Below are 68,430 nucleotides of genomic sequence, written 5' to 3'. Positions count from 1 at the left end.
ATCTTAGTTCCCCCACCAGAGCCACAGCAGTGAGAGTGCTGAGTCCTAACCACTGGACCGCCAGGGAACTCCCCCATCACCTTCTTAAACATAAGTGTTTAATGCCCTACAGTTCCCTCTTAGCACTGCTTTAGCTGCACCCCACATATTTTGATATGGTACGTTTTCACTTTCATTCAGTCAAAACTATTTTTAGTTTTGACTTCCTGTCTGACCCATGATTTAATTTCCAAATACGTATACATATGGATTTTCCAGATATCATTCTGTGATTTCTAGTATACTTTGGTTCTGGTCCAAGACCATGCTTTGTATCATTTCCATTCTGTGATCTTCTTTGCTATTGCAACAGTCCCGCCCCATGCACACCTGATTCCTCTTGTCTGCTTTATTTTTCTTCTTTTTTCTGCTTATGCCTATCTAACAACATTTCTAAGGTATGTTTTTTTATTGAAGTATAGTTGATTTACAATATTATATTAGTTTCAAGTGTACAACATGGTGATTCAATATTTTTATAGATTATACTCCATTTAAAGTTATTACAAAATAATTGCTAATTTCCCTGTGCTGTACAATATATCCTGTTTCTTATTTATTTTATTCATAGTAGTTTGTATCTCTTAATCCTCTACCCCTATTTTGCCCCTCCCCTCTTTCCCTCTCCCCACTGGTAACCACTAGTTTGTTCTCTATATAAGGTATTTGTTTATTTTATTCATTATATCTCTCCCTGTTTCTAATCCCAAGGGTAGGGATTTTTGTTGTTATTCACCAATGTCTCCCTAGTACCTAGAACAGAGCCTAACACACAGTAGGTGGTCAATACATATCTGTTGAATAGATGAACAACTGAATCCCCAATCTCCATTGGACTTATCAGGAGACCTCTGCTCGGAGATGTTGTTCTACTTCCCTGAGGTCACGTAGCAAGAATGCGGCAGAGCCGGGTCAGCCTGGGCCCATGGCTTTATGTTATTATACCCAGTTGACAGGGCTGGATTTCACTACCAGTTCCTGCACACCTACTGTGTGCCAAGTCTCGAGACATGGCCTTGGCCATGTGGCCGTCACCCTCACATAGTGAGACCATCCAACCTTCACCACACTTACCTTGCCCAGGCCCACCCACCTTAAAGGATGCCCTTGATGGCCAGAGATGCTATCAGTCCTCTTGGTTGGTGTATCCCCCCATCCCTTCCCTATCCCTCCACCCTGACCCCCCCATATCCATCTGGAATCTGATACTTGTTGTGTATGCTCAGTGAGTATTTGCTGGGCAGACAGACTCTTCCTTCTCAGACAAGTCTCCATTTCCCCATCTGTAGAATGGGAACAGCACACCCACATCTCATGCAGGTGGGAGAGGTTCAGGATGTTACATCATGGGAACGGGGCGGGGGGGAAGCCCAGCCCCTGGGGTGAGCTTTTCCTGGAGAGGGAGGCTGGTCTGCTGCTGCCCTCCCACCTCAAGTAGGGCTGGGGCCACCCCCCTCCGCATGTGCTGGGGAAGAGTTTCCGCTGGCGGAGACTGTGGATTGCTTATATTGAGACTGTGAGGTGAGAAATAAATTCCATCTCATTTAAGCCACTCTTGTTCTGAATCTCCATTACAGCGACCCCGCCCAATTTTCTAACTTGTACATGGACGGGCCTGATGGGATTTCCTTGTTGTTTAAGCCAATCTGAGTTGCATTTCCTTTTACTTTAATGGAAAACCCCTCAAAAGAGTAATTGGGGTCTTGCCCTTTGGGGTATGTAATATGCTATGCTTGCTGTAACAAATTACCACAAATTTAGTGGTTTAAAACAACGGAAATGAATTCTTTTATAGTTCTGGAGGTCAGAAGTTCAAAGTTGTTTCATGTGGCTGAAACCAAGTTGTCAGCAGGACCGCTCTCCCTCAGAGGCTTCGAGAATGGGAGAATCTGTTTTCTAGCCTTTTCCAGCTTCTAGAGCTGCCTTCCTTAGCTCATGGCCCCTTCCTGCATCTTCAAAACCACCAGCATAGCATCTAGAGTTGAGACACAGAGATGCACAGAGAAAAAGGCATGTGAAGACTGAGGCGGAGACTGGAGTGATGTGGCCACAAGCCAAAGAGTGCCAGGAAACCCTAGAAGCTGGAGAGGCAAAAAGGATCCTCCCCTAGTGCCTTTGGAGGGAGCATGGCCCTGCCCACACCTTGATTTCAGACTCTATTTTTTTCCCAAGAAAAATTATATATTAATGCAATGTTTAAAAAAAAAGTGAAAGAAAATTGTGGTAAAGAAATTATCAAAAGTTTAAATAAAAACAGTTATGGTTGTTTTTCTTCCAGCTTTACTGAGGTATTGTTTTTTTCAAATTAAATTAATTAATTAATTTGGCCGCGTTGGGTCTTTGTTGCTGCGCACGGGCTTTTCTCTCTAGTTGCGGCGAGTGGGGGGCTACTCTTCATTGCGGTGCGCGGGCTTCTCATTGCAGTGGCTTCTCTTGTTGCGGATCACGGGCTCTAGGTGCGTGGGCTTCAGTAGTTGTGGCACGTGGGCTCGGTATTTGTGGCTTGTGGGCTCTAGAGCACAGGCTCAATAGTTGTGGCACACGGGCTTATTTGCTCCGCGGCATGTGGGATCTTCCCGGACCAGGGCTCGAACCTGTGTCCCCTGCCTTGGCAGGAGGATTCTTAACCACTGCACCACCAGGGAAGTCCTTCTGAGATATTCTTGACAGTCAAAATTGTATGTATTTAAGGTGTACAACCTGATAACCCAATATACATGTATATTGTGAAATATTCACCACAACCAAGCCAGTCAACATATCCATCACTTCAGAGTTAACATTTTCCTTTTATTTATTCTTTTTTTGTGTTAAGAACACCCAAGATCTACCCTCTTAGCCAGTTTCCAGTACACAATACAATGTTGTCACCTATAGTCACATTGTAGTTTTCTAGAACATATTCATCTTGCACAACTGAAACTTTGTACCCATTGACCAACATCTACCCATTTTTTCCCTCCCTCCAGCCATGGGCAACCATCTCCCTGCTTCTATGAGTTTGCCCCCATAAAGGGGGCAAGGGCAGAAGTGGGTAGACTTAGGTGGAGGCTATTACTGCAATCCAGGCGAAAGAGGATGATGGCTAAGACCAGGAGGTGAAAAGGACTCAGATGCTGAATATGCTGTGAAGGTAGAGCCAACCAGAATTACTAACAGATTGGTCATATTTCCAGTTATCTAGGGTGTCTAAGAAACCACCCCAGATGTAGTGGCATAAAATAATCACTTCATCTGCTCATGGATTCTGTGGGACAGAGCATGGTAGGGACAGCTTGTTTCTGCTCTATGACGTCTGGGGCCTTGGATGGGAAGACCCAAAGGGCTGGAGGTGACTCTAACTCTCCTGGGGGCTAGAATCATTGGGAGGTGCCTTCACGTATATGTCTGGCACCTGGGCTGGGATGACTTGAAATCTGGCCTCAACGGGGATTGTTGAGCCAAGCACCTCCATGTGGCTTGGGCTTCCTCACAAAATGTCAGCTGGGAGCATATGTTCTGACAGAGCCAGGTGGAAGCTGCGTGGCAGCTGTCCCTTGTGCCACATTTTGTTGGTTATAAGAGAGTCACTAAGGCAAGCCCAGATTTAAAGGGAGGATAATTAGACTCTACTTCTTGATGGAGTGGCATGGTCACATTGCATCAGAACATGTAGGACATGAACTATTGTTGCATCAGAACATGTAGGACATGAGCTATTGTTGCTATTGAAAACGTAATGTGCCACAGCCGTGGAATGAGAGAGAAGGGAGGCGTCACGGATGATTCTAGAGCTGTTGGCCCCAAAGGCTGATGGTGGTCGTTTTGAGAAACATAGGCAGGCTGCTTTCTTGGGCCTCAGTCTGGTTATTCCACCTCTTTCACGAGGCTCACAGGAAACTCCCACATCCTTGATGTACCAAAAGACGCAGCCACTCCTATTGCAGCCCTTTCTCCTATGTCCGTCATTTCACTTCATGCTGTTTTGGGTGTGAATCAAAACCTCATCCCTTGGTTTCCCCATAGGGTAGACAGACATCCCTCTCTCTCTCTTTAACTTTCACTTTTTAAATACCCTCCAGTCGATGTCAAGTTCAGGATGAAAAACACTCCTTTGCAAGTTCTGTGTATATGACTGTGGTAGGCAGCCTTCAAGATGGCCTCCAAATGATGCCTACCTGTTGGTATTTATGTCCTCGTGTGGTTTCCTCCCACAGTGACTCAAAGCTGGTCCATGTGATAAATATAGTAGAGATCATAGTTTGTGATTTGTGAGGCTAGATCATACAAGGCTTTGTGGCTTCCATTTTGGCCTATGCCATGTTGTGAGGATACTCAATCAGCCCTTGGGAGAGGCTCACATGGCGAGGAACTGAGGCCTCCTGCCAACAGCCATGGGAGTGTACCATCGTGGAGGAGATCCTCTAGCCCCAGCCCAGCTTTCTGATGACCGCAACCCTGGGCAACATCTTGACTGAAACCTTATGAGAGATCCCAAGCCAGAGCCACACAGCTGCTCTTGAATCCCTGAGCCTCAGAGACTGTGAGATAATACATGCCTACTGTTTTTTTTTTTTTTTTTTTTTTTTTTTGCGGTACGCGGGCCTCTCACTATTGTGGCCTCTCCCGTTGTGGAGCACAGGCTCCGGACGCGCAGGCTCAGTGGCCATGGCTCACGGGCCCAGCCGCTCCACAGCATGTGGGATCTTCCCGGACCGGGGCACGAACCCGTGTCCCCTGCATCAGCAGGCGGACTTTCAACCACTGAGCCACCAGGGAAGCCCCCTACTGTTTTTTTAAGTCATGAAGTTTTGGGGTAATTTGTTATGTAGCCACAGTGAGCCTAAAACTTCACTGTGGGAATGTGGGAGTCCTTAGCACCGATTACTTTAACGTCTTGTTGTAAATGTCAACCCCTCTGGGAGGCCTCCCCTGACCACCTCTCTACATTAGCCCCCATCCTATCCCTTTACCCTGTTTTATTTTAAGATAATACTTAGTTACTATTGGAAATAAAATAAAAAACCAAACCATATTGCTTATTTCTATATTTCTTTATAGGTTTATTGTCTCTCCTGTCTCGATTGAAGTTTCATGAAGGAAGGAGCTTATCTATTTTTCACCCAGGGCTTGGTGCTGTGTAGGAACTCAAATGCAGGGGCTGTTGTCATTGTTATTTCTATGCATGAATCCAAACTGGGGAGAAGAATAAGTGTGTGTGTGTGTGTGTGTGTGTGTGTGTGTGTGTGTGTGTGTGCGCACGGTCTGTGGTGTTCCCCTCAAGATAGATTTGCATGTTCTTGACTTTTAAAGAAAAAAGGAACTGAGAAAAACCCTAGTCACCTGAGTTGAGGACACAAGGAGAAGAAGCTGCCGAGCTCTGCCTGCTTCTTCTCAGGCTCCTGTGTTAGCTGCAGTCATGTGCACCCTGTATACTAACTCTGGGTGCAGGGACCTGCCAGGTATGGCCCTGGCCAGGCATGGGCTGGGGACCAGGGGTGGTCAGGACCCAGGTTACAGTATTCCCACCTTGGGGCCAGAGACCAGGGTGTGAGGGACAGAGGAGGGAATGGGCTGGGCTCTCACTTGCCTTTCCTCTGGAAGGGCCCAGAGAAGAGGATGATGATGATGATTATGAGAACACGGCACCACCGTACAAGGACCTTCCTCCCAAGCCAGGTAAGAGGACCTCTCAGAGGCCAGGTGAAGAGATGTGTGATTTGAGGTATGAGGTTGGGGAACAGACTCCCCAGGGGGAACTAGCTGGGCACTGCAGACATACATGGTCAGCCTGCCCATACTGGGCACCATGGTGGTGGGAGTATCCATGCATCCACCCTGAGGGTCTCTCAGTCTGATGGGGGAGGCAGTCTTGGGCATAGTCTTGGGTGAGCAGGTTTGAGAGGGGAGGGATTATGAAATTGGGGAAATCCTGAAGATAATTGAGGGGTCTGCCTGCACTAGTGGGAGGATTCGGGGTCAGATGAGGGGACATTGGAGTGAGACTTGAGGGATGAACAGGAGTTTGTTAAGAAGAGAAGCCCAGAAAAGAACAGGTGGATGCAAAGGCCCCGAGACATGAAAGCCAGTATTTCAGAAGCTGTGAGTGGACTGTTGTCTCTCCAACCTCTTCGCATTCACACCCAGGGCCCAAATTTGCCTTTAGACTTGGGTGGGCCATGCCTGGCCAGGGACTCAACAAGAGTCCAATAAGTGTATATAAAAGTGGAGGCTTTGGGTCCAGTGGTTGGGACTGGGTGCTTTTACTGCCATGGCTTGGGTTTCACCCCTGGTTGGGGAACTGAGATCTCGCAAGCTGCGTGGCAGGGCCAAACGAAAAAAAAACAGGGGAGGCTTTGAGGTTTCCCTGAGTAAACTCCCACCAGGGGAAGCCCCTGGGCTCTGCTTTTTGACTGTCCGTCTCCAAATCCATCTTGGTCCCAGCATGGTCCCCAAGCCCAACCCGAAGACCCACTCCATCGCTGTCTTCAAGGCCACCCCTTCCCCAAATTTAGGTCCCACCCATCTCCAAATGCAGCCCCATCTCCAACCCATCTCCTGTCCAAATCAAAACTATCACCAAGCCCTGACACAACTACAACACAACCTCAACTTCTCCCCCATTCCCCAATGCAGCTACAGCCCCATTCTTCACCCCAACTACACCCTGAATCACAAACCTACTCCCATGTCCATCACTATCCCTGACCCTTCTTCAACCCCATCATCTCAATCCAAACCCTCATCCCAACCTTAACCTTGACTCTATTCCCATACCCAAACTCACTTGTGTCTTTAACTTAGGGGGATCAACTGTCCCAGTTTGTGCAGAGATGAAAGATTTCTTGGAATGTGGGACTTCCTGTTTTAAAATTAGGAAAGTCCTGGGTCATTCAGGATGGTTGGTCACTGTATCTTAATCCTGTCCCTATCCCTAAGCCCAATTCCATTCTCATGCACAACCCCATCCCTAACCCTCCATTGCAATCTCAATCCTGTTTCTTTTTTCTTTTTTTTGGCCACACTATGCGGCATGCGGGATCTTAGTTCCCTGACCAGGGATTGAACCTGTGCCCCCAGCAGTGGAAGTGCAGAGTCCTAACCACTGGACCGCTAGGGAAGTCCCTCTTTTTTAAAAAAAATAATAAATTAATTAATTTTACCATAGGTCCTTGTTGGTCATCTATTTTATTTTTATTTATTTATTTGAAAATATTTATTTATTTATTTGACTGCACTGGGTCTTAGTTGCGGCCTGCGGGATCTTCCTTGTGGTGTGCGGGCTCTTCATGGCAGCGTACAGGCCTCTCTCTAGTTGTGGCGTGCAGGCTCCAGAGAACGTGGGTTCAGTAGTTGCAGTGCATGGCCTCTCTATTTGTGGCGCATGGGCTCCAGAGGGTGCGGGCTCAGTAGTTGCAGTACGCAGGCTTAGTTGCCCCATGGCATGTGGGATCTTAGTTCCCCAACCAGGGATCAAACCAGCGCCCCCTGCATTGGAAGGTGGATTCTTAACCACTGCACCACCAGGGAAGTCCCAGTCATCTATTTGAAATATAACAGTGCGTACATGTCAATCCTGTTTCCATCACTGCCTTTCCACCTCATTCCCATCCTTGGACCAGCTGTAATGCTGAGCTTCTCTTTGCCAGGTTGGATGGCTCCACCAAGGCCTCCAAGGGAAGGTGAGCTGGGGTTGGGGGTACAGGAGACCCAGTGCTGGCTTTATCCTGATCTGGGCCTGAGCAACCATTCCTTCCTCCTCAGGAAAGAAAACAGAGAGCCCCCCACTTCCCTGCAAGCTCCTGAAGAACACAGGTGAGCATCTAGGGCTGGGACCTTCCTGTTCACTTGGCTGAAGCCCTGCTCTGCATGACTGTTGTCTTTCTGACCCCTTCCAGGCCTGAACCTCACCCCTGTCACCTGCACAACTCCTCAACTGGGTGAGCAGTGGGAATACCCATTACGAAGCCTGAGAGCGGACACTTGGAAGTCCTCCCTCCAGTCCCCCAATTCTGACCAAAGAACAAATCAGAGGGCTTGGGGGGAGGTTGTTGATCTTGGAAGATGAAGTCTTTCAGTGACTTCTGAATAAACCTCTCTTGCCTTTCTTCCAGGCACTGATCTTGTACATCCTCCATCCCAGCTGCCTATAGCCAGTAAGTCCTTTAGGTTTACCTCTATCTCCCCTCTCATGGTGGCCAGTGTATTTGAGACCTATAGCTCTGGAGTGAGACCCTGGTAGAGAAACATTTCCTTTCAGAAGCTCCTCCTTTCTGAGTCTAAACCAGACCCCCAGGGACCCAGGATATCCACCAGGTACTCTTCAAGCCCTACCTCCTGCTTGCCTATAAGTTATGGGAAATGTTCTCTGCCCCAGATGCAAGGGTCCACAGCTTGGGCCACCGGGGAGCAGCTTGGGCAGGGGCTGCTGGAGTGTAGAAGATAATACATCCTAAATGTTAAGAGAAGAGCTGGGTCCAAGTTATGCATGACCTCTCCAAGCCCTCAGTTCACTTATTTGCAAAATGGGAATACTATTTATATCTACGTCATAAGGGTGAGGAGCCAGTAAAATAATAACGGTGGGACAGAATGTGTGGCGTATTGTATATTCCACAAATGCTCTGGGCTTCTTTAGCGTTTTCTCTCCGTGATATTCTCTTGCTGACCCCACCTGGTGATATAGTCATGACCATAGTCATTTGCCCCCCCTGCTCTTGGAGGAAAGCTCAAGGGTCCATTCCTCACTATCTGAAGCACCAGCATCAGTCTCTCTGTCCCCATCTCTTCCCTCCAGCCACTCCAGTGCCCTGGATCAGTCAGAAGTCCGGAGGTCTTAGGTGTTACCAGGAGGAGAGACTGATGGTGTACGTGTGTCTGCTGGTGGTGGTGTCACTGCTCATGGGCTGCACCGGTCTGGCTGTTACCCTGATTAAATGTGAGTAAGGTGAGGATGGGGCATGCAGAGAAATTGGGGAAGGGGTATGGGAGGACTTGGGCTCAAGCTGGACTCCTTCTCATAGACCGGGAGGTGGTGGAAGAGCTGAGGATGTTAACCTTTCAGCAGATGGCATGGCGAGCAAATGGTGAGTGCTTTCAATCATCCCTTCAAACCATGCGTATTGAGCACGAACATGATCCTCAAATCCAGCTTCATGACCAACCCCAATGCCATCTTTGCTAGGCACTGTGCTAGGTAGCAGGGTGGGGGATGTGTGGGTAAGACAGTGAACACATCAGACATAGTCCCTGTCCCTGTGGAGTGTGTGTGTGTGTGTGTCTAGACCTCCACTGTCCAATATGGCGACCATGAGTCACTGTGGTTGTTGAGCACTTGAAATGTGGTCATTTTGGATTGAGATATACTGTAAGACTAAAATACATACGGGGGGCTTCCCCAGCAGTCCAGGGGTTAAGACTTCGCCTTCTAGTGCAGGGGGTGCGGGTTCCATCCCTGGTCGGGAAACTAAGATTCCACATGCCTCGCAGCCAAAAAAACAAAAATGTAAAACAGAAGCAATATTGTAACAAATTCAATACTTTAAAAATGGTCCACATCGAAAAAAATCTTAAAAAAAAAATACATACAGATTTCATGGGAATTCCCTGGAGGTCCAGGGGTTAGGACTCAGCGCTTTCACTGCCTTGGGCCCGGGTTTGATCCTGCTTGGGGAACTAAGATCCTACAAGCCACATGGCACGGCCAAAACAAAAAAACAGAAAACCAAAGCCACAAAACAAACCAAAAAATCCAACCCAAAGATACATATGTCAAAGATTTGCTACAAAAATAATGTCAAATATATCAATAATATTAATAATGATAATCTTTAATATTGATTATACACTGAAATGCTAATATTTTGGATATATTGAGATAAACAAAAATGGCATTCAAATTAATTTTACTTTCTTTTGACTTTTAAAACACTAGAAAATTTAAAATTACCTATGTGGTTCACATCTTGTTTCTGTTGGACAGTACAAGCATAGACAGCCATTTACCAAATTATCATCCAAATGAGGGTAAAATTCCAAGTTTTGATGAATAGTCCAAAGGAAGAGGAAGGCAATTCTATGAAAAAATCTAGCAAGGGGTCTTGACCTTATCTTTGAGAGTGTCATATAGAGTTTCGCTAGGGAAATGGTACTATAGCTGTGTGAAGGAAGAGAAGGAGTTAACTTGGTAAGGAGTTCAGGGTCTCAGGCATGTGCAAAGGCCCTGTGGTAGGAGGCGACATAAGTACAAGGGAGGAGAATGGTGAAATTGGGTAATTGAGAGATGATGGATGCTTGGATGAGAGTTGTGGTTGTGGGGATGAAGAGTAGTAGGTGGAGTGGAAAGATTTAGGAGGTAAAATTGACCAGACTGGGAATGAGTGAGTGGGAATGGTGGTGAGTGAGAGGGAAGAGTGTCAAGGATAACGTATATGTTATCTATCTGTCTGTCTATCATCTATCTATCTAAGATTTCTGTCTTGTCCAACTGAAGGGCCATCTAGTGGTGGCCCTGGGGAGTATTGGGAGAGGGCAAATTTGTGTGAAAGTAGTGGGAACACATACATTAGTTGTAGAAGAGGCTTTCAGTATGATTCCTGAAGTCTGAAAATTGCTCCATTCCACAATCCTTCACCCCACACTTCAGACCAAGCCACTCTTCCAGTCAAAGCCCATCAATGGCTTCTCACTGCCCGGAGTCCAACACAAAACCTTTAGCTTTGCATTTAAGGACCCAGACACCAGACCTCTTCCCACTTTCAGCTCAAGCTCCTGTGAGGTTCTGCTTGACCTCTACTGCACCAGTCTTTCCCAACATGCTTGTCTCTGGACCTTTGCTTCCAAGGTGGCTCCTGCCTACTGAGCCTCCCCATCCCCTTAGAGATACGGAATCACCATTTTCCTTTAAAACCCACCTCCTGCAAGAAGTCCACCATCTTTACCCTTCCCCATGCCTCAGGGATTAATCTCTCCTTGGAGTCACATTAGGGCTCTTCTTGGGCACTGAGCATGTGTTTTTGAGTTTTACCACCAACCAGTAGAACATTGGTGCAGTGGGGGAACACAGCTCTTGCTGTTCTCTGGTGTGTCTGCAGTCAGTGATGGGTAGGTGGGTAGGTGGGGGTTTGGGTCTCTAACCCTACAGCCCATCCCTGCTGACAGTGACTGGCATGGCGGGGCTAGCCGGCCTGAAGAAGGACATTGAACGAGTAAGAGCTGACACCAACCAGTCCCTGCTGGAACTTCGGGGCTTATTAGGTGAGTGGGACTTGGGGAACTTCCCTGAGATGGGAGACATGGCAGAGCTGCTACACTGCATAAATCCATGGAAGTGATTCTTAGTGTAATCTATGTGAGTGGTGCCCACCTGGAGTGGAGCAGTGCATAGCCTGCACAACTGTACATGGCATACCATGTACATTACTCTGGTTCTGGGCCCACTCTGACAGAATCCTATCCTGTCCCCAGACTGTACCAGGGTCACCTGCCCTGAGGGCTGGCTCCCTTTTCAGGGTAAGTGTTACTACTTCTCTCCAAGCACCAAGTCATGGGATGAAGCCCGGAAGTTCTGCCAGGAGAATTACTCTCACTTGGTCATCATCAGTAACTTTGCTGAGCAGGTGAGCTGTCCCTACTAAGCCCTTGAGAACCAGCAGGGCCAGCCTGCCTCTCTTCTAGGATTTACATATCCTTCCCAGGCCTGGATGTAGAGAAATTGGAATTGCTTTTGAGTCACTAAAACTTTTTCTTTTTTAATAATATGTTTTATTTTTTAAATTTATTTTTAATTAAAAAAATATTTTTGGCTATGTTGGGTCTTCATTGCTGCACATGGGGTTTCTGTAGTTGCGGCAAGCAGGGGCTACTCTTCGTTGTGGTGTGCAGGCTTCTCATTGCAGTGGCTTCTCTTGTAGAGCATGGGCTCTAGGCATGCGGGCTTCAGTAGTTGCAGCACACAGGCTCAGTAGTTGCGGCACGCGGACCCTAGAACATGTGGGCTTCAGTAGTTGTGGCTCATGGGCTCTAGAGCGCAGGCTTAGTAGTTGTGGTGCACGAGCTTAGTTGCTTCATGGCATGTGGGATCTTCCCGGACCAGGGATCTAACCCGTGTCCCCTGCATTGGCAGGCAGATTCTTAACCACTTCGCCACCATGGAAGTCCCCACTAAAACTTTTAATATGAAGGTTAAGGGGGTATGCTTTGCTTGAGTTCAAATCCTGATTGTGTTTACTTATCCTCTCTGAGTCTCAGTTTTCCCTCTAACATGGAGATATAATATAATGGCTATCTCTTAGGTAGCACTTTCTATTCTCTAGGCTGTATTCTAAACATCTTACATGCATTCACATAATTCTAACAACAGCTCTATAAATTAGTGTGTGAGTCAGGAGACGTTATGTTATGCTGAAGTAACAGACAGTCCCTATAGCTCAATGATGGAAGTGTATGAGGCAAGTCATACACTGACTTTTAAAACTTCTACCTATGTGCACTCACAAAGAAAGTCCCATGGGCACTGCTATGCTTTAAGATGCAGGGAAAGACGGTTGCATCAATGTTTATGTAGAAGGAGAATTGGAATATGTGTAAATAACTTTAATGACTTAATACTACCAAAGCTAGGTGGTAAGACCATTTGTACACAGTATATATCATTACATATCAGTACTTCACAGATGAGGAAACTGAGGCATATTTCACTTAAGCAACTTGCTTGTTACAACTAGTAAGTGCCAGAGCTAGGATCTGAGCCCAGGAAGCTGGTTTCAAAGTCCATGTTCTTGGCCATAAGCTTCATAGCACTATTTGATTAGTGTTTGCATGGTTTATCTTTTCCCATCCTTTTATTTTTAACCTGTTTATGTCATTATTTTAAAAGTAGATTTCTGGCTTCCCTGGTGGCGCAGTGGTTGGGGATCCACCTGCCGATGCAGGGGACGCGGGTTTGTGCCCTGGTCCGGGAGGATCCCACATGCCACGGAGTGGCTGGGCCCACGAGCCATGGCCACTGGGCCTGCGCATCTGGAGCCTGTGCTCTGCAACGGGGGAGACCACAGCAGTGAGAGGCCCGTGTACTGCAAAAAAAAAAAAAAAAAAAGTAGTTTTCTTGTAGATAGCATATAGTGGGGTCTTACATATATATTTTAAATTCAATCTGACAATCTCTGGCTTTTAATTGGTGTTTTAAGACCATTTACATTTAATGTAATTATTGATTTGGTTAGATTTAGGCCTACCATCCTATTTTTTTCCCTCTATTTAAAAAAAATCTTTCTGTTTCATAGCATCATTTGTATGAGTAAGTAGTGCAGAGGGGTCTTTTTTGAGATTAAATTAGATGATGTAATTTAATTAGATGTAATAAGATGATGGGGCGGTATAAGTCATACTCCCTAAACTCAGGTGCATAAGAAATATAACTTTATTTTCTTTAAATAACTCATTTCCTGCCTCTTTTGAGCTCCCATTATACCAGGAGGGTGGAAATTTTATCTGTCAGTTGAGATCTTCTATCTTTCTTCTGAGTAGGAACAGCTTATATGGGGTCAAGGCGGAGGGTAGTACATGTCTGGTCCTCAAGGTCTTTACTCCAAGCTGGTATCCACTGGGACATCCACTGGATGAATGATCCTGGACAAATTACTTAACTTCTCTCTGCCTCAATTTTCTCATCTATAAAATGGGGTTAACAATCCTTGCTTCAGTAGGTCACAATGAAGATCAAATGAGATATCTGTGCAAAGTGTGTAGGTCACTTATTAACTTATTAATTCAACGAACAATTTTTGAGCACCTACTGTGTGCTAGGCACTATTCTAATTTGATGGACCAAGCAGCTCTTTTCTCTTTCTGGTTTCCTGATACTTCTCTGGGGCTTTACCCAGGCAACAGGGTCGAGGTACACTCTACTTTTTAGAGTTTTCATACCCATCTGAGGTTTTGGCCATCACCTCGGACTCTACCAGGGAATGAAATGCAGAGCCCTCTTTCTGGCACCCACCATGTCTACATCTCCATAATTTCCTTCATATTGCAATCTTTCCTCTCTACCTTTTAGGGAATCTTGGTCTTGAATAAGGTTGAGTGAATGAGATATGATTTGCATACAGTAAAATGCACAGATCTTAAGTGTACATTCACTGAGTTTTGGCATATGTATACACCTGTGTAACTGTCAACCCAGTCAAGATTTACAATGTTTCTACCACCCAGGGAGTTCTTTCATGCCCCTTTCCCAGTCACGCCACCCCCACCCTAGGGAACTACTTATCTGGTTTCCCTTACCATAGATCAGTTTGCCTGGAGAGGAGTTGCATTAGATCATGATATTTTCATTTTCTTCCTAATCTTTTGTATTTTGCCCAAGTCCTTTCTTTTCCCCAAAGGCCTGGGCTTTGGAAATATAAAAGCCAGGAATCCCCATTCCTTTCCTTCCCCCGCCACCCAAGTTCTTCTGCCTGGATGCAGATGAGGACTGCAGGGTGGCGTGAAAGTACCAGGGAAATCAAGATATCACTTATTATTATTAAAATGTTCCTTAAATTATATAATGTTAAATGTTAAGATGTCATAGTACTTACTGCATGTCAGACACTGTTTCAAGCTCTTTATGCATACTAATTCATTCAACCCTCTCAATAACTCTATGAGGAGGTAGCAACTATTATCCCATTTTACAGAGGTGGAAACTGAGGCACAGAGTGGTTCATAGGTTTTGCAAGAAGGTGGCATGACTATTACCACTGAACATGCTCAAGTGGGAGGAATGCATTGATCTTGTTCTGCATGCCATGGGGACTGGGAAAGGTATTGGGGTGGCACTCACAAGCCCTAAATGTGTGTGGGACAGAGCAGAGGGTGTGTAGAACTGATGGCTGAATGAAGTTTGTACTTGCAGAACTTTGTGGCCAAGGCTCATGGCTCTCCTCGGGTATACTGGTTGGGGCTGAACGACAAAAACCGTGAAGGGGACTGGAGGTGGCTGGATGGGTCACCCATCACTTTCAGGCAAGTATCCAGGGCTCTTGGGATCTCTCTTCCTTGTAAGTCCTTGTGAAGTCCAAACCAGCAGATTCTTTAGAATTACAGGCTGAGCTGGACTGGGAGGCACAAGGGTGCTTTTTTTTCTGATAGAATTTCTGGTGCCTGTACTTTAATTTTTCCTCCATTGAAACATCTCAACCTTTAGCACAACTGCTCAAACATATCAAGTCCCCAGACCAATGGTTGGGGGGAGAAAAAGAAAAAGGAGGCATGGCTATAGGACAAAAGGAAGAGGAAGATTTTGATTTGCTAAAAGGATGAACAGGATCTCATTTTTTGGGCACTCTTTATATTAGCTTATTTATTTAATCTTCTTAATAATTCTGTAAAGTGAGTACCATTATTATCTCTATTTTGAAGGTATGGAAAATGAGGCACAGAGAGGTTAAGCAACCTTCCCAAGGTCAGACAGCTAGCAGGTGGCAGTGCCACCCAACCTGGCTTAAAACTCTATGCTCTTAGCCATTATACTTTACTTTCTCAAGGAGTGTATGTATTTGTATTTTAAATAAACATTAACAAATTGTCCCCCATACTGGTTATACCAATTTATTCTCTCACCAGCTTGACTATAATTTTTTGCCCACACATTCATCAAACTTTTGGAATTTTGTTGGTTTATATGTAGGTGAAAAATGGAAACCCAGTGTAGTATTAATTTGCATTTCTCTTATCCCTGAGGTTGGGTGTATTTTCATATGTTTAATAGCCATATGTATTAACTTTTCTGTGAATTATCTATTCATATCTTTTGTGTATTTTTTTATATTGTGGTTTTGGTCTTTTTCTTACTGATCTCTAGGAGCTCCTTCTATATTAGAGATATTAGTGTTTTGTCTGGGGATTTTATTTTTTATTAAAGATTCCTGGAAGGAGGCAGAGCTCTGCAAATTGAGATGTCATGGCATGGTGTGGCACTGCAGGTGCTCAGCTCATATCCCTTCATGGGGCTGGTGAGGGCTCCCTCCAGCAGGGGGCATTGACTGCTAAAAGTTCACAGTTATGCTTTCTCCAGAGAGTTGGCTTCAGCTGAATGGAAGCCTGTTCAGCTAGGAGGTTACTCCACTCCCATTGGGGTCATACCACAGACAGTGACCAGTTAAGAGAAGCCTGAACCCCTTGTTTCAAGTTGGAATAACTCTGTGGTGCTATTCAAATTTCAGAGTTTCCTGTGGGATCAGGCTGAGGCTAGATCAGGCTGAACCTACATCCTTGCTCAATTCTATCCGCTGCCACATCCTGTTTCTCTCACTCCCTATCTCCTGAGAACAGCCCTTAATAAATCCTCTGCACCCGAATTGCCAAATCTGGCTCTGCTTTAAGGGAACATGACCTAAGACATTACAATACCTAGAAGGTTGGGAGGAACGTGGTGTAACAGAAGTGTTCTTTGGAAGAGGAAGCAGAAACTGACCAGATGCAGGAAACTGATTCAGGGGCTGGGAGAATTTCTGGTGAACAGGTGGTGAGGCTGAGTTAAAACAGACAAGCTGCTGGGGTGAAGGGGATAATGCAGCATGTTTAGGTAATTCTGAAAGGCTGAGAAAAGATTTGGATGGAAGAAAGAGCCCTGAACAATGAAGGCCTTTCTTTTTCTTTTTTTTCTGATAGTCTTTTTTTTTAAATTAATAAACTTTATTCTTTTTTCTGTTTCTTTTATTATTATTTTTAATTGAATATAGTTGATGTACAGTATTATATAAGCCACAGGGGTATAATATAGTGATTCACAATTTTTAAAGGTTATACTCCATTTATAGTTATTATAAAATATTGGCTATATTCCCTGTGTTGTAAAATATATCCTTGTAGCTTCTTTATACCTAATAACTTGTACCTCTTTCTCTCCTACCCCTGTATTGCCCCTCCCCATTTTCCTCTCCCCACTTGTAACCACTAGTTGGTTCTCTATATCTGTGAGTCTGTTTCTTTGTTGTTGTATTCACTAGTTAGTTACATTTATTAGATTCCACATATAAGTGATATCATATAGTATTTGTCTTTTCCTGTCTGACTTATTTCACTTAGCACAATACCCTCCAAGTCCATCCATGTTGTTGCAAATGGCAAAATATCATTCTTTTTTTATGTCTGAGTCAGACTTTATTTTTTAGAGCAGTTTTAGATTTACAGAAAAATTGAGAAGAAGGTACAGAGAAGTAGTTCCCATATTCCTTCTGTCCCTCACACTTGTTTTCTATTATTAACACCTTGCATTAGTGTGGTGCATTTGTTACAAATGATGAACCAATATAGATACATTATTATGGCCTAAAGTCCATAGTTTACATTAGGGTTCGCTCTTTGTGTTGTACATTCTATGGGTTTTGACAAATGCATGATGTCATGTATCTACCATCACAGTATCATATAGAATAATAGTTTCACTGCCCTGAAAAACCCCCTGTGCTCCACCTATTCATCCTTCCCTATATGCACTTTTTCCTTTATCCAGCTTTTGGGACCCACAGGAACCCAACAACCTCCATGATGAGGACTGTGCCAGCATGAACAAAGGTGGCACCTGGAATGACCTCTCTTGCGACAAAACTACATATTGGATTTGTGAGCGGAAATGTTCCTGTTGAACCCAAGAGCTGAGGTTGGGTGGGGGGTCCGTACCCGGTACCCCTTGGCTTTTGGACATGAGAACCTCCTGCCCTCTGAGAACTGATGTGGACGTGCCCAAGATGGAACCAGCAGCCTGGATGCAGCGAGTTCCCTGGGGTGCAATTCAGATCATTTCTAGGGCGAGGACTTGAGGGCTTGTTCAGTTGGATGGTGTCTTAGTCTGTTCAGCCTGCTGTAACAGAATACTGTAGAGTGGATGGCTTATAAATAACAGACATTTATTGCTCAAAGTTCTGGAAGCTCGTAAGCCCAGGATCAAGGCTCAGGGAGATTCAGTGTTTAGTGACGACCTGCTTCCTGGTTCATAGATGCCATCATCTCACCGAGTCCTCACATCCTGAGAGGGGCGAGAGCTCTCTGCGGTCCCTTTTATAAAGACACTAATCCCATTAATGAGGGCTCCACCTCCATGACCTAATCACTCCCAAAGTCCCAACCTCCTAATAGCATCACATTGGGGGTTGGAATTTAACATATGAGTTTTTTTTTTGGGGGGACATAAAACTCAGCCCATAGCAGATGGTGAGCTGGAGAGACACCAGGTCTTGGTAATGGTCTCCCAGTTCTGGGGTCTGGAGGAAAGTCACCAAGTCCCTGGCTCTTAGGAAATGATACTGATTCTGGGAGCTCCAGGTCTGGCACTGATTGAGCTGGAACAGAAAATACCCTGGCTCCTCTGGACCATGATATATGCTGGGACTGGGATCCCTTACTGCCTACTTGATGTGGACCAGCTTCTGGGAAGCAGGTGGGGCAAAATTATTCCTGACATGAAGCTTTTTCGATGTCCTGGGTGAGGTCTGCCCAAGCTAAGTGGTGGCATCAGACCTCTGCCAAGACATGGAACTTCTAGAAAGACAGACCAGCTGAATCATCCAGTGTGGCAGGCCACGTCTTGGTCAGATCCTCAGGACAATGGCGATATCTACCTACATGTGCCTTTAGGCTGTTTGTTGGTCTGTAAAGCTCTTTGATGAAGGAATTCACTTGACTTATGAGTGATGTTAAAGCTTCTCAAAATGCCAGTTCATTGTGTGGTCCTTGCCCACTGTGTCAGTTTGCTGGGGCTGCCATAATAAAATGCCATCAACTGGCTTAAACAACAGAAATGCATTGTCTTGCATTTCTGGAAGATGGAAGTCTGAGATCAAGGTGTTGGCGTGGCTGGTTTCTGGTGAGCTCTCTCTCCTTGGCTTGTTAGATGGGCTGTCTTCTCTCTGTGTCTTCACGTGGTTTTCCCTTTGTAAGTGTCTGTGTCATAATCTCATCTTCTTTTTTTTAAAAAAATATTTATTTATTTTTGGCCGCACGGCACGGCTTGAGGGATCTTAGTTCCCCAACCAGGGATTGAACCTGGGCCCCTGCAGTGAAAGTGAGGAGTCCTAACCGCTGGACCACCAGGGAATTCCCATTGTCTTCTTCTTTTAAGGACACCAGACATATTGGATTAGAGCCCACCCTGATGACATGATTTAATTTAATTACCTCTTTGGACACTTTATCTCCAAAGTCTCCACATTCTGAGGTGCTGGGGGTTAAGACTTTAACATGTGAATTTGGGGAGAGGGGTGCACAATTCAACCCACTAAATGCCAGAGGTGTCCTTCCCAGTCATTGTGCTAATCAAAAACACTCCCTAGGGTTTCCCTGGTAGTGCAGTGGTTGAGAGTTCGCCTGCCGATGCAGGGGACACGGGTTCGTGCCCCGGTCCGGGAAGATCCCACATGCCGCGGAGCAGCTGGGCCCGTGAGCCATGGCCGCTGAGCCTGCGCGTCCGTCTGGAGCCTGCGCTCCGCAACGGGAGAGGCCACAACAGTGAGAGGCCCACGTACCGCAAAAAACAAAACAAAAAACAAAACACAAAACAAAACAAAAACACTCCCTAGAGGGCTGGTACTACCCCCAGCTGAGCACAACTCAACACATCAATCTCTTTAGACAATCCCTGCATTTGTGTCCAGGGGTGGGTACAAGCCAGTCAATTTATTGATCAACAAGTGCCCTTGACTAATAGCACAATAATTCCTGTTTTGACTGAGAGCGGGGCGGGGGTGGGGGGGGAATTAAGGCAAGGAGGCTCTGAGCAGGGGAAGCAGTGGGAGCAGGGGATTGGCATTCACCTCACTTCCTGTTCCCTCTGTACTTGTCTCCTCCCACCTCCACACCTGCCCCCCAACTCATCAGTATCGAAACTAACCCTCCATATGGCCCATAGACTGCAGAGTGGGTGGGCATCCTGTTCTAAGCCCTCTACCCAGGGGAACTTTGGCCCAAGAAACTGTTTTTGTCAGAAGAGGAAGAGGAAACTTCAGTTTCCCCGAATATGTGTGCTGAGAAATGGGGAAGCAGGAGGGCTGTGGTCACATCTCTGAGTCATGCTGTGGGGGAATGGTCCACAGTTGAGCTGGTCCAAACCTATCTCCCTTCTGCATCTCTCATGATTGTCTAATTTCAGGTAGAGAGGAAAACATGAAGGAGGTCCTCTTTACCTCTTTTTTTTAAAAAAATTATTTATTTAATTAATTTATTTTTGGCTGCATTGGGTCTTCCTTGCTGCCATTGGGCTTTCTCTAATTGCGGCGAGCAGGGGCTACTCTTTGTTGCGGTGCAGAGGCTTCTCATTGCGGTGTCTTCTTTTGTTGTGGATCATGGGCTCTAGGCGCGCAGGCTTCAGTAGTTGTGGCGCATGGGCTTAGCTGCTCTGCAGCATGTGGGATCTTCCAAGACCAGGGCTTGAACCTGTGTCCCCTGTATTGGAAGGTGGATTCTTAACCACTGTGCCACCAGGGAAAGCTCTCTTTACCTCTTTGGGTCTAGGGGACCAAAGGTTGGGCATTCTTGGTGGTTAAAAAAAAAGCCATGATTAGTCAAGCATATATTATGCACTAGATAGATGGAGTAGCTCTCATTTAATCTTCATGATGATTTTGTGAGGTTGGAATAATTACAACCCCATTTTATAGCTGGGAAAACTGAGGCCCAGAGGGGTCTCATGGCTTGTCCATTGTCATTTAGTGGATAAGTGGCAGAGATGGTATTTGGACTCAGTCTGTGCCTCCAGTGGTTGATCTCTCTCTGTAGCACCTGCTGCCATTCAAGGGACTGTCCGTAAACCTGAATTATCTCTGAAAACTCTAACCTTGTAGCTCTTGCCTCAGCCCACAGTTATAGGAAAGGAACAACATGATATGATAGAACAGACATCCTGGACTGAGGTAGGAGAGCAGGAGTTGGATTCTGAGTCTGTTGATAAATCATCTCTGTGGCTCTCCTGGGGCTATTACAATAACGCAGGTGAGGGATGATGGGGACCAGGGAGCTAATTGTGAAGGCAGGAAGAATTCTAGATCTATTTTGAAGATACAGCGAGTGAGATTTGCTGATGAATTGGATGTTGGGTGTGAGAGAAAGAGAAGCCTAAAGAATGACTCCAGGTTTTCCACTTAATTAGTAGGAAAGAAGGAGTTATCGTTACTAGAGATGGGGAAGAAAAAGTACTTATGCTAACAACACAGTTAAATTTAGGTGGTTCATGAACTCCTGCCAAGTTCTAAGAACGTCTCTTGGGTCAAGGATAGAATCTTGTATGTAGCAGATGTGGTCATGCCCTGCTTATATCCTTAGTCCTCACATTTTCAGTGACTTCTGTTGGCCAGCAGCTGCCACTGGAAAACACCTTATCTGGCAGAAGGCAGGTGAGAAGCATCAGGGGGAAAATGCTTCCCGGAACAATCCTCGACCAAAGCCTGAACTTGGTATACACATGCCCCAGCTCCCTCATCCCTCAGGTGAGATGAGTCTGAGATGCAGGTCCCAACTGATTGCCCAGAGGTCCCTGCTGGGATTAAGCTCCCATCTTGTATTGGCTTCCTTTCTTCCCCTGATTCACTTCTTTGCAACCCTGCTGGTGTTCACCGGGATCACCTCCAAAATAAACTACTTGCATTAGAATCCTTGTTTCAGAATTTGCTCCTGGGGGAGCCCAAACTAAGACACTATGGGACAGGAGAAGATGAGATTGCAATATGATTCTGGTTTTCCTGGGATGGAGGGGTTTCTGGGATGCAGGACTTTTAGTGCCAAATCTGGGAAAGTCCAGGGTGAACTGGGATGAGTTGACCACCCTTATAGGAGGACAGTGTGGTGTTAGAGAAGCCAGGAGAAGAGAATGCTTCAATAAGGAAAGGGGATAATGCATACATAGATAAAATCATCATGTTGTACACCTTAAATATATACAAATTTTGTTTGTTAATTATATCTCAATAAAGTTGGAAAAAATACCTAAAAATACTTGATTGTCAAAAAAGAGAAGAAAGGAGGACCAACAGAGTGAAATGTGACCCAAAGGTCAAGTTAGAAAAGACTGAGAAGCCATCAGTGAACTTAGCACTGAGGAAGTATTTGGGACATTGAGTCATTCTTGGGTGTGTTGGAAGCAGAAATCAGACTGCGGTGGGCTGAGCAGTGAAGGGTGGGAGGAAGTGGGCACAGCAGGGTGTAAACAAATTTTCTAGAATTTGGCTATGAAGAGAAGTAGATAGAATGGTTATTGTAACAGGGGGAACTTCTGGGCTGGAAGAGACCTGAACATACTTCCTCCCTACTCTTCCAACCTCTACCCCCAACTATTCCCATAGTAGATCTCCTGGGTCTCCAAGACTGATCATTTTCCTTCACGATTTTCATCTTTTGGCATTTTTTTTGCTCTGTTTTTTTCTTTTTTTTTTTTTGAGATATTTCTTCCACATGGTCTTCTAACTCACTAATTTGTCTCATCCTCTTCTTTAATTCATCCAGTAAAATTCATCTTTTTATTTATTCCCTTTTTATTTGGTTCCATAGAATGTTTTGGTGCTGTACTTGAACCTCCTTGCATTCTTCTTTTTTATTATTCTTGTTTAAAGTTGTTGTCTGTCTACTCCAGCAGCTCGATTTTCCTGGGTGACAATTATGTTGGACCATCCTCTTTTTGGCTGTTGGGGGCCTCTCACGGGCTGTCATTTTTCTTTGGGGCTCAGATGTGGGGGTTGAGAACTCTAAGTGGTGACAGTTTCCCAAGTGATGAAAGGAGATGGATTCTTCCCTGCAGGGGTCTATGTGTGCACTAGGCAGGTGTGCAGAGGTGCCTCCTCGCTCCCCAATCTCCTTGCTTTCTTCTAGATTCAGGAGCAGAGCTCCTTTTGGAGTCCTTGGGAGCCAGATGGATCAGACACACACACACAGGAGTGATGCTGACCTTATCCCAGGATGTCTGTGGACCCTGGTGGATCAGACTCTTCATAGGATGAACTGTGTCTGATTTCCACCCAGAGCATTCTTCAGCTTACCTTGGAACTTTCCACCTGGTGCCTAGGGGAGACATTTCAACCCCAGATTTCCCTTTGGGGATTCCCCCCAGAGATATCACTCTCATGCCCACCCAGCTGCCATGGGTCCCAGCAGACTTTTGGTTCAAAGAGGCAGATATATTAAGGTAGAGAGTGGAGGGGAACTGAGATGTGTGCAGATGGCCATTTTCCTAGAATCTGCCATCTCTCTTTCTTTATCATGGGGGCCAGCAAACTATAACGTTGTGTGTGTGTGTCTCAAATCCTTCCTGCACCCTGTTTTTGTATGGCCAGTGAGCTAGGGATGGTTTTTGTATTTCTAAAGTGAGATACACATATATCCCTTTACACACATGTCACACAAATGTATTTATGTCTGTCTGTCTATCTATCACCTATCTACCTATCTATCTATCACTGTATCTAGCCTGAAAAGTCTAAAATATCTGGCCCTTTACAGAAAAAGTTTGCTCCTCCATTTTTAAAAAAAGTATTTATTTATTTATCTATTTATTTATTTGGCTGTGTTGGGTCTTAGTTGTGGTATGCGGGATCTTTCATTGTGGTGCATGGGCTCTTTGTTGCCGCACAGGCTCTTCTCTCTAGTCGTGGTGCACGGGCTCTAGAGTGCGCAGTCTCAGTAGTTGTAGCATGCAAGCTCTCTAGTTGTGGTGCATGGGCTCCAGAGTACGCAGGCTCAGTAGCTGCACACATGGGCTTAGTTGCCCTGCAGCATGTGGGATCTCAGTTCCCCGACCAGGGATCGAACCCGTGTCCCCTGCATTGGAAGGTGGTGGATTCTTAACCACTGGACCACCAGGAAAGTCCCGCTCATCCATCTTTAGCATATTTAAATGCCACTGAGGAATGTGAGGATGTGAGAGAGATGGAAGACTCAGGAGAGAGAGGAGATAATCAATGGAGAAATGTCCCCAAAGAGGCAGGAGGAGACAAGATCCAAAGCACAGCGGTGGAGGTTAGTTTCAAACAAGAAGAGGGACCCTCTCTGCCATTGTGGAAGAATGGAGGAGATGATGAGAATCAGTGGGGGAAGGAATCAAGGATGAGTGTGGATGTGGGTATAATTGTAAGGGATGTCAGAAAGTTGAGGGAGTTTTCATAAGCTGGTGTTTATTTTCTCTGTGAAGTAGGAGACAGTCTTCTACCTTATATAGAGAAAGAGGATGCAGATTGGGGAAAGAACTGAAAAACTAGAACTCCCCATGTGGGGAAGTTGACCAGGGAGAGGAAGAGTGAGTTCCAGGTAGCCTGGAAGGTCTTGTTTAGACCAGAAAACACACATTTGTATTGGCTCCTAGCTGAGTGATTCTGAGAGCTCACTGCCTTGATGGAGAGCAGAGAAGAGACATGATTGGTTCATAAGGAAGGATGCTTTGGACTGCAAGTAACAGATAACATGACCCAAATGGCTTAACAAAAGGAGTTTATTTGTCTTACATATGAAAAAGTTCAAGGGTTGGTTCAGCAACCCAACAGTGTCATAAAAGCCCAGATTATTTCTGTCTTTTCACTCTTCCACCCTTAGTATTTCCATGATATCTTCTCTCCAAGCCTCATATTATTATATGATAGCAGCTAAAACTAGGAAGTAATCGGCAAGCCCTTCTTGAATTTGTATTTGTTTTTATCAAGGACAGAATATATGTGCCAGTAGGTGTTTCTTATATCTCAGTGGGTAGAATTGATCCAAATGCCCATCGCAAATGGTTTGGGAGGTTTCTCAACCTCAGAACTACTGATATTTAGGGATGGACAGTTCTTTGCTCTATGTGTGGGGGCTGTCTTGTGTATTGTAGGATATTCAACAGCATCCCTGGCATCTGTCACTTCAGTGTCAGTAGCATCCCCCCTTGCCCCAGTCATGACAACCAAAAATGTCTCTAGACATTGCCAAATGTCCCCAATGGTGGGGATAAATCACCTCCAGTTGAGAATCACTGGGCTGAGACCAATCTCAATGGACCTCTGGACCCAGGTACAGTGCTATCCCAAATATGAAAACCATCAAGGTTCTGTCAACAAGGAACATGTGATGGTGGTGATGGCTGCTGAGTAGACAATCCACAGTGCCTGCCATGATTGGATCAGTCCTGGATTTGGGTATTCCCAGCTAAATGTAGAATCAGAATGAGGAAGCAATGGTGTTGAAAGCATGGGAGAGGATCATTTGACATGGTTGATCACGAGATTTAGCCTGGATAAGAGAGGAGGTAAAGATGATGGTTTGGAAGAAGCTGATGGTTTGAGGGACTAAATGAGTTTAAACTCGTTTAGTTTAAACTCATAGTTTAGAGCAAGTTTAGGAGGAGAGAGAGTAAGAAACTGAAAAAAGGCCTTGAAAAGGGCTTCTTTATTTACAAAAAGTCCAGGGAATATTTGCAATGGTCACGATTTGTGTATCCAGGAACAAGCATGGATTGAACACATCAGTGAAGAGAAGTCCAATTGAATGCACATTTATTGAGAGCACATTATGCAGAACAAACACTTCAGGAAGTAAAGGTTAAGCATTTCCTCTCCAGGAATGACATGTATAATGATTCTTCTTGTCCCCACCTTCATTCTTTATGATGCCAACCAGATCCACATGTATGGCTTTCCATGAGGAGCTGAATGTTCTAGTTTTAGTATTTTCACTTGTCCTGGAAAACATGCCCCCCCCCCAAACAAGACGTTTAGATTAAAGGTAGATGTAAGGATAGAACAAACAAATGAACAAACGAACGAATGACAACGAAACAGAAAGAAACAGCAGGAGTGGGTTAAAGCCAGAAAACTCCATCCAGCAGGCATTGATGGCATGATATCCTAGCATTTTGGAATCCTAGGAAAGGTGTGACCTTCTTTAGCTTACAGTGAGAGGACTTCTCAAAAATCCAGGTTGAAGAATTCTTTTTTTGAAAAAAAGTTTGGATATAGTATCCTACTCTAGAATTTCAGCCCCCTGGATGCTGGTTTTTGTCCATAAAGAAAGGCTAGACGCTAAGCTCCTTGAAGGCAGGTACTGTGTTGGTCTTATTGCTTTTTGTACGTCCACTGCCTACCACAGTGTCTTACACATTGTAGAACTCAACAAATACTCTCTTTGCCCCCTGCAAGCTCCAGCTTGGTTTAGATGCCTCAGGCCCCCCAGAGGAACAAATATCTTGTACAACAGCCCATGAGGATAGGAATTCCTGACTCAGTCATAAGAGTCACTGTATGCAGGAAGTCCAAAGCTATGCCTTCCTTCCTGGTAGTTATGGTTCATTCACAGAATTTCCCACCCAGTCAAGCATATGACTTTTCCCATAAACAGTATACCCTGGTTATACAGCTGACCTTCCAATGTTATCAAATGTCTGGGGAACAGAGCTAGAAAGTTAACCCAAGATCAAATTTGTCTGTAAAGGACAGAGGGTTTTGTTAGCTTTTTACTCATACTCTGTGCATAAAAAATAAAAGCTTCAGAAATTCTTTTAATTAAAGCAAATATATTTCTTAAATGCAGCTACATATAAAATATATTATAAATATATATCATATATAAATATATAATATATAATTCCCTTTCAAAAGATATACTCATTCAAGTTCCACAATGTTAAACAATAATAGTAATAGTAATAATAATAATAAAGCTTTCTTATTCATTGTGGGAAACCAGTAGCTGGAGTGCTGGCAGCTTTATTATTTTGGATTGTCTGGGAAACGTTTCAAAGGTCACAGCCAATGGTTAGCACCTACCACAATTTTACTCTTATTGAGAATGATTAAGCTTAATATATATTTAAAAATTTTCCAATCAGCTGACGTGACTGTCCTAAAACTTTTGTCCTAAAAATGGTTCCATTTTCCTCTTGGTTCTTTTGGAAAGATTTAGAATGAATTCCCTTTCCCTCCCTCCAGTATGGAATAGATGTTTCTTCAGTGACCTCAATATTTCCACGGCTGAAGAAAATCCCATATTTTCTCAAGAAATGTAGAAGACAATGTATCAGAAATTTCTCAGTTTTTTTTAGCTTAAAAACAACATATTCTAAGACTCTGGCTAGCAGATGTGGTAGGCATGTACATGGAAGGCATAAAACCAAATGAGATTGGGAGGATTTTTATGGATTTTGAGCTTTGGAGCCCATCTGGCTCATCTAGTGACATGGTTTCTTACAAGTATATTCTCCCATTTTTCTAAAAGAGCAATTAGGGAACAACTGTGGAGAGAAGTCTCAGATAGTACTGGGAGCTTATTCCTTGGTGCATTGGTCCTAAGTTAGCTCAATGGAAGAACAGACGAAAATCCAGCAACCAAGTTCCAGAGAGGTTCCCTTTCTAACAGGACCATTTCCTCTCCCAGGAAGGTCCCATTATCACATGCACTCCTGCTCTATAGGTATGTGGAGCATCTGGGGTGGGGTTCCTCTCCTGGATCCTTTCTGTGGTATCCACTAACTCCATGGGGCTCAAGTCCACCTCTCTTTAGACAGTGAGAGCTCAGGGGATGATGACCACTCTGCTATGTCTATGATTGTAAGTCTCCCGCTAAAGGATTCTACATTAGATGGTAGTGGTGCTGTACCCATACTTTAAATGACAGGAATATATAGAACAGCCAGCTTAAGCACTGTTAGCGGGCAAGGAAGAGTCACTGAGAAACAGTATGATGGGAATGAGGAATGCAAACCAGGTCATCAGGAAAAGAACTCTTCTCCATACCCTGCAAGAAAGGGAGTTTGTACTAAGACATGGAGAGGAAGTTCGGGGTGTCAAGGGGTAAAACATTAGAATAAGTCACAAGTCTTCTTACCTCACTGGGTTTTGAGTCAGGACCAAACCTGCTGGAAAGTGTATGAGTCTCAGGCTCAGATTTAGATTTGATGATTTCACCAAACCACTTTCGGACCTGGAACATCAAAGGAAAGGCTAGGATTGTTTTTGTTAACAATGGAGAAGAGAAAAGTCAGTGAGTTAGAAAGACGAGAGAGACATTATGAAAAACTTTTCCTACAAAATGTGATATATGCATACAATGGAATGTTATTTATTCCTTAAAAAGGAATAAAATTCTGACACATGCTATAACATGGGTGAACCTTGAAGACATTACACTGAGTGAAATATATGAGCCAGACACAAAAGGACAAATATTGTATGATTCCACATGAATGAGATCCTTATAATAGTCAAATTAATTGAGACAAAGTAGAATACTGGTTACCAGGGGCTTGGCAGGGGAGAATGGGGCATTATTGCCTAAGGGGTACAGTTTGGGATGATCAAAAAGTTCTAGGGGCTTCCCTGGTGGCGCTGTGGTTGAGAGTCCGCCTGCCGATGCAGGGGACACGGGTTCGTGCCCCGGTCTGGGAAGATCCCACATGCCGCGGAGCGGCTGGGCCCGTGAGCCATGGCCGCTGAGCCTGTGCGTCCGGAGCCTGTGCTCCGCAACGGGAGAGGCCACAACAGTGAGAGGCCTGTGTACCGCAAAAAAAAAAAAGAAAAAAGTTCTAGAATGGATGGTGGTGATTGTTGCATGACAATGTGAATGTATTTAATGCCACTGATCTGTACACTTAAGCATGGTTAAAATGATAAATTTTGTTATATATACTTTAATCACAATAATTTTTTCATTTGTTATAGAAACTCAACAAAATATGCATATGCAAAGGAAGAAAATAGAAGTCACACATAGTTCCTCAATCTAGCGAAAAATCACTGATCATGTTTTGGTGGTATCCTTCCATGTGTCTTGGTTTGGGGTCCCCCAGAGGCAGACCTTGAGACAAGGGTTCTAGTGCAAAGAGTTCTTTCGAGGGGTGATCCCAGGAAACACCAGTAAATGAGTGGGGAAGTGAGATTGAGAAGGGAAGGCAGCTAGTAAAGGATGCATAATCCTTTCCATTGTGGACATCTGGGGTTCAGTGCCACTCGGGGGCTCTGGAGACAACAGAGGACACACCTCAGAGTCATCCCACCTCAGGGACAAGGGAGCTGGGGCATCTATCTACCAGCTCCCATCAGTCATTGGTTGATGGCTGCTCTCAAGGGCCATTACTCTCTGGCACCACCAGCTTGCCCTGTGTATAAAGCAGGCATGTCCTGTGGGCAGTAAGAAGCCCACAGGCACAGAGTCACAGGTGTTTACAATAAGCAACCCTGGGCATGTAGAATATAATGCCAAAGTGATATGAGAGAGTCATCAACAACATTTGCTACACCAAGGTTTCCAACTTTGGCACTACTGACATTTTGAGTTGGATCATCCTTTGTAGTGGGGACTATCTTATGCACCATAGGATGTTTAGCAATAACTGGCCTCTACCAACTAATTGTCAGTAGTACCTTTTCCCCTAGTTGTGACAATCAAAAGTGTCCCCAGACATTGATAAATGTCCCCCCTGGGAGTGGCAAAATTGCTTGAGAATAAGTGGTGTTTTTCCATATACACCATTACCCACACGTGAATAACTAGATAACATAGCATAAGAAATGAATATTTATATATGTTATATAAACAAAATAGAACCCTTCTGGAGCAATGTTTTGAAACTTACTCTTTCACTAATATATTTTTAAAAATTTAAAAATTATTTATTTTATTGATGTATATTTGGTTTACAATGTTGTGTTAGTTTCTGGTGTATAGCAAAGTGATTCATTTAAACATACATATGTATATATTCTTTTACATATTTTTTTCATTATGGTTTATTACAAGATATTGAATATAGTTCCCTGTGCTATACAGTAGGTCCTCGTTTTTAATCTATTTTATATATGATAATTTGTGTCTGCTAATCCCAAACTCCTAACTTATCCCTCCCTGCCCATCCTTTCCCTTTTTGGTAAAAATGTTTGTTTTCTATGTCTGTGAGTCTGTTTCAGTTTTGTAAATAAGTTCATTTGTATCATATTTTAGATTCCACATATATTCACTAATATATTTTGAATATCCTTCCGGTCATAAAATATTCTTGTGCCCAGACAAAAATTAACATTTGAATGGTCTATGCCTATGCTATCCTTTGTTCTCTAGGGAGTGGCTGCTCTGTCGGCTCAGTTTCTTCCTCTCTCTTATCCTCAGAGGAGCTGTTCTTCCCTTCCTAGTTTGGTTCTTTGGGCGTGTAGATGCAGAGTGAGGAAAAGAGGGAGAGAGAGAGAGAGAGAGAGAGAGAGAGAAGAGGAAGAGGAGGAGAAGGAGGGAGGAGGAAGAGGAAAAGGAAGAGGAAGAAGTATATCAGTCAGGACATGTTTTGCTGCAGTAATAAACGACCTCAAACTCTTAGCGGCCGAGCTCAACAAAGCTCAGCTGGACTATGTGTCTTCTTCGTGGTATTTGAGAAGTACAAATAAAGAACTTGGGTGATTTTGTATTTCTTCTGGCTGCTGGAATATCTTTATTTGGCCATTGCACCTCCTGGCCTGGATCATGTAGATCCAAGTTTCATTGGGGTTTCAGTCTTTTACATTATATTTAATAGTTGCATAGTATCCTGTTCTATAGATGAGTATAACTTAACTAAATCTAAGTAGAAGTATGTCAACGTGGTTCAGTAGTATACAGCACGGTAGCATCTTGCCTGGGGTTCATTTCTAGAGCCAGCATGCAGTTCATATTACCCCTGAGCACCCCTTAGTAAGGAACCATCTTAGAGATTTATCTCAACAAGCCCACAGCAGCCAGTATTTCCCAAGTGTCAGACGCACACTGTTTCTTTTGTTCAGCTGCAGACACATGAATTGGCTTGTGTTTAGTAGCCATATTGAATACAAAATATATATCTTGAAAAACTGGAGGCTCACACTGTGAGATGCCTCAGGCACTGAGATGAACTGGGGGAAGAGTACAAATAAGTCTTTTGCATTGTGCTCACTCAAGTGCATACATCCACTGAGAAGAGTTGCTTACAGTTTTCTTTGGCTGTACATGTGGATGGATGGGTAGATGAATAGAAGGGTAGGTATATGGACAGATATGTGATTAAGCAAACATAGCACAACGTTACCTACAGAATCTAGGTGATCGGTATGTGCATGTTCACTACATAATTCTTTCAACTTTTTCGTATATTTGAAAATGTTCATGATCAAATGTTAGAAAAACTATATTATTATGTAATTTCATTATAGAGCTATTAAAACATTAGTAGAGAGGATATACATCACATGGAAATGTGTTTACGAATTCATGTTAAGTGGTGTGGTAGATTGCTTTATTGATCTCAGTTATTCACTCTTCTGTAGTAGCATTACACCCTGTCTTAGCTTCGTGGTGAATGGAGTGTTTTTCTCCAATTGACTTTGGGCTTGGACATGGGATCTTATTTGGCCAATGAAATATTGGTGGAGGTGATGCAAACAGAATCACCTTGAAATGGCCTTGCTCAGTAGAGCTTGCCTTCTTGTGATTTTGCCATTGTTATAAGAAGAACTTATGTTAGGGAGATGCTCCCCTTTCTCCCAAGCCTCAGGGTCACAAAGAAAGACCTGAACATGATCTTCATCCTGGAGCCAGGTCAAGCTGAGCCCAGCCAAGATCAGCTGAACCCCAGTCAACCTGCAGACTCCAGAATGAGAAAAGTAAATATTTGTGTTTAAGCCACTGAGATTTTTGAGGTTGTTTGTTACATGGCAATAGATGACTATTACGCATGGGATAGTTGAAGAAAAACATGGTATTTCCTTGATGCAGCAATTATTTACTTTCTGAAAGCCATTAATAAATTAATATTTCTTACAATCAATAGCATCTCACAGTAGAGAACATATAGGGAGTGTTTACACACTACTCACAAGTGCCTATGAAAATTTAGAGAACGTGGATTTGAATGTTTATTAAACTACGTATCTCCAAATGTTTCTTAACTTTAAAACAATAAAGAAAGAGGTCACAGTTTACCTGCTGGCTGAGGAGGCAGTAGACCAAGAAAATGAAGAAACCCTGAAGGCTGTTGATGATGGTGAAGAGGTAGGCCATGACACGGGCAGCTGAGCCCATCTGCAAGACGCCCAGACACCATGTGCATCCCAGGATGAAGAGCTGAGCTGTTGCTTTGAGTGTCAGCATCCTGAGGGAAGTAGTAATCAATAATGTAAAAAAGCTAATGATGGACATGAATACTTCTACAGCATTGTTGTTAACGGTGAAGACTCTGGAGCTAGAATGCCTGGCTTTAAATCCAAGGCAGCACTAACTAACTGTGTGACCTTGGGCAAGTTACTGTCTGGCGTGTTTTTTGTTTTTTGTTTTTTTGTTTTTTTTAAATCACGTGGCTTGGGAGATCTTATTTCCCTGACTAGGGATCGAACCTGGGCCATGGCAGTGAAAGTGCTGAGTCCTAACCACTACACCACCAGGGAATCCCTACTTTTCTGTAACTCAGTTCCCTAATCTTTGTAATACTCCTATTTCATAGGGTTGCTGCAAAGATTAAATGAGACCTTAACATATGTAAAGTATTTAGGACAGTATATAGAACAAAATTAGTACCATACATATGTAAAGCATTCTAAAACTGCAAAGATAAAGCTCTTTATCTCTCTCTATATATATCATTTATAGATGGAGGGGTCAAAATGTGTGCTATTCAGGGGAACTACATTCAATATCTTGTAATAACCTATAATGGAAAAGGATCTGAAAAAGAATATACATATGTATGTGTGTAACTGAATCACTTTTTTGTACACCTGAAACTAACAGAACATTGTAATCAACTATGCTTCAATGAAAAAGGAGTGTTTTTAATAATTACAATGCATCAACAAACATAACCTGGAACCATTCCAGGCAAACTGAGATGTAAGGTCACCCTACTTTTGTATCTATATATTCCTAATTTTAAAATATCATATTACATAAGTGAGAAAAGCTAGTTGAGGAACAATTTATGTAGTGATGCTATTGTATGTAAGCCTGTCTGTTCTACAGAAAATGCACAGAAAAAGTCCTGGGAAAATATCAGACATATCATATCATGCAGTTTGTTACCCCTGGATTCCCTGGGAGGTAAAAGTAGCAGGAAAAGAGGGAGTAAGCAACTTTCACTTTTAACTTTATATATTTTGAAAACTTTTGACAAGTAATGGACAAATAACAAATGTGTTATTGTTGTGATTACAATGAAAACCTCAACAAATTACATGTCAAATTAAGATGGATGCTGAGGTCTTCCCTGGTGGTGCAGTGGTTGAGAGTCCTCCTGCCAATGCAGGGGACATAGGTTTGTGCCCTGGTCCAGGAGGATCCCACATGCCATGGAGCAGCTGGGCCCGTGAGCCACGGCCGCTGAGCCTGCGTGTCCAGAGCCTGTGCTCTGCAACGAGAGAGGTCACAGCAGTGAGAGGCCCGTGTACCACAAAAAAAAAAAAAAAAAAAAGAAAGATGGATGCTGAAAAATAAAAGAAATACTCATAGTTCCCAGTTTTTTGAAATAGTATTATACAAAATATATTTTAACCTAAATCCTCCCTGAACCTATTGCCTCTTGTGCTGTGTGCCCAAAGCTGTATTCTTCCATTCTCCTCTTCTTCCGTTTAGTGTTAGATCACTTCGCTTTTTGAGATTTATCAAGGACACAGGGCTACCCAGTTAGAGACTACATTTCCCAGGCTCCCTTGCAGCTAGGTGTCACCATGTGACCAAGGTCTAGCCAATGGGATATGAGCAAATGTGGAACTTGCAACTTTCATGTCAACTCCTTCCTGCATATGGGATACTGATAAAGACAACATCCTAGGGGATGGTGGGGCAACACAATAGAAAGAACGTGAGTCCCTGGGTCACTCTGTGGAGCCGAGCTTCCCATTAGCCCTGGACTGTTTACCTCTGGCCTGTGGTGTGAGAATGAAATAAACTTCTATTTCACTCCCATTTTTGAGTCACAGAAATTTAGCCTGTACTCTAGTGAATACAGCTTCTCATTAATTGTGATAGTGGAAGATGGTAGTGGTCTTGCTAGTCCTTAGAGCCTGGCTGTGGAGTGTATGTCTGTGTCAATATGTAGGAGGGACCAGTAGGAAGTGAGTAGAGGAAAAGAGGGTTAGAAAATACCACTTGCTTCATCTTACTTTAGATTCTGGATGGTTGACACTTCACTGTTGAGGGAGGAAAGTTTTCTTTTCAAAATCCAAAGAACCAAGATAAAAAATACAAAATTCACCTGCAGGAATGACACAGACCATGTAGAATACAAGTTAAGATGTACTATGTCCACTGTAAATTGTACACAGCTCCTACCTCCCTGAACATGGGTTTGAATTGGTAGCAGGTGGAAAAACCAAATCATACAACCGAGAAAACATATGTCCCTTGTGCTATCTTGCACCCATGTCTGGTGCTTCTTCTTAGGAACATCAGAGCCACATATTCACTCACACAGATAATGGCACAGACGGGGGCGAGGAAAGCCCAGATGAATTTCTGTTTCAGGTCGAGCCAGCAGCTGGGAAAAATGGGAAAAGGGACGCAAAGAGAGATCAGAGAAAGCACATGAAATGGATATGAAATGACACCTTTTCCTCACAGAGAATTTTCCAGTGTCTCCTGAAAATGTCAGCTGACAATGAAGGCTTTACTTGTTCACTACCATGTGTTACTGCTACACTTTACAGGCATAGTCCTGTTGAATTTTCACACTAGTATTCTGAAGGTGGGACCATGGAGGTGACCATTATCCCCATTTCACTAATGAGGGGACTGAGAATTAAGGACTTGAGGTCACAAATTATGGGAGAGATAAAGTTGGGACCTAACTGCAAAATTCTCCCCTTCCAGGGCCCGTGAGCCATGGCCGTTGAGCCTGCGCATCCAGAGCCTGTGCTCCACAACGGGAGAGGCCACAACAGTGAGAGGCCCACATACTGCAAAAAAAAAAAAAAAAAAATTCTCCCCTTCCAGAGCCTCTTACATCATTTTTCCCTGCCTCACTGGGAAAGAGATTAGAGCCCTTATACTCAAGGAGAAAGTAGAGTGCATTTGATGTGAATATCCCAATCATCACTATTAACACTGCCCTCAAATATGTCCATCGCACAGGGTGAGAGTCAAGCTCACTGATCAGGTGTTCCATAAAGATGAGGCCTGGATGCTGCGGAAATGGCCACGATCACAGCCGGGACTCCGTAGCCCACTGGGAACATGAGCTTCTTCATGAACCTGTTGATACTGGAGTGGTTGACCACCGTCAGTTTGCGTGCAGTGAGGAAGAGGTACAGGCCCTCCAGCAGCATCCAGGTGAAGGAGGCCAGGTAGAGATAGTGCAAGGCACCTGCAATGATGGCACATAGCACCTGGGGAAGGAGGAAGGTGTCACCAGGAGGGATTGTCAGGGTGGAGCATGGCCCCAGGGCCTCTCTTTTATACTGACATTGAGTTAAGAACACCTGGTATTAGACCAAGGTCATTGCAGGTAAAGGTGGTTGATAATCAACGGCAGCACTACTCACCTTGGTACATCTCCCCCAACCTCCCTCTGGGACCCAAGGCTATTTTATTAAGGTGTCCAATGCAGCATGGCTCCATGAACTCAGCAAACACTGGAGGCAGGGCAGGGGTATTTTGGGACAGTATAAGTACCTTGATCTCAGTTCTATCGATGGCTGTTAGGAAGAGCAGGTGGGCCAGGAAGAGGCAGAGTGAGAGCTGCAGGTGGAGCGAAGTGCTGGTGCTCTGGATGGCTTTGCACAGCAGGAAGGTGAGGGCTGCCAGGAGGAGGCACAGCAGAGACAGGCTCAGCCCCACATAGGTGATCACAGTCAGTGTGGGATCCTTCTCCTGGGACACATCAGAGAGGACATCACAGTCACCATTTCCTGCTCTGGGATTATACTCCCCCACCCCTTGGAATGTGGCATCCCAACATAGGCAGATCACCTTCATCTCTGCAAGGAGGGGAGGGATGCAGGACTTCCTGTATGCTGTCACCCAGCCTATGTCATCAGTACTCTGACCCCTCGTCTAGGATATGTGTCCAGTCTGACCTTCTCCCACCACCTTTGCTGCTGCCACCCAAATCCTGACCACCATCATCTCTCTACCAGTCCACTCCTGCTGCACCACCATCCATTCTTGACCCAGGAGCCAGAGATTTCTTCTAATAACGTAAGTATGCAGCATCCCTGATTCAAATTCTCTATTGCCTTTCCATTGTAATTTGAATGAAATCCAAACTCCTGACCATAGCATTTGAAGTCTGATGCATTTTCCCTGTGCCCTTTTCTCCAACCTGAACTTTTCCACTTCCCTCTCGTTGACTCTGCTCCAACCACATTTATTTCTGGAACACACCAAGTTTGTTCTCTCTCAGGACCTTTACACATACGTGTATCTCTTTTTGGGATGCTCTTCCCTGAAACCTTTTTTTTTTTTTCATTGAGGTAACATCCAAATAATATAAAACTAACCATTTTACACAGTACAATTTAGTGACTTCTAGTACATTCACAGTGTCGTGCAACCACCACCTCTCTCTAGTTCCAAAACATTTGAATCACCCCAAGATAAAACCTCATGCCCATTAAGAAGTTACCCCCACTTCTCCCCTTCTCCCAGCTCCTAGAAACCATCAATTTGTTCTGTCTCTATGGATTTGCCTATTCTAGACATTTCATATAACTGGAATCCTACAATATGTGGGCCTCTGTGTCTAACTTATTTCACACAGCATGATATTTTTGAGATTCACCCGCATTGTAACCCCACTGACTTAATATTCAGATTTCAGCCTGAATAGTTAATTCTCCTCTAACCATGTTATCTAAAGTAGCACACTTCTGCAATCACTCCAGACACACGCTCTTTAAAAATTTTCCTTATAGCATTTATGGCCACCTAAGCAGGGCCTCCAAAAGGATTAGCTTGAGGAATTCAATGTTTACATCATACTTGTGTGTCGAAGGCCATGAGGACAGCGAAACTGGACAGGTGAGTGGCATTGCATATACTGTGAGTCTTGTTTGCTTGTATCAGGAAACAGCCCTCCGTGGACCAGTGGCCGCCCTCCTTTGTACCTTTCCAGTAGACGCAGAAGACCTTTTTGATACTGGGCTTTATCTGAAAATAGAACAGGCTCATCATGTCCTTCCTTGGGAGGGACTGCTCTCAGAGTGTCAGTCTATGCTGGTGGGGTGCAAAGAGGTGACACCATGGGTTAGGAAAGATCAGGTAATTTCTATTTTAAGTGAAGAGGATGACCACCAGGAACCTGTCCGCGTAGTCCCAACTCTATTGGGATTCCACATAACAGAAAATGAACCCACCTCTCTCTGGGAGCCAGAATTTTACAAGATGTCATTGGCTTCAGGACTTTATCCTCCAACACGGGAGTCAAATAAAAATAGAGTATAAGGCTCACTTAAATTTTTCTCCCAAATACTCTCTAAGCCAAATTTCCCTGATGTCTTCACATCAATTCTGCCCTGACCGCTTACAACACAATAATTGCTCATACAATGACAGGGGTAGTGTAGGGAAGAAACATTACCAGGAGACAATAAAGTTAGTTTTCAATCTCTCTCTTTTTTTTTTTTTTTTGCCCCCAGGATGTCCATAGCAACACTTGATCGGGCCAAGGATGTGAGTTGGATGCTATCCTATTTGGCGGCTGTACCTCCAAGATATCTGGACCATCCCCAGATATCTTGCTCCACTTCCATTGCTCCATGCCATACATCAAAAATTCCATTCCTAGATTTTATGCATCAGATGGAGAAAACCTACCTTTCCTCACCTTCTCCCACTTAATTCTTATTTTCTTAAAAATTAAAAAAAGTTTGATTTATTTTTTCCAGCCTTATGGAGATTTCATTGACATATAACATTGTGTAAGTTTAAGGTGTATGTAATGATTCGATATATGTATATATTGCAAAATGATTATTACAACAAGGTTAGTTAACATCCATCACTTCCCATATTTACAATTTTTATTTGGTGGTGAAAACTTTTAAAAGCTACTCTCTTAGCAACTTTCAAATATACCATACAGTATTGTTAACTAGAGTTAACTAGAGTCACTATTCTCTCCATTACATCCCCAGAACTTATTCATCTTATAACTGGAAGTTTGTAACATTTGATCACGATTACCTCTTTCTCCCACCTTCTGTCGCTGGCAACCACCAATCTGTCCTTTGTTTCCATGAGTTTGTTTTTACAGATTCCACATATATATGAGATCAGTCAGTATTTGTCTTTCTCTGTCTGACTTATTTCACTTGGCCATAAGGTCTTCAAGGTTCATCCATGTTGTCAAAAAAACGGCAAGATTTCTTTCAACTCTTACTTTCTAAACAGTTACTATGTCTGGCTATTAACCCTCCTGCCTTTAAGAGTTTGGGCAGAGAATGGGAAAAGGTAATGAATTATATAAAAGTTTTTCTTCTGATTGAATTATGTAGTCTTAATAATTAATTCCAGGCTTTTGTGCAAGAATAAACACTATGTCTCAGTTCAAATTTCACAGATGTAGGAGGTACCGGCAATTAAAAAAATTCCACGAACTAGAATGATGCTGCCCAAGAGAAATATCATATGAGTCACTTATGTAATTTGAAAATTTCTACTACCACATTAAAAAAGGAAAAGAGGGCTTCCCTGGTGGCGCAGTGGTTGAGAGTCCGCCTGCCGATGCAGGGGACACGGGTTCGTGCCCCGGTCCGGGAAGATCCCACATGCCGCGGAGCGGCTGGGCCCGTGAGCCATGGCCGCTGAGCCTGCGTGTCCGGAGCCTGTGCTCCGCAACGGGAGAGGCCACGACAGTGAGAGGCCCGCGTACCACAAAAAAAAAAAAGGAAAAGAAACAGGTCAAATTAATTTTAATAAAATATTTTATTTAAAGCACTATATTCAAAATAATATCTTTTAATATGTCAATATAAATCAATACATGTAATCAGTGTAAAATTATTGAGATGCTTAACACATTGTTTTTCTTACTAAGTCTTCAAAGTCTGGAAATACTGAATCTAAACCTGGAAATACTAAGTCTTCAAAATCTCAGTTCAGACTCACCATATTTCAAATGCTCAATAACTGTAGTTGGCTCCTGGCTATGATGTTGCACAGTGCAGGTCCAGAATGATTGACTTGGGAGTATTTAAAAATTGTTTGGTCTAACATCCATGAAACCTAAGCAAGTACAAATTGTAGCTTTCACCCACCTGCACGTGCTGAAAACTTAGAGTCACAGGCTGGGAGAGAGATGTGTTCCTTTGGGGTCCAATAGCGGCACTCACTACCTGGGAGTTCAGGTAAACTTGATCTTTCTCATTCACCTCTTCAAAAACTGTTGCATTTATGATGTTTCCAAGAGAAGAGTATGAAATAAAGGCAACTGCGCTGGGACCTGAGGAAACAGAATAATGGAGTCTTAAAAAGTGCCACCATTCCTTCTGTTACCCTTTCCCACTCCATACCTGACAGACTCCCATGATCGCCACCCCTGTGCTCAGCTGTGCCTAGGATGTTTACTTTTCCTCTCCTGCTCTTCCTACCCAAATATTCACAACTTCTCCTCAAAGACCCATCTCCAACCCAGCCTCTGGCTCGGGAAGTCTTCCCTAGATCCTCTGGCAGCTTGATGTGTCTTTCTCCAAATTCGTATTTCAAGTGCAGTCCCTGCCGTGCCAAAGAGAATTCAACTGTCCATTAATTATTTCCTGTGGATTAATCCTATTTTTCCAACAGGCACTAAACGTACTGAGTAACTAATACCGGATACTTCATTTGGAAACCACAGGGCTCCTAGCACAGTGCCAAGCATGTGGTAAATGATGAATTCTTTGAAAACATCTTTATTTTCTAAAAAAGTTTAGCTTATATTTCAAACACTTAGAAAACTATAAAAAAGACATAACAGACATTTACACTCGGATTTAAAATATATTACAGTTTTGTCGTATTGGCTTCAGAATTATGTATTTTTTTAAGAAATAAAATGTTTTAGATATGGCTAAAGATCCCACTATTATTTCATTCTCTTTCTTCCTTCTCGAGAAATAACCACGGACTTGAAGTGGAAGTGTGGCCTTTCCATGAATACATTTGTAATTTTACTACATAAGCATATTTCCATTATAATATACAGTATTGTTTTCTGTGTTTAAAAATTCACATAAATGGTATCCTACTTGGGTATTCTTTTTTTTTTTTTTACTTTTAAAAAAAATTATTTTATTTATTTTATTTTTGGCTGCATTGGGTCTTCGTTGCTGCGCGCGGGCTTTCTCCAGTTGTGGAGAGTGGGGGCTACTCTTCGTTGTGGTGCGCGGGCTTCTCATTGCGGTGGCTTCTCTTGTTGCGGAGCAACTCAAGCTGCAACAACTCTTCCCTGGGTCTTCAGCCTGCTGGCTAGATTTTAGACTTGCTACCCTCCACGATCACAGGAGCTAATTCCTTAAAATCTCTGCCTTTGTCCCTGTCTCTCTCTCCATACACACACACAGCCCCCACTGGTTCTGTTTCTCTGGAGAACCCTGACTGATACACCTACTGATGCTTCCTGGGATCATCTCCCAAATAAAATCATTACAACTGAACTCCTTATACTTGTCCATGGACTGCTTCTGAGTGAACCTAAACTGAGACCCAGGTAGAACAGCCCCTCAACTGCAAAGAAGTCTCTTTCATGCTGAAGGATAGAAAGCCTCTAGTTTAAGATGATTTTTGTTTTTAAGGAAAAGACTCAAATGACACAGTTTTAGGGTAACAGACCCATTAGGGAGGAGCCTATTGTGGACCTTTCCTTACTACTCACACAGTGATATTGCTCTGCGTGTCTTAGGGATTCTGCATGCAGCCACCACATGTACCTTGCGTATTTCCCTGGATGATGTCACTGCAGTGGATATTCATGGAGTTCATTAGGGCGCTCAAGTTGAAGATGACTCCTGTGGAGCAATTGTCTGTAACAACTCGAGTTTCAACAGCTGGTAGGAAAAACAATGGGCAAGCTTACCATTATTATAAGTTTTAAAAATGTGCATAGCTACACAAACAGCTCAAATTTACTGAATGTCTAAGATGTGCCAGGCACTGGACTAAGATCCTTATACATCATCATCTTATAAGAGCATCATATAACGCCATGAGGAACCATTGTTCAGATGAGGAAACTGAAGTTCAGAATTTAAGTACGACTCTAACTCCTGCAACCAAGTTCTTAAATAATATTCTCTAGCATATTGTCTTTGAAGCAACAATTCTGTTTCTCGGAATTTATTCTAGGAGAACAATCATGGATAAGAGGACAGAATTAGCTACAAGAAAGATGTAGCTAATTTCACAACAGCAAAGACGATAATGGTGAAAAATGGGAAGTGACCTAAATGTTTAAGAAGGAACTGATTAAATAAGTTATGGCTTATCTCTTTAATGGGGAACCATGCTTCCAATAAAAATGAAGTCACAGAAAAGCAGGAAATAAGGGAATTCCCTGGCGGTCCAGTGGTTAGGACTCCACGCTTCCACTGCAGGGGGCAGGGGTTTGATCCCTGGTCGGGGGAACTAAGATCGCGCAAGTCACATGGCATGGCCAAAAGAAAAGAAAAAAAAGAGCAGGAAATAAGCTCATGAAAATATTTATCTTAAAAATCAGACAGTCTGAGACTGGTCATGAGTTGGAAATTATTCAATCTGGATGATGAGTGCAGTAGGCTTATTATGTCTCCTTTTTTTATGTTTAAAAAAAGTTAAAAAGAAGCAAGTAACAAAATAGCACTTAAAGAATGATACTATTATAAAGTAGATAGGAATATAAAAAATGATACTATTTAAATAAAACTTTATAATACTAAAGAGTGGAAAGTAGAATAATCAAAGTTATAGCAATTACCAGCCCTAGTTGTAAGTGTATTATATGCAGCATTATTATCTCATTTTATAGATGAAAAGACTGAAGCCCCTGAGGTAAGGGTACTGGTCATCGATTAAACAGTTAGGAACTGGCCAAATCAGGAAAGATGAGAGTTACTCGTAATCTGGTTTAATTTTGAAAGAAATTGTGCAGATTCTGGTTTCCCAGGAAGGTTAGACACTGAATTTTATTTTATTAAAACAATTTTAAAAATTATTATTTTTATAGAGTATAAAGTACTTTATCATGCAAGTTGGTAAAACAAAATGGTTAGTTAGGCATACACAAATACACTGACATCTCTGAGCTGAATAAAAAGCACAGCACACAGCATTTCTGGAGGCCAATATAGTGATATGTATCAAAAGTCTATAAAATGTTTTTTTCCCTTTGACCTAACAATTCCTCTTCTATGAATTTACACACAGATAACTTTTCAATGGTCTTTGTCGCAGGGTTGTTTGGTAACAACCTGCATTTACCAGAATAGGGAAATAAATAAATTATAGTATAAATAAATATATAGTATAAATAAATTATATATACAATGTAACTCTATAAGCCATTGAAGACAGTAACATAGGTAATGATGATGTATATGATTTACATGGAAAGATGTTAGTAATGTAGTGAGTGAGAAAGCAGGTTGTGCAACCGTATGTAAATTGTAACATACACAACAAACATGTGTCTCTTCATCAGACATGTAACTACATGCGTATCAGATTGGAGGATTGGGTTGTGGGCAGATTTGTCTGGTCTCAATTTAGTTTTGTGTACATGTTTTTTCCTAATTTTAAAAAAATTTAATACTTGGCTTTGCTATGATATTTTATTTATTTTTATTTTCAAAAACAAAAATTGTATGTATTTACAGTGTACAGTATGAAGACTTGACACACACCTATACATAGTGAAACGATTACCAAGGTCAAGCTAATTGACATATCATCTCATCACATAGATATATAATGAATATGTATGACTAGTATAGTAAAAGTATTTCTTTATTTGGCTGCGCTGCGTGGCTTGCGGGATCAGGTCCCGGCAGTGAAAGTGCCGAGTCCTAACCACTGGACCACCAAAGAATTCCCTAATAAAAGTATTTTTATTTTAAAAATATGTAGTAAGATGTTCCTTCTGGGATGGTTTAAGTAGCATCCCTGTGACGTGTGCTGTTGAGTTATGTAAGCACTGGTTGAAAAAAAAACAAAAACCTAACTTCAAGCCAGAATCCCAGACTCAGGATTAGAAACCACTGACAATTTTTATTTATTTAAAATTTAAAAAAAATTTTTTAAAATTATTTTTATTAAAAAAAGTTGTTGGCCATGTCAGGTGGCTTGTGGAATATTAGTTCCCAGATCCACCCGGGTCCTGGCAGTGGAAGCACTGAGTACTAACCACTGGACCACCAGGGAATTCCCCCACTGGCAATTTTTAAAAACAGCTCTATGGAGGTGTAATTGATGTACACAAAATTGCATGTATTAGAGTGTACAACTGGATGAGTTTCACTGAGTGTATACAACTGTAAAACCACCACCACAATCAAGGTAGAGAGCATTTCTATCACCCCCAACAATTTCTCCAAATTTTTCTCATGCCCTTTTTTCATCCCTTCACCTTTCCTCTCCTCCCTGTTACTATAGATTAGTTTGCATTTTCTAGAATTTTATATTAATGGACTCATGCAGTACTTATTTACTTTTCTAATTGCTCAATCCAGACCCCAGTTAGTAACCATACCCTGTGTGTATCATGCCTTATTGTCTTCTTACCCACAGTACGGTTTTGGACTTTCTGGAGTTTTTGGTCTGGGGCTTTCAAGGCAGTTTCTAGAACAATTGATTCAATTTTCTGGAGAATAGATGTGAATGTGGTTGTGTTTTTCGTCTCTTCCGTTCCCCATACAGTCTCATTGGTGAGAAGTGACTCGATATTCTCAACAACCTGTTGCAACTTTGAAGAGAGAAAGAATTAAAAAAAATCCAATCTGACAGAGGGTCAGAAGAAAACACAAGAAAGCAGGTGCTGGAGCCAGACAACTAGTTTAACTCTTGACCCCACCATTCACCTGCTGAGCAACCTTGGGAAAGTCACTCAATCGCTCTGTGCCTCAGGTACCCTGTTTAGAATGAGGACAGAACTAAGACCCCATAGAGTTTTGGGGAAGATTAAATAAGTGAAGAGATGCTATGTTTTTAGAACAATGTCTGTGCCTGGTAAACACCATATAAGTGTTAGTTATTATGAACATCTTTTACCAACAAGGAAGTGGTAAGGTTTCTAGAAATAGACCAGTGGTTCTTAACTGGGGGTGATTTTGATCCCCAGGGGATCAAGTTAGTGACAATTTAGTACATTCATGATGTTGTGGAATCATCACCTCTATGTAGTTCTAAAACATTTCCATCATCCCCAGATAAAACCCATTAAAGAGTTACTCCCCATTCTCCCTTCCCCAAGCCTCTGGAAAGCACGAATCTGCTTTCTGTTTCCATGGACTTGCCTATTCTGGACATTTCATATAAATGGAATCATACACGATGTGATCTTTTGTGTCTGACTTCTTTCACTAAACATAATGTTTTTAAGGTCATCCATGTCGTAGTGGGAATCAGAACTTCAATTTTTTATGGCTGAATAATATTCCACTGTATGGATATACCACATTTTATTCATCCATTCATCTGTTGATGGTCATTGGGGCCATTTCTGCCTTTTGGCTATTGTGAATAGTGCTGCTAAGAACATAGGTGTGCAAGTATCTATTTGGGTCCCTGCTTTCTTCCTTCTTCTTTTTTTCTTCTTTTTCTTTATTTTATTGAAGTATAGTTGATTTACCATGTGTTAATTTCTCCTGTACAACAAAGTGATTTAGTTTTATATACATTCTTTTTCATATTCTTTTCCATTATGGTTTATCACAGGATACTGAATATAGTTCTGTGTGCTATAAAGTAGGACCTTGTTGTTTATCCATTCTACAATATATATAATAGTCTGCATCTGCTAATCCCAAACTCACTTTCCGTACCTCCCTTACTGCCTTCCCCCCTCCTTGGCAATCAAAAATCTGTTCTCTATGTCTATGAGTCTGTTTCTGTTTTGTAAATAAGTTCATTTGTGTCATACTTTAGATTCTACATGCAAGTGATATATGGTATTTGTCTTTCTCTGTCTGACTGACTTCACTTAGTATGATAACCTCTAGGTCCATGCATGTTGCTGCAAATGGCATTATTTCATTCTTTTTATGACTGAGTAGTATTCCATTGTATATATATACCACATCTTCTTCATTCATCTGTCAATGGACATTTAGGTTGTTTCCATGTCTTGGCTATTGTGAATAGTGCTGCTATGAAATAAGGATGTATGTATCTTTTGGAAATATACTTTTGTCCGGGTATAGGTTTGGGTCCCTGCTTTCAGTTCTCTTGGGTATATTCCTAGGAGTGGAATTGCCATGTCACCTGGTAATTCTATGTTTAATTTTTTGAGGAACGTGGCAATGACATTTTATAAAGAAATGCTCCTGTTGATAACATGATTATTTGTTCATTACTTCAATGAACAGTTGCTGAACTCCCAATGTGGGCTTGGTCTGATTCCTGCCCTCAAGAAGCTCACTGTCTAGAGGGTGACAGCACACCATGTAAATATTATCAGTCTGACGGAGATAATGATGGATAACATAGATGGAACATGTATTCTGGGTCAGGCACTGTGCTAAATACTACACATATATTATCTCATCTAAACTGCTCATCTATCCAAGGGTGCCATTACCACCCCTGTCTTACAGATGAGTAAATTGATCTTGAAGAGCGTGATGGTTAATTTTATGTTTCAGCTTAACTGGGTAATGGGTTACACAGATATTGGTCAAGCATCATTCTGGGTGTGTCTGTGAGGGTGTTTCTGGATGAACTTAACATCTGAATGGATAGATGAAGTAAAGCAGATTGTCCTTCCCGTTGTGGCTGGGGATCATCCAGTCAGTTGGAGGCCTGACTAGAATAAGAACTCTGAGGAAGGGATTTTCCTCCTGCCTGCCTGACAGTTCCAGCCTTGAGCTGGGACATTGTTTTCTTCCTTCAAACTCGAACTGAAACATCGGCTCTTCCTGGGTCTCAGACCTCTGGATTCAAACTGGAACTACACAATCAACTCTTCTGGGTCTTCAGCTTGTCAACTGCAGATTTTGGGGCCTGTCAGCCAATTCCTTATAACAAATCTCTTTATATCTTTTCCCCTATTGGTTCTGTTTCTCTGGATCACTTGCCATTGTGGTGCTGGGATTCAAACCTCTTTCTACACTTCTAAACCCCACATCCCCTACTGTAAGAACATAGTGGGGGGATATTAACTAAGATGGAGGAGTTTAGGGAGGCCATCCAGGGGGACACGACACCTGAATTGAGTCTTTTTTAAATTAATTAATTAATTAATTATTTATTGGCTGCGTTGGGTCTTCATTGCTGCGCGTGGGCTTTCCCTAGTTGTGGCGAGCGGGGGCTACTCTTTGTTGCGGTGCGCGTGCTTCTCATTGTGGTGGCTCCTCTGGTTGCAGAGCATGGGCTCTAGGTGTGCGGGCTTCAGTAGTTGTGGCATGCAGGCTCTAGAGCACAGGCTCAGTAGATGTGGTGCACGGACTTAGTTGCCTCGAGGCGTGTGGGATCTTAGTTCCCAGACCAGGGAACTAAGCTCATAGGCTCATAGGCTCTAGAGTGCAGGCTCAGTAGTTGTGGCGCACGGACTTAGTTGCTCTGCAGCATGTGGGATCTTCCCGGACCAGGGCTCGAACCTGTGTCCCCTGCATTGGCAGGTGGATTCTTAACCACTGCACCACCAGGGAAGTCCCCTGAATTGAGTCTTGAGTAAGGAAGAATGGGAGGAACCAGCCAGGTGAGGAACTGGGAAAAGGAGTTTCAGGTTGAGAGAACAGCATGTACTTGGAGGCCTGGAGCTTGGGAGGGCAAGGCATGAACAGTTTCTCTGGAGTAGAGCAGGGTGAGGGTGGGGAGTAGGGCAAATAAGGGACAAGTCCATTCTGCTAGACTATAGATTCTCAGAGACATGGATCGTTCTTTTTGTTAAAATTCAGAGTCAGTTTACAGACACTAAATGATTACTACCTATCAGGCATCTTTTTGGTTTCTCTCTCTTAATTGTCCTACAATATCCATTTCCCCCTCTTACTTTTAATAATTGAATGAATTCCTCAAATTTTATCTGGGCCATGCTACCCAACCACAGACCATATTGTCCCAGCCTCCCTTGCAGCTAGGTTTGGCTATGATATATGCGACTTCTGGGTTGTCACCTTAAGACATGTCTCTAGGGACTTCCCTTGTGGCGCAGTGGTTAAGACTCTGCCTGCCAATGCAGAGGACATGGGTCCGAGCCCTTGTCCAGGAAGATCCCACATGCTGCAGAGCCACTAAGCCCATGCGCCACAACTACTGAGCCTGCGCTCTAGAGCCCGTGAGCCACAACTACTGAGCCTGCACTCTAGAGCCTATGAGCCACAACTACTGAGCCCGTGTGTCTAGAGTCCATGCTCTGCAACAAAAGAAGCCACTGCAATAAGAAGGCTGCGCACCACAACCAAGAGCAGCCCCTGCTCTCCACAACTAGAGAAAGCCTGTGCACAACAATGAAGACCCAATGCATCCAAAAAAAAAAAAGAAAGAAAAAAGACATGTCTCCAAGGAAGTTATCCTGACATTATTAGCATATCATGTAGTGAGTAGATGAGGAGACAGGCCCTCTCTCTACTCTCCCCTCTTCACCTTATACTCCCGAGAACTTGCCCTGAGCACCCTCTTCCCTCTGTCCACCAGTACAAATGCAGCATTGCAGCAACCCAGCTTTGGCTATGCAGTTGAGGACAAGATGCCAGGGGATGATGGAGTAACAGTATGGAAAGACCATGGGCACACTTAATGGACTCATGGAGCAGAATCCCTTCACCAGCCTGGATTCCTTGCCTCTGGACTGATAAGTCAGAAAATAATAAAAATCTATCTTTTTAAAGCCATTGGATATTTGGGCCTCTTTGTTACAACAGCTCAGCATATCCTAATACAGTCTTGCTTAGTCTGTCTTTCTTGGTTTGGGATAGATCTTCTCTTTAGGGGGCAGACACACACATACCTATATATACATACACATACACCCTTATTTACATACATGCTGTATCTATCTATCTCTATAGTGAGATATGTAGCAATAAACATAGTGATGTACATGTATATATCATAGTTATACATAATACATATTAGATAACATTATAATAATATAATTAACACATATTATAATTAACATATATCAAAATATGTTGTCATAATATATATCATATATTTTATATTATCATATATATGGTATATGACATATAGCACACATATAATATATAGTATTCACCTCCATTTGCTAGCTTTGAGATTTGTAAATATTTGTTACCTGACTAGGTTCCAGGATTCAGCTTCCACTCACCTCTTTCTTGCCACTGGTTGTCTCTGGGGGGGTGGTTTCTGAAAGAGACAACAAAGGATGTTACTGTCGGAATTGAAAGTTAAAGGGTGGAGAGGTTGGCAGGTAAGGTGGGTAACTTTGCATCTAGAAGGTCTGAACTCATACACTTTATGTTTCCTGACAAGGTCATTTGCTCTTTTGGGGGATCAGAGTCCAAATTCCCTGTTGTGGCATAGAGCAGTGCTTTTCAACTTATTTTGCCTCCAGGGGACCTTGGCAATGGCTGGAGACATTTTTGGTGGTCACTCATGACTTGGGGTGGGGGATGCTACAGACATCTAGTGGGTGGAGGCCTGGGATGCTGCTCAACACCCTACAGTGCACAGAATGGCTTCTGACCACAAAGAATTATGGGGCCCAAATGTCAATACTGCTGTGGTAGAGATACCTTAGCATAGAGGAAGTGGAAAATTGCAAGCTCCAAATTCTTTCATTCAGACCTGGCTGAACATTATAACTGAAATGGCTGAGGAAACAGAAAATTAGGTGCTTCAGGTTTTAAAATTCAGCCTGGCTGGGAATTATAACTGAGACTAGAATGTCAGTTTATGATTTTCAGCTGTTAATGGGACCTTGGTATATTGCTTCTTGTATTGTACGTTGTGAGGATAATCATCTCTATTTTAGAAAGAAGAGAAAAGTCTAGCAAATGTTTACATACCTGTTACCATCATACTGAGGTTAAATCTATACTTATTCTGTGTCTTGGTTTTCAGCTGAGTCTATTTGCTAAAAAGAGCAAAGAGTTTTCCTGTACATTGAAGGTTTTGTCTTAAGAGTTCAAGAACTTTTACTTACAGCCTGAGTCTGAAAATGTTTGTTATTGGAAACCACGTTCATTGTAGAAAAACATGCTTTTGGCTGAAAGCTGTATACATTTTTTGTGAGGGCTTTCTTGGACCTACCAACCTTGGTGATAACTAACCCTGGATGGACTCAATCCATATAAAAGAGCTCTTAAAATTAGAAAATGTCTTAAAATTAGGAAAATAACTAAGGCAGTTCTCTTTCTTGTAAGATAAGGTGAGTTTAACAGATTAACATCATAACCCAGGCAAAATCTCAGCCTGTTTATACATTGTCAACAGAGGTGCCTGCTGCCTAGTAAAACGCTAATTCACTTTGGCTTCAATCATATTCTTTCACTCATTTACTCATTAATTCATGTAACAACTATTTATTGATTGTCTGAATTAGTGGTGGACTTATGGCACAGCAACCCCTTCCTACGCACCCCATGCTCATTTCTGTCACATTCCCCACCTGGACCTCAGTCTCACACTTGGAGCGCGTGCAGCTCCAAGACCCTGGTGTGGGCTCCAGCTTGAGACTTGGGGAAATAGCGTAACCTGGGCCTGAATCTCGCAGGAGCACCTCCCATTGGTGGACAACATACTTTTGATATTAAAGAGAAACCTGAACTTTCCCAGACCTTTCTAACAGGAGCAGGGGTGTTAACGTAGTTTGGTTTTCCTGAGAATCAGATGAAAAGCTAGCAATATTAGCAAATACTTATAGGTACTGCACTAAATGCTTTAAACGGTACTATCTCATTTAATCCCTGCAATAGCCCTCTGAGGGCTGTATATCTTCCAAATTTCCAGCTCTCATCAGATGGACCCAGCTTTTGGATCCTGCTAATACCACTTCCTCTTCTGTCCCCCTAGGTACAGGATGGCTACAGATTTCTGCTCTTGCTAATCCCTGGGTTGCTTCACTGTCCTTTTGACTTCTCAGCTCTTCCTTCACCAGCACCAATTCTCTATATGAAATTACTTATGTTTAAAAGACCTAGTGTGTTTCTGTTTTCCAGGCTTGATCTTGACTGATAAAGAGGAATAACTGATTATTACTATTATTATTATTATTGCACCAAAAAAACATGTGTTGTCCCTTTTATGGCTTCCCTGAGACCCATGTTGCAGTGTAGCAAGTGGCTGAGTGTGGACTCTCAATATAGGCTGACCTAAGCCTATCATCTTAAAAATCATCTTATTAGTTGGCAGACCTTGAACAAGTTACTTAACTTTTGGGTGCTTCAGTTTCTTTCTTTCTTTTTTTTTTTTTTTTTGCGGTACGTGGGCCTCTCACTGTTGTGGCCTCTCCCGTTGCAGAGCACAGGCTCCGGACGCGCAGGCTCAGCAGTCATGGCTCACGGGCCCAGCCGCTCCGCGGCATATGGGATCTTCCCAGACTGGGGCATGAACCTGTGTCCCCTGCATCGGCAGGCGGACTCTCAACCACTGTGCCACCAGGGAAGCCCGCTTCAGTTTCTTTATCTGTAATAACAGTGCTTACTTCATGTAATAAATGAAATAATGAATGTAAAGCACTTGGTGTTGTACCTGGCACATAGTACAAATGAAATAAATATTATCTATCAGTATTATTGTTTCTCCACAAATCAGTTTCCTAGAATTTAGCTTTAAAGACCCTCTCTCTTATGATTTCAACTGTAGTCAATACCTCATGGATAGTCTGCCAAGTCCCATGTTTCTTATGTATAGATCTTCTCCATCTATATGATTTCTATGACAGTGATCATGCTTATCCAAGGTCACAGATCTGAGGGTAGGCATATGACTCAGATTGGGCCAATTTGTACATTTCCAAGTAATATGCAATTATGTCCAAGAGAGAATCAATTGACCCTTCTTTGGGTGGTTGGATCAATAAAAATGGTAAGATTTGGAGCTGTTGGTGGCCAGATTTCCTGTCTTGTGGACAAGGAGTCAGAAAAGGCAGTTTGCAATGAAAGAGAGGAAAGGAGCAAACCCAGAGTATGAGAGACTGGGGTGCCCTGACAGTGTTTGGTCCCCAGCTTCAGTTCATTCCATAATCCCAGCTGTATTATTGCCGTTGAGTTCCAAGACGTTTCCACGCATCTTTATCATAAACCCATCTTTTCTGCTTAAGTTAGCCTGAGTGGGTTTCTTTACTTTGCAATTCAAAGAATCTTCTCTCAGCCACAACCCTGTCACCTCCATCTCCAACTTGCCTTCTTCTTTTTTTTGTTTTTGCCGCACTGCACTGCTTGTGGGACTTAGTTCCCCGACCAGGGATTGAACCCGGGGACATGGTAGTGAAAGGGCCCAGTCCTAACCAGTGGACCACCAGGGAACTCCCTCACTTGGCTTCTTAACCCCATTATTTCTCTAAACTTCCTTCTTTCCTTTTCCCCTCCTCTTTCCATCACCCATTTCCCTCCAGAAAATAGACATGTCCTGGCCCCACCACAAGTATATATTTTCTGGTGTTAGACTCAATTAAAAATTAGAAAGGAGACAAGAAGACAAGAATTTTCTTACTCTGACAAGTGTTCTCATTGGAATTACTGAATTGTGCTTTCCCAGAGGGGGCTTTATATCCAGCCTTACAGTGACAGTAGAAACTTCCTTCGGTATTCTGACATTCAGCATTCACACCACAATATATACTAATGGGTGGTGTACATTCATCAATATCTGGAACACAAAGGAGAAATTTGGTTATTCATTTGACAAAGATTTATTGAACATCTAAATATGTGCCAGAAGCTATATCCTTTCCATCAGGGTCTATCCTGGCTTTCCAAAACAACTCAGTTAAGGTAATGGTTGTCTTTGTTCTGTCCTTTCTTCGTTGATTTTGGTTGGGTTCTCCAAGAAGCAGACATTGAGACAAGGATTCAAGTTCAAGTACTTTATTTGGGAGATGGTCCCAGAAAACACTGGAATGGAAATGGTGAAATGAAACAGGGAAGGGAAGGCAGAAAATAAAGGGGGTATTATCCAGGAAATTTCTACTGTGGGCGACTGAGGCTCAATTCCTCTGGGAGCCTCTGAGAGGCAGTGTAGAGCATGCACTTCAGGTAAGCCTACCTGAGGGGTGAGGGAGCTGGGGTATTTATCCACAAAATCTTATTTATTGGTGGAGGAATGTTCCCAGGAAATGTAAACCCTCCAGTACTTCTATTTGTCCTGAGTGTGGACTGAGTGGTCTTCAGTAGCCAGAGAAAGCCTCAGACTTGGTGTACAAAGGAATGAAAAATGCCAAGGGCATATAGATGGGACACTGACCATGTTTGTATCTCCCCCCTACCCCCAGTTCATATGTTGAAGCCCTAACTCCTAGTGTGGCTGTTTTTGGCGATGGGGCCTCTTAGGAGGTAATTGACGTTAAATGAGATCATAAGAAAGGGGCCCTGATCTGATAGGATTAGCATCCTCATAAGAAGAGACACAGGAGTGCTACTCCAAACCATTGTTTCTGCCCTTATGCCCAGTTAGGAAAGACCATGTGAAGATACAGCAAGAAGGCAGGTCTCACTAGAAACAGAATCTGCCAGAACTTTGATAATGGACTTCTTCCAGCCTCCAAAACTGTTATAAAGTAAATTTCTGTGGTTTAAGCCACCAGCCTGTGGTATTTTGTTATAGGAACCTGAGCAGATTAATACATCTGCTAAACTAACTAATTGAGTTAGAATATTTTTGTTAAATCAATATGTCTCCAGTCCTCAGGGTCACTGTAGCCCCTTTACAATGATGTCAAGTGGGAAGTAAAAATGTGGGATTTCCCTGTCTGTTACAGGAAACAGGGAATTTAGGATTTTCAGAGTGTGACATAGTGTGGCTGATGCTGTTGCTTACTCAATAGCTATTCCTTGTTTGGGAGGCCAAGCATGGCAATCTTGTTCCAGTTTCTCAGGTGCTCTCTTTCTCAGCCTCCCTTTTAGATAGAGTTGTCCTGTGACACACACTTAACCAATGAAAAGTAAGGATGGTCTCCTGAGAAAAACTTTACAAAATGTGAGATAGAAAGTAGTTATAATTCACTACAAAGGAGTGAGACTCAATCTGGTACTGGAATTCCCAACTGCAAACCTGTAAACTTGAAGACGGTTTCTGTGATTACTGGGATATGTATCGATGGATTACTGGGGTAAGAGGATGGAGTTAAAAAATTCTCTACACAGCCAAGATAGAATCTACTGGTTAGAGTAAAAGAAAGGTGAGGTTATACAATAATTGAGAGGGATATTACCCATGTACCCAATGTGAAGAAAACATGCAAAGAAATGCTCCAAGCAAACAACAAGTTAACAAGTATTAAATTAGCAATTACAGAAACTTCAACTTGGAGGAAGATGAAGGGAAGAGGAAACAGGGTTTCACAATGAACATTGAAATAAAATTAACATTCATGGGGGGGGATTGGAGGGAAGAGGAGGAAAGGAGAGGAGTAAAATGAGAGTATTGTAAGGATGTCATCTCTTTACTGGGGGAGGGGAAGTAAGGGTAAAATTAAGCATCTTGGTAGGGAAAACAATGCAACCTGGTGGGAAAAATAATTGATGAGTGTTTCAAATATTAGGAGAGAAATATGTGTTTGATTATGAAATTAAGAAAAGAGAAAGTAACCATTAATAGGATGAAAAGTATAGTAGAAATTCTAAATAAATAAAGGGAAAAATGGAACTAATAGCAACTTGATAAAACAAACACAAATAAGAAAAAGGCTAGTGGGAAGCAGCTGCACAGGGAGATCAACTCGGTGCTTTGTGACCACCTAGAGGGGTGGGATAGGGAGGGTGGGAGGGAGGGAGATGCAAGAGGGAAGAGATATGGGAATGTATGTATATGTGTAGCTGATTCACTGTGTTATAAAGCAGAAACTAACACATAGTTGTAAAGCAATTATACTCCAATAAAGACGTTAAAAAAATCCTATGCAAAAAAAAGAAAAAGGCAAATGAGGAAATCATAATAATATAAAATTAACAATAAATGTAAAGTAAGACCGTGGGAGTAACTGTGTCAGTCATTACACTAAATATAAATGGACTAATATACATTAAATATAAATGGAAATCTTCTATTAAAATAGAGACTAGGAAAAAAGAGAAAAAAATAGAGACTAGAATATTGAGTGTGACAGTTTCAAAACTGTCAAATTATTTGACACTCTTTCCATTGAGATGTGGGCACATTGTCTTACCCCTTTGTGTCCAAGTGTGCTCAGGACTGCTTTAGTCAAAAGACTATTGCAGGGTTTCCCTGGTGGTGCAGTGGTTGGGAGTCCACCTGCCGATGCAGGGGACACGGGTTCGTGCCCCAGTCTGGGAGGATCCCACATGCCGCGGAGCGGCTAGGTCCGTGAGACATGGCCGCGGGGCCTGCGCGCCCTGAGCCTGTGCTCCGCAACGGGAGAGGTCGCAACGGTGAGAGACCCGCGTACCGCAAAAAAAAAAAAAGAAGAAGACTATTGCAGAAGTGTTACAATGGGACTTTGAGACAAGGTCATAAAAAACGCGCAATTCTGCCTGAGTCTCTTGGAAGCCTCACTCTCTGGAAACTCCATGCTGAGACATTACCTCTCAGAATTCAACCATCAACTGTGAGAAGTTGAAGCTACATGGAGAGATCTAGCATAGGGGCTCCAGCTGACAATACTAGATGATTCCAGTCTTTGCGTTATCCCATCCCAGGCACAGACATGTGAGGAGAGGTGCTTTCAGATAATTCTAACCCTCAACTGTTTGAGTCACCACCAGCCATTTGAGCCTTTTATCTGAGGCCTAAGATATCAAGGGGCAGAGAAGAGCCATCACTGTTTTGCTTGTCTGAATTCCTGACCCATATGAGCATAATAAAATGGTTGTTTTATGCCAATAAGTTTGGGTTTTATTATGCAGCAGTAGGTAAGTGGAACAATGGGCTAAAAAATGACACCCAACTATATACTGTTTTCAGGAGATTGATAATATTGGAAATAAAGAGGTGCACAAAGAGATACTAGGAGAATTCAAACAGAAATAAAACAATGTATAATATTAATATCAGACCCAGTGGAATTTAAGGTTCAAAGTTCTAAACAAGGTAAAGAGGGAAACTATGTATTGATACTTAACACATTTTATGAAGAAAATTATATTCCATTCACAAATATGTATGCACCAAACAACACAGATAAATACAGAAAGCACAAACAAGTAGAAATGTAAGAAGCAATCAAAATACAATTATACTCGGATATTCAATTCACTTCTCTCGGAACTAGTAGATAAAAAATAAATAAGAGTAGAGAAGAACTGGATATCACAATCAATAAGCACATACAAACAGAGGAAAGATCTAGTGGATAAGAAGTAAAGATATGGGGAAATTAATGAGTAAATAAAATTAATAAATACACATATACAGAAAGTCAGAGAGACAGACAAAGGCACTCATGTGCGCGCACACACACACACACACACACACACACACACACACACAGAAATAGAGACTGAAATAGAAGATAGAAGCCTATGCAGAGAGAAAGAATTTTATATTCCTTGAAAATAAAATATATACTTTCTTTCATAAAATCAATCATATGCTTCCACAAAGATATCTCTAATAAAAACTTATAAAGTAGAGATTTTCAGCCATTAGTTTAAAAATTCTAATAAATTTTTTAAAAGTAGAAATGATTCTTTGATTATCTAATAAAATTAGGAATATATAATGCAAAAATGTACAAAAAATCTTAACTTTTGGAAATGAGGAAGCACCCTCCCACATAATTCTTGGAGTAGCAAAACATCAGAAGGAAATTACAAACCATCCACAGATCAATAAGAAGAATACTTCATCCTGTAGAATATATCTAAACCTATACTCAGAGGAAAATTTATAATCTTATATGTCTTTATTTTTAAGAAAGAAAGGTGAAAAAATAAAGCATCTAAGTATTCATTTTAAGAACCCAGAAAAAAGAAATTAAGAAGAGATTAAAGCTGAAATCAATAAAATAGAAAACAAAAAACATAGTAGAAAGGATAAAAAATTCAAAAGACCAATAAGACAGATAAACCCACACAAGTTTGATGAAAAAAAACCTGACGGAAAATAGCAAGAAGGGGAACATACCACAGTTTCAAGGAGGTGATTAAAATAACCATAAGAGAATGCTGTATGTAACTTTATGGTCACAAATTTAAAAATTAGGGAAAATAAATGATTTCTTATAAATAATAAATATTATTGCAAGAAGAAATAGAAAATTAGAATAAGCCCATTGAATCAGTAGGAACTGGAAAGATAATTCATGGTCTACCATTAGAAAAAGCACAAGGGGAGCATTTCAAGTGAGGAACAAGCCATGATGCTATATTTGCAAAGAAGGAGATGTCTGGGATCTGGCCGTGTGATTTTTATAGCCTTCATTCATGTGAGGTTTAAAAAGAGTTGGTAAGTAAGAGAGGAAGGATTTATTTGGAGAGAGCTGATGCTGTCCTGTGAGCCCCTCTACTTCCACCCAAGAGGAGAAGTGTGTGTGGGTGCTTTTCTCTTCAGCTTAATCCAAGAGAGGGATTTTAAGGAATTCATTCAGCTAATTACACTGTCTTTGCATTTTATGGGGACCCAGTTGATTGGTGCCTGTTTCCTCCTGAAAAATCTAAATAGTGAGCCACTTGGGCAGAAAAGAGATCTGCTGCACCTGCTCATCTCAAGTTTCTTGGGCAAAGGGTGAGTGAATATCTCCCAAGAGCTAGATGTGGGTCATGTGTGAGAAGTTTTGGGTGTGGGGTTGCTTAGTTTCTTTCAGAGAGGGCCACATGGAGTGGCAAATGGACTTTATCAGGGAGAAGCTAAAGAAGACACAGGATTCCTCCAGGATGAGTAAGGTGTAGGGATGAATTTGCTGTTATCAGGGGAATTTCAGGGGAGTGATTGGGGAATTGTCCTCAAATAACCCACAAAAGCTGTCACGACTGAAAGTGCTATATCTCAGGAACATAGAGACTAAATAGCAACAATAGTATTGTCAAGGAAAAACTTCCCTGCTCCCCTTTCCTCATCTCCCTGCCAGGTTACAACTCTTGCAAGATTGGGTGAAGGAAAGTAGAATGTTGGGTGGGGAAAGAGGAAAGAAACCAATTATACACCTTACTCCCAACTGTAGGCTTCCAACCAGGAGGGATGTTGAAAAGTAGGAAAGGGGAAAAACCTAATATTTACTCAACTCTAGAGTGTTCATTCTTCCATAGGATTGGACATTTAAATTATTGAGTTGAGGCAGCATCTTGCATCTTAGGTGACCACAGACTTTATATTAAAAAAAGTTTCTGCCCAAGCTTTTATTCTTTCTTTGCCATGACTTCAGTACATAATCTATCTCCTTAAAAAATTGTACAAAAAATTACACAATGCTTTATGATTCATGAAGTATAGTTACATTTATTATTACCTTATTCAAACCCCTTACTGCTATCATGAGGTCAGCATTATTATCCTTACATTATGGAGGAGAGAATTGAGACCTAACTAAGTTCTGGAAGAGCCCACTTTTCTGACTTCATGGAAGAATTTCTTTCTTGGTGAAGGTTGAGTTGGCAGAGGTTTCAGTATTGCATATTATTGTTACCCCCTCAAAGCCCTTATCCTGCCTTCTTTCCATATCTACCTCTAGGTGATTTGAAAATTATCCCTTTACCTTTACATGTCTCCAAGGGGAATGTGAAGTATTTCTGCCTGGATTCAGAAATGTATCCATGGTTGCAGGTACAGTGAGTGGCACTGACACAGGAAGAATGTGGGGGACACGGACGACAGGTCCCTGCAAGGAGAAGAGAGGCAGGTCAGATGTCACCAGAGTCAAAATCTCTCCTGTTATCATTTGGTTTTGCCTCTGAGCAAAGGCCTCTCAAGGCTGAGGAAGCTGCACCTTTTTCCTTTTGTGAGACGTCAGTACATTAAAAAGTTAAAAGATACCAAACCCAAGCTACAGAAAAAAGTGTGATTCTTATGCATGATAAAGGACTGAGGTTGGCATTAAACAAGTTAATTTTAACACAAATATTTCAATGCAATATAACTGTGTTATTCTCAAGATCATTGCAGAATATATAAAAGGGGAATGACTTGGTTAAGACCTGGGACACTGCGTTTGATTCTGGCTCCACCACTTACTACCCGTGTGTCTTTGCACAAGTGTCCTACCCTCTCTGTGCCTCAACTTCCTCATCTGTAAAATGGGTTAATGTGAGGAGTAAGTGAATTAATACAGATAAAGTTCTTCAGGCAGTGCCTGGAACATATTAAATGTCAGCTATGATTACAAAAATTTGAATTCGTAGGGTACCACAAAAGGTATATGGTGATAAGGGTACATGTTATCTTTGTAACACTATGTGTAACTTCATTTAGATGGAGATCACTAAGGATCTTAATTTGAGGCCCCTTGAAAATGAATGGAAATAACAGGGGCTGAGGAAATATCTCAAGCTTAAGTCTAGTGGAGAATTCTGGGAGCTGTCCAGGGTTCACACAGAGTGGAGGCAGGGAACATGATGGGGGGAAAATGTGCAGAGCCTGGCAACTCAGAATGCATCCCTAGCTTTTAGCTAGAAATGTAGAATATCAGGCTCCACCCTAGGCTTGTTGATTCAGAATCTAGTGAGATCGCCAAGGGATTAAAGTTAACCTGGAATGAACTTGCTCATTTTTTGTTGACTTGCTTGTGATCGGAATGAAATGATTTTCATCATGCTCTGTCTCTCCTCACCAGAATGTTTACTTCATGAGAATTGGTGTGTTTTATTCACTGTTCTACCTCTACCTTGGTCATGCTGTGGTTACTAAAAACAAATAAATAGACAAATAACAGTAAAATAAAAAAAAGATAACTTAAAATATACCCAAATTTGATGAAATGATGACTTAAAAAGAATTATAGGAGGAAACCTGCCCCATTTCTGTTCCCAGAAGTAGCCCCCTTCCTCTGTCTTGTTGGAGGATGTGAGTGGGCCCAGGTGCCTTATTGGTCTACACCCTCCCTGATCTCTGGCTATGGAAAAGTCAGGCTTTAAGTACTCACCTTTGGTTTTCTGAGCCACGACTCCTGACAAGCTTAGCAGAAAGCAGAGTCCTGGAACAGGGAAGCAGAAGGGAGACATGAAACGATTGAGGAAAGATTCTAGGATATTCTCCAAGGGCTGGGTATCAGTTATCTATTGCTGAATAACAACTATCACAAAATGCAGACATTCATTTTATTATCTCTTGTGGTTTCTATGATTTGGGAATCTGGGAAAGGCTCAGCTGAATAGTTCTGGCTTGGAGCTTCCTATACAGTTGCTGTTAGACAGTGATGGGGCTGGAGCATCTGGGAACCGGCTGGACATGGCTTCATGTAGTCTCAGGGCCTAGGGTAGTTTGGGCTTCCTCCCATCATGTCAGCCTTGGTCAGGCAGCTTCAGAGCTCTAAGCATGAGGGTTCTGGCCAACCAGTCTACATCTCCTCTCAAGATCCAGTCCAGGAAGTCATGCAGCTCCATTCCACCATATTCTCTTGGTTACAAGAAAGTCACATGTCCACCCAGATTCAAGTGGACCAGAACCAGAGTCTTTCTCTTGATGGAGGATAGGCAAAATTCCAGAAATATGTCTTGGAAGCGAAGTATTGTTTCTGCCTTTTTGAAAGATGAAGGCTGCCTCTATGTGAAGGCTACTTCTACTGTGGCTGCTAAAGTGCTATTTTCTTCTTCCCCAAACCTTCCCAACATCTGGTGGTATCATCAGCCATGTTCTTGCTTCTGCAAAGACCCGAAGGTGCTGGATAGATGGGTGGCTTTTCTCTTCCTTTCTTAATAAATCTTACACCACTCTGATTGTTAGTTCTCTCCTTACCTTCTTTTCATTCTCTTATAACATAGTAATGTCTAGAATAATTTGCCACTTGCAAGTACAATATACAAAATATTTAACAACTGGTATGTTTCAGGAACCAACCAATCAGAATGGACATTGGAGACCCTCTCTGAGGCAGCAGGTGTTAATCTTTCAGCTGCTGAATTGTGAGGCAGTCGATGGGGTCCCAGGAAAGGGTCTGGGCTGGCAGGAGTGTCCTGGGAGCTGATTCTGGGAAACAATTATTTACACATGGTGTGGAAACATTTCAATATGAACAACCAATGTGGCTCTTCTAGTGTGCACAGGTCCAGTGACTAGTAACCTTATTTGCAACATTGGTTACCTCCTAAGAAAGTGGGTCCTGCAGATGAATGGATAAAAAATGCGGTATATATATATATATATATATATATATATATATATATATATATATATACACACACACAATGGAATGTTATTCAACCTTAAAAAATAAGGCAGTCTTGCCATTTACAGCAACATAGATGAATCTAGAGGACATTACTCTAAGTGAAATGAAACCAGACACAGAAGGACAAATACTGTATGATTTCTCTTATATGAAAAGGAGTCAAACTCACAGAAGAGAATAGAATGGCAGTTACCAGGGCATTCTTTTTCAATGGGTATACAGTTTTTGCTATATAAGATGAATACGTTCTAGAGGTCTGCTGTAAAACATAGCAAATACGTTTAACAACTTGGTGTTGTATACTTCAAAATATGCTAAAAGGATAGATCTCATGTTAGTCATTTTACAAAAGAAGAAAAAGAAAAACATTTCCACAAATAATGAACATTTTGGAAGTGATAGATATACTTAATATCTTGATTGTGGGGATGATATCATGGGTGTATGGTGTATCCTTATGTCCAAACTCATCAAGATGTATGCATTAAATGTGTGCAATTTTTTTGTATGTCAATTATACCTCAATAAAGCCAAAATAAAAAAAGAAAGTGGGTCCTGGTCATGGAAGGTGTCTGTTTACCAAGTTGGATGACAGGTTGGGTGAGGGTGGACTAGTTTGGTGGAGCTGGTAAACTTTGATTCCTGTTGGTAAAGGACTGGGATTGGAGGACTCGAGGCTGAGAGTCTGGTGAAATGCGTGGGGGGGATGTCTTGGCTACCTTGGGGAGGTTCAGAAGATGTGGTTGGCTGGTGTCTGTGGAGCAAGACTTGGAGGAGATGGGAATTTTGGGGTTAAAATGCGGCATGCCCTGTGATGAAAACACCCCTCCATCCTGCCTATGAGCACATCAGTGAAATTTCTCTTGAAGAGAGAGACTCATGTCTTGGGGAGAGGATATCCTGGGTGGGGGAGATTGGGCAAAGTTCTAAGGGCAGCCTCCACAATATCCAAGAGGAATTGAGCTCTTACCACATGCCAGGCATTGTTCTAAACATTTTAGGTACATGAACATACTTCAGCTTTCTAACGACTTTAGAAGGTGAATACTAGAAAAATTAATTTTTAGCAAATATCTACTGGCAGATTTTGGTTTTTGGAAGTAATTTTGAGAGCATCTAGTTGCTAAGGAGTTTGGAGATTTCGTTTGCATGCACCGTTTTAAACAATGCTTTGCAAAAGATTCTGAAATAAAAAACAGTATATTGAAAAATTATACTCATGATAGTAATTAAGTTACTGTCCCCTGAAATAATGTTTAATAATAAACATATGAACATTCAAAATCCTTATGAAAGAATTATGAACTGGAGGGATAATTTGGGAAGAAAAACTCTAGGGAACAGCATTAAATATTTAATCTTTCCTGCTCTTCAGGTTATACTTCTGACTTTTCCTTTTAATTGCAATTTTTTAAAACAGAGAATTGCAAAATATAGAAATGACCCAGTTTGGAGACATATACAAATGTTTTCTTCTCTCAACCAGAAATTTAGACATAAGGAATAATAACTGGTTTATAAAGAATAAAAATACTTTCCAATATAACTAAAATTGCATCACTGAGACTCTTTTAAAAGCTTAAAAGTCATTCAGCCATCATCCTATAATATTCTTTGTACTGTCTCTAGTGTTATTTTTAGCAGGGAAAAGTTTATGTTTGGCATTTATTAACTTCAACTTCAAAATTATTTTTTTCTGAGCCACCAAATTATGGCTTCTGTTTGTTTTAATGATATTTTAGTTGAATTTATATTATAAACTAGGAGAGTTTGGGGGAGAATGGATACATGTTTATGAATGGCTGAGTCGCTTTGCTGTGCACCTGAAACTATCACAACATTGTTAATCGACTATACTCCAATATAAGACAAAAAGTTTAAATGGTAAACAAAACAAAGAAAAACAAAACCAGAAAGCTGACTATGAGTGCTATTTCCATAGTAAGTCTATAGTTGGAAATATTGAAATTACACAATGATTTACACATTCTAATCTAAATTATTTTATATTATAAACTAGAAAAACCTGATATATAGCTTTTTAAAAAAATGAGTGATCTTAGTGTGAAGGGGTTACTAAATCAGATCATTAAAATATTCATGAGAAAGAGAACACAAATGACATAAGTTCTTAAGTTTTTAATTCCCATAAAATATCTCAAATATATAGAAAGAGTGACTGCTGTCAGCCAAACACTGCCTTGGACAGAAATGTGAGAACTTTTAAAAATGACTCACACTCAATCAAACAATAAAAGCAATAATATCTGCAGAAAACTATTTGTAAGTATATGTAAAATAATATGATGCATGTTTTGTCCTTTATTTTAAAATAAAAACACATGGAATAAAAAAAAAGAAGGTGCTCTAATTTCATTCTTTTACATGTAGCTGTCCAGTTTTCCTAGCACCACTTATTGAAGAGGCTGTCTTTTCTCCATTGTATATTCTTGCCTCCTTTATCAAAGATAAGATGACCATATGTGCGTGGGTTTATCTCTGGGCTTTCTCTCCTGTTCCATTGATCTATATTTCTGTTTTTGTGCCTGTACCATACTCTCTTGATTACTGTGGCTTTGTAGTATAGTCTGAAGTCAGGGAGCCTGATTCCTCCAGCTCTGTTTTTCTTTCTCAAGATTGCTTTGGCTATTCAGGGTCTTTTTGTGTTTCCATACAAATTGTGAAATTTTTTGTTCTAGTTCTGTGAAAAATGCCAGTGGTAGTTTGATAGGGATTGCACTGAGTCTGTAGATTGCTTTGGGTAGTAGAGTTATTTTCACAACGTTGATTCTTCCAATCCAAGAACATGGTATATCTCTCCATCTCTTTGTATCATCTTTAATTCCTTTCATCAGTGTCTTATAATTTTCTGCATACAGGTCTTTTGTCTCCTTCAGGAGGTTTATTCCTAGGTACTTTATTCTTTTTGTTGCAATGGTAAATGGGAGTGTTTACTTAATATCACTTTCAGTTTTTTCATCATTACTCCTTAACACCATACACAAAAATAAACTCAAATTGGATTAAAGACCTAAATGGAAGGCCAGACACTATCAAACTCTTAGAGAAAAGCATAGGCAGAACACTCTATGACATAAATCACAGCAAGATTCTTTTTGACCCACCTCCTAGAGAAATGGAAATAAAAACAAAAATAAATAAATGGGGGCTTCCCTGGTGGCACAGTGGTTGAGAGTCCGCCTGCTGATTCAGGGGACGCGGGTTCATGCCCCAAGTCGGGAGGATCCCACACGCCGCGGAGCGGCTGGGCCCGTGAGCTATGGCCGCTGAGCCTGCGCGTCCGGAGCCTGTGCTCCGCAACGGGAGAGGTCACAACAGTGAGAAGCCCGCGTACCGAAAACAACAACAACAACAACAAAAAAACCAAAACTGAATTTAGTGGCTTAAAATAACAGACATATATTCCCTTACAATTGCGTAGAAAATTCAATTCTGTCAAAAATCACTCTCATTGGGCTAAAATCAAGGTGTTAGTAGGGCTGATTTGGAAGCTCTAGGGGAGAATCCATCTCCTTGCTTTTTGCAGCTTTTAGAGGCTGCCCATCTTCCTTGGCTCACGGCCCCTTGGTCCATCTTCAAAGCCAGTGGCATAGCAACGTCTCTCCTTTCTGGTCTCTTGCCTCTCTCTGATGAGGACCCTTGTGATTATATTGGACCCACCAGTATAATCCAGGATAATCTGCTCATCCCAAGATCTTTAGCACATCTGCAAAGTCCCTTTGACCATGTGATGGGGCTCAGGACATGCCACCCCAAAATATTCCACTTTGGCATATTCATTATTTTGAGCTGGAGGCAATTGAGAGGCAGAAGATGCAGGACGACCTTTATGATCTACCCTTTTCTACCTAAAAACTGGCCATAATTTCCCACAAGAAAGGTGCCCTCCCTGTACCAGGATGAGAAGAGCATCTTTACTCCCAGAGACTGTGAATGGACCTTGAAACAGATCTGTACAAACTTACTAAAATAACCCTATCTTCCAATACTTTCCCCTCCTCTGTATCTCCTAGTCACTTCCTCACAATTTATTGCATCTAGCCCCAATCCCTTTGTCTGTCTTGTTTCCTCACACATTTATCATTTCTTTATCTAAAAGGTACAAAACTTTGTGCTCTGGTCACTTCTTTGGGTTTTCATTTTCTTGTGAAGGCTCCCATGTACATGTTCAAATTTAATTAAATGTTTATGCTTCTCTCCTATTAATCTATCTTATGTCAATTTAATTCTTACTCCCAGCTAGAGACCATAAGAGGGTAGAGGAGAATTTTTACCTCCCCTGTATATGTGAGGTAACATATCCACACGTTTCAGGGGATGTTGACATCTTTGGTGGGGGCTGTTACTCCTCCTCCCAGGCTCTTATTCTAAGTTGCCAGGTCTGTCCCGTGATCAATTACTTATGCAACTGCTTTCATGGAGCATTTTGAATATTTCCGGTGGTCCAATGAATATATTCTCAGCTGGGATGTGAACCACTTAATGGCAGGATCCTGGAATATTTCTTAATACATTTAAATTTCCCCTTTCCCTACTTTGTATGATGATTAATTTGCAGCAGCTACACTAACATTACAGCTGCCCCAATGATGACTATAGCTTGCAGAGGCAGCTAGTAAAACATACGGCTGAAAAGTACTTCCTGGTTCCTAAAACTCAGGCAGTCTGGGTACCATCACATTTCCTCAAGGCTAGTCTTCAAGGTGTCCTTCCAGCCCAGCCAGCAATCCTGTGCTCAATAATACGGGCATGAGTCTTAAGTTAGAGCTCTCGAAGAGTCATTGGTATGCCAGAATCCCAGAGTTCTAAGAGGCTTTAGAAATCATCAGCTGACTCTTTTTGTTAATGAGAAAAGAGGTCCCCAGGGGTCAAGTACCTCAGACACCAGTTGTGCAAATTGGAGCAGGTTGCTTAACTACTCTAAGTTTCCATATATGAAACAGGGTGATAGCATTGCCTGCCTCCTGGGGTTGGAGTGATGACATAAATGAGGGAATCGTGTAAAGCACAATGTCTGGCTGAAATCACTCCATAAATGCTAGCTGCCTCTATTATCATTTTATTTGCACTAGAATTCTATTTTTAAATTCTTCACCTGATACTCATTCTACTACACTGTCTGTTCCATCTAGTGATGTGGTCAGAGAGGTCATGGATAACTGAAATTCACAAATAATCCATCTTAGAAGTTTCCAGGACTCTGCCTGCAGTTGCCCCAAAGCAGGAAACATCTTTTTTGAGCTTCTCTCATTAAAAGAGTTTTTTAGCTTTACTGAGGCATAATTGATATATAAAAAATTGCACGCTCTCTCACTTAAATTTGACTCCACAGATATATACTGGATACCTCTTATATGTAAGATGTTGCAGAACGGGCTGCAAAAGTGAGGGGACCTTTGCCTTCAAGTAGCTTATATTATTTTGATAGACTTTATGATCTATTACCTGCCTCTGCAACTAAATAAGTGTGAGGTTTTGAGCACCATTTCTGTGATGCCATTTTACATCTGTAATGTGGAGGTACTGTGCGATAATGAATATAGAACATCTTAGCCTGATACCAGGTGCTCAACATATGTTAGCTTTGGTTGATATTGTAGCTATTGATATTGTTATTTGATCTGGAGCCAGAGAATGGAAGGGATTTCAGAGTTGGAGAGCTACCTGCACAGATGTGGTTGTTGAAACCATGGGATCTTAAGATTCCTCTAGGGAGAGAGAGTAGAAAAAGAGAAGGAAAAAACCCAAAGGCATATTAACAAAGATCTGAAGCCAGGAGGCTTGGATTCAAATCCTGGTTCTGCCATTTACAATCTGTGTGACCTTGGATGAGTAACATAACCTCTGTGTGCTCCAGTTTTCTCATCTATAAGATGGAAATAATATTAGTACCCACCTTATGAGCCCATTATGAGAATTAAATGGATTAATATGCAAGGTGCATAGTGAGTGCTTGAAAATTTTGGTTATTATTATTAGTATTCAGGAAAAGGCAAAAGGAGGAGAAAGAAAGAATAGCAAGAGAGGCAGAGGAAAATCAGGGCAGTGCTAGGTCACAGAAGTTATCAAGGAGGAGAGAATATCAGTTAGAAAACAAGACCTGTGAAGAGGGAGATGAACAGCTCATTGGATTTGACTGTAAGGACAATTTTAGGGATATTTGAGAGCATAGTTTGAAGAGGGTGGTGAGGAAGGAAACCATAACCCAAGGGTGAAAGGAGAGTGTTCAAAGCAGAGCAGAAGAAAGAGGAGAAGGGAAAGACAGCTAATTGTTGAACCAAGTAGCCCCTGATATGGGGTAGGTTAAGGTTACACATACCTGGAAGAAGCGATGACCCTTGCATTCCTGTGTGCAGGTAACACTTGCCAGTCAGCACTCAAAGCTCCCTACTGTGCTCCCTCTCAACCACTTTTCCTATCTCAAGGAAATCTCATGAGACCTGACATGGTCAGCTGACATAGGAAACCACTAACAGAGAAGTGAACTTCTTCCATCTTTCACCATCAGACCCATGGTTCTGCTTTTCATTTTCTTTACCTTTTTTTCACTTGTTTTCAGATGTTTCCTTGGTAGTAGATTTTTCTAGCTATTGTTGATCACCTTTGGGATTACAGAATCAATTGACCCTAGAAAAGGAATGCCCTTTAATTACAGAGCATTGTCTGAGGAGCAGGAAGTGACTGCGGGATCAAAATAAACTTTAAATAACCCTGTGGTTTGGAGGTGGCTAAGCCAGAATTTACAGTATCTCTATCGTTATCTAAAGTTTCTGAAAGTGTCATTTTTTACAAATCTGTGATCCCCCTTCCCCCTCAAAATATGGCACTCACCAGATCTGACTGGAGTCTCAAAGTCTGGTAGAAGGTGATGTATTATTTGGTCATTTGGAGCTATCTAGGCCAATTGCAGGATTTGGGAGTCATTGCCTCTCTCAACAAATATTTATTAAGACAAATCTTATTGAGTGACAAGATCTGTGCTACTTTCTAGGGATATAGCAGTGAACAAAATTAACACAATATTTTCTATATAGAACTACAGAGAAAGGGAACATTGGAGGAAAAGCAGGTTTTGGGGGAGAGATAAAATTAAGTTTGGGGTAAGTTGATTTTGAGGTATTGTGATTTCAATATACATTGTATATGTAATCTAGATCACAAAAAAGAGGTCTTTTCCCTCCCACCCCCAGCCAATAGATGGTAGTTATAGCCATGATAATGGATTAAATCATTTAGAGATAGATTATAGAGTGAGAATAGAGTTCTGAGTAAGTAATTTAAAATCAGGGAGTGGAGGGATTTCCCTGGTGGCACAGTGGTTAAGAATCCACCTGTCAGTGTAGGGGACATGGGTTTGAGCCCTGGTCCGGGAAGATCCCACATGCTGTGGAGCAACTAAGCTCATGCGCCACAACTACTGAGCCTGCGCTCTAGAGCCCGTGAGCCACAACTACTGAGCCCACACACCACAACTACTGAAGCCCATGCATCTAGAGCCCGTGCTCCACAGCAAGAGAAGCCACCACATTAGGAAGCCCGGGCACCACAACGAAGAGTAGCCTCTGCTCACCGCAACTATAGAAAGCCCACGTGCGGCAACGAAGACCCAATGCAGCCAAAAATAATTATTTTTTTAAAAAAAAGCTATTATAATCTCATCTTATCACAGGTAAAAAGCTAGGGATGTTTGGTTTGTACTTGTGTGTTCTACTGAGGAATGTAAGCGTGGTAGAGAGCCAGCAATGGCTTCTGGTTCTCTTTGGGGTTCCTTTAATAAATACTTCATCATATAATAGCTATAATAGCTTTTTATAATATATAATAGCTATATATATAATATATATATTATATATATATTATATATAAAATATAATATAATAGCTATAATAGCTTTTTATAACCAA

General features: G+C 42.1%; 2 protein-coding genes across 2 annotated transcripts; one reads left to right on the top strand and one right to left on the bottom strand.

Annotated features, from left to right (window-relative positions):
• Positions 1–5,437: 5,437 nt before the first annotated feature.
• On the top strand, positions 5,438–17,648 carry CLEC17A (C-type lectin domain containing 17A; the record flags this gene model as incomplete). The annotated part of the gene is made up of 12 exons (XM_082835274.1): positions 5,438–5,480; positions 5,623–5,697; positions 7,668–7,700; positions 7,783–7,833; positions 7,917–7,958; positions 8,133–8,174; positions 8,816–8,956; positions 9,042–9,104; positions 11,179–11,274; positions 11,485–11,636; positions 14,915–15,024; positions 17,516–17,648. The coding sequence occupies 12 exons, from the start codon at positions 5,438–5,440 to the stop codon at positions 17,646–17,648; spliced, it is 981 nt and encodes a 326-aa protein (XP_082691400.1).
• Positions 17,649–25,592: 7,944 nt separating this feature from the next.
• Positions 25,593–66,914, bottom strand: ADGRE3 (adhesion G protein-coupled receptor E3). Its single transcript, XM_082836936.1, has 13 exons — positions 66,846–66,914; positions 59,261–59,311; positions 57,878–58,000; positions 40,830–40,946; positions 39,180–39,364; positions 36,904–37,071; positions 35,596–35,793; positions 35,074–35,309; positions 34,396–34,462; positions 34,089–34,180; positions 31,911–32,086; positions 27,826–27,941; positions 25,593–25,684 (listed from the first exon to the last, which is right to left on the bottom strand). The coding sequence occupies exons 1-13, from the start codon at positions 66,868–66,870 to the stop codon at positions 25,676–25,678; spliced, it is 1,563 nt and encodes a 520-aa protein (XP_082693062.1). The 5' UTR covers positions 66,871–66,914; the 3' UTR covers positions 25,593–25,675.
• Positions 66,915–68,430: the final 1,516 nt, after the last annotated feature.

The sequence above is a fragment of the Leucopleurus acutus genome (assembly GCF_964270905.1).
Source record: "Leucopleurus acutus genome assembly, chromosome: 3".
Lineage (NCBI taxonomy): Eukaryota > Metazoa > Chordata > Mammalia > Artiodactyla > Delphinidae > Leucopleurus > Leucopleurus acutus.
The sequence above is the reverse complement of the archived record's forward strand: the minus strand, read 5'-3'. Positions and strand labels throughout refer to the sequence as shown.

Excerpts from the sequence above, each read along its gene's own strand:
- ADGRE3 (XM_082836936.1), bottom strand. The coding sequence starts at position 66,870 with ATGCAAGGGTCATCGCTTCTTCCAG. Across the intron at positions 35,794-36,903 it reads TCATGGCCTTCGACACACAA|GAGAAGGATCCCACACTGAC; the intron begins GTATGATGTAAA and ends GATGTGTCCCAG. Across the intron at positions 35,310-35,595 it reads TCGATAGAACTGAGATCAAG|GTGCTATGTGCCATCATTGC; the intron begins GTACTTATACTG and ends CTCCTTCCCCAG.